Consider the following 67,721-nt stretch of genomic DNA (forward strand, 5'->3'; position numbering starts at 1 on the left):
ATTGGGCAGCTATAGTGAATGCACCAGGGGAGAAGGAGACCTAACCTCCTCTCTGAGATATTGTACTGCCCTACAAATTTGTCAAAATGCAAACACCATTTGGGTTGCTCTTTCACCGTCCAATCCACTTGCTGTGTAGCTTGGAAGAATTTGGTAACATGTGCCTCTCAGCATATGGTGAGTGGTGGCAATACCTGCAATCAGCCCAAATAACACAAACAAGACATGTGCTGTGCTGATCTTGTTTTTAGTAGGGAGGAAGCAACAATATTAAAACAGTTGCTAATAGTTCAGATAGTCACTTTAAATATGTTTGATTTACTTTGCAATTTTAGTGAAGTTTCCTATAGTAAATCATTTTCTTTTGTTTCTGTTTCTGTGAATATTTGAAGTACAGCAACACTTTGCAACACTGCAGTCTTGATGCCCCATCCACATCTACGGTAGTCCCCAATGAAATGTCCAGTGCAACGTCTGCTGCAACTTCTTGGGAACAATTTTAGTTGATGCGGCCTGATGACGTAAGACAAGGTGCTTGCGATGATGTGGCCAGCATGTGTCTTCTAGACCCTTGCCCTTCTTGGCTTATTAATGCTTGCCGAGGGGGGTTGACCGAGGGGATCCAGGGTGTGGTCAATACATCATTGCAGGACGGAGTGTTTCCAGCTGCCCTGAAAGAGGCTGTGATCCAATCACTCCTGAAAAAGGCCACCCTAGACCCATTGGTCTGCAACAATTACTGACCGGTCGCAAATAACCCCTTCTTTGGGAAGGTGATTTGAGGGTTGTGACGCAGCAATTGCAAGTACTCTTGGATGAAACAGATTATCTTGACCCTTCCCAGTATGGGTTCAGGCCTGGTTATGGGACTGAATTGGCCTTGGTCACCCTGATGGATGACCTTTATCAGGAGAAGGACAGGGGGAGTGCGACCCTGTTACTTTTACTTGATCTCTCAGCGGCTTTTTATACCATTGACCATGGTATCCTTCTGGGCCGACTTGTTGAGATGGGTATCGGAGGCACTGTTTTACAGTGGTTCTGATCCTATCTCCAGGGTTGTTTTCAGAAAATAGCATTGCGTGATTGTCTTTCGGTCCTCTAGGAGTTGTGCTGTGGGGTGCCGCAGGGTACCATTTGTCCCCCATGCAGTTTAACATCCATATGAAGCCCTTGGGAGCAGTCATCAGGAGATTTGGGGCAAGGTGTCAGCAGCATGCTGATGATACCCAGCTCTATTTCTCTGTAACATCTGAATTGGGAGAGGCTGTGCAAGCTCTGGACCACTGCCTGGACTCGGTGGTGAGTCTGAATCCTAGCAAGACGGAGGTGCTGTGGGTTGGTGGTTCCTGCATTGGGATAATTGATCTGTTGCCTGCTTTGGATGGGGTCGTACTCCCTCTGAAAGAGCAGGTCTGTAGTCTTGGGGTGCTCCTAGATCCATCTTTGTCGCTAGAGGCCCAGGTGACCTCAGTGGCTAGGAGTTCCTTTTACCAGCTTCAGCTGTTAAGACAGCTGCATCCATTTCTGGACTGGGATAGCCTGACCACTGTTGTCCACACACTGGTAATCTCCAGGCTGGATTACTGTAATGCGCTCTATGTGAGGCTGCCCTTGGGGATGGTCTGGAAGCTGTAGCTGGTGCAAAATGTGGTGGCGAGACTGCTCACTGGGGCAGGATATCACTCCACTGCGGAAGGAATTGCACTGGCTGCCCATTTGCTACTGGGCCAAGTTCAAGGTTCTAGTTTTGGTGTACAAAGCCCTCTACAGCTTAGACCAGGATACATGAAAGAGCGTCTTATCCCTTACATACCCAGTTGATCACTGTGCTCTGCAGAAGTGTGGGGAACTGAATTTAAGATTTGAAAAAATGAGAAATGGAGAAGACTGAAATTAGCAGATCCTTCCATCCCTCACATGGGGAGAAGACATCAAGAGCAACATAAATGAACATAAAGTTTGGTTGCTTTTTAAAAAACTTACAACCAGAATCAGATTACTGCAGAACTATTTCTTAATGGTTTTGTGCAATGTCAAGACATGCTCTGGCATGATCTCAAATCCCTTAGATGGATAAAGAAGTACTGCATATAGTGGTCCCCTGCTGAAGTCACTTGAAATGAAATGGAAGAACTCAAGCCAACTGTGTTATGATCTCCATCATAAAGACACTCTGCTAATGTCATAACCTATAGTGGCAGGGAAAGCTTGAAGTGTTTATCCTTGAAACAAAGGCAAAAATTGCTATAGGTTAGAGGAAGAAAAAGAGCTTTATTTTCCAAATGCAACACAGGCCTTAGCTATGGAATGGGGGCTGGGGCAGAACCCCAAAATTATCTCTGAGGTAGCTATGAAATTTAGGGATTGTTGAATTTGTCAATTTCAATTTCTCCCAGTTTCTCATTTTTCCAGTCTTAAATTCAGTTCTCCACATTTCTGCAGCAATTTCTGATGTTTCTAATTTAACAAACTGCCTAAAAATTCTTCAGCATTTTACTGTGAATTTCTCTCAATAAACACAATTTTACATGCAGTTTTGACTAATGTATATATTTTTGCTACCAATTTCCCCTAATATAATGCATAATGTATGTTATTTTCACTAATATTTTCATTTTTTATGCACACATTTCTTAGTATATGCATTTTTGTACACATAGTTTCATTTCTGAACTGCATCACAACGTTTGGACGATTTTGAATTTCAAAGGATACCTGTGCTTCGTTTTAGATAGTGGTTTGAGAAGTGCGAATTAGTGTCCCGTTCAGAGCGGGAACCACGAGTCGGAGACGAGGGTGCAAGGAACTCTTGCTTTATTAACGTAATGGATACATCAAAGGCTGAGCACCTCATAGGAAAGGCCCTATGCTAACACTACAAGTCCCTAACTACCCTCTAGACATGCTCTGCAACGTGTGATGAAAGTTCACTCAGCGCCCCATTCACAGTGCGGCAGTCTTAAATAGGAGAGGTCTTAGAGCGTAACCTCTCACTCCTTCGCACACACGCCCTCTGCCCTGTCTGCTTCTCCCTACGTTGTGAGCGCGGTGAAGGGTGGGCAAGTCTCCATGGCCTCATCTGACAAAACAGGGTTCTCATCTGCAGGCGGGGAAGCAGAGGGCTGGGAAGCTTCAGGCGTCTCTAAGATACTGCTTGGCACAGGAGGAGTTACTGCTCTTTCGGAATCCTCTCCTAACGGCTCCGTGGGGGTGCTTGATGGCTGAGCGCTGTCCCATTGAGGGGCAGGGCCATCCATGGGAACTGGTGGGGCGGCTAGCTCGCTCTCTTTCTTAAGGTCTGGGCTAGACTCAACAACAGCTGGATCGTCCATGCCCGCTGACGGCTGAGGCGCCTGCAGCTCATCCCTTCCCCCTCCTTGATCCTCAGGAGGGAGGCTGGGCTCAACAATTAGGTAGTTTGTCATTAAAATGAAAAATAAAAATAAAAATGAATTTCTGCACCATCCCTAATGAAATTAGAGGGTGATTCTGAACAACAACAAACAACCACGAGACAATGCTTAATCTGCTAACTTGATTCAATGCTTATACAAAATATGTAGATCCATTCCAGTAGATAGCTATTCTGAGACAGGTTCACCCACTCCCCCACCCCATATGGCAGGTGCTTCTGGGTGACATCAACCGGCCATTCCTTTCCCTGTAAATATTGTTCACTACTGCTTCTGTTCCAGGGAAAGGAATAGTCACTCCTTCCTTAACTTGAGTTCCCACCAGCTGCTATTGCTGGGGAATATTTCCTGCCCACCAGCCTTTCCCTATAGGAGTACCCAAGCCAGTGTTTGCAGCTTCTACCTGGAGAGAAAAAGCAAAATAAGGCAAACTTGACAAGATGTTTGTCAATTTCACTTCATTTATTTAATGGGGGAGGGGAATTGTGGAACTGTAGGGGGACTGGCAGCAGAAGAGAAGAGAGAAAAGCCTTATCTGTCTCATTTTCTACATCAAGAGCAATGTTCTTGCAGCAGCACAGGAGGAGCGGGGCTTGATTGCTCCACATCTTTTAAAAAATGTAAGTGACATTGATAGACTTCTCCCCTTTACCAATGTATGTCTGCTACACTTTGAAGACAATGCAGAGGAAATTCTCATATGTCCTTGGTAATTTCACTTCAGTTTACTTTGAAGGAACGATGGAAAGATCTGACAATTTTGGTTATCTCAGTTTCTCATTTTTTTCAATCTTAAAAGCAGTTCTCCACATTTCTGAAGCAATTTGTGCTTTTTAAAAAAACTCCTCATGAAAATTCTCCAGTATTGTAGTGCGAATATCTCCTATTAAACCCATTTTTGTAGGCAGTTTTGACTAATGTATACATTTTTCAAGCAATTTCTCTTCATCTAATGCATTTTTGTATGTTATTTTCGCTCATATATTCTTTTTAATGCACACTCTCTCCTAATATATGCATTTTTGTAAACATTGGTTGGCAAACTGCATTGCAAAATTTGAATAAGTGTGAATTTTGAAGGATAGCTGTGTTTTAGTTCTCATATTGTTTTGGAAAGTGTGAATTTGATAAATTTGACATTAAATGCGAGTCAAATTTCTTGCCCATTCTACTTTGAATTTATTTACACATTGTGACTTTTGGAAATCCCTGTCACTATCACATAGTATGCAGTTGTGTATATCGGGGTAGCCAATGTGGCACCCTCCAGATGTTGTGGACTACACCTCCTATCAATTCCTCCTAGCCAGCAGGGTCAATAGTCAGGGATGATGGGAGTTTGTTTATTTATTTATTTATTATTTGATTTATATCTCACCGTTCCTCCCAGTAGGAGTCCAGAGCAGTGGAGAGTTGTACCTTCAACATCTGGAGGCTCCATGCTGGATGTTCCAGGGGTATATCAATCCATAGCCCAAAGAACTGGGAGCTAGTCTGAGCAACCCCTTATCTCTTCTCATGACTTATAGGGTGGTCACGTGTTCTATTTTACAGTTGGCAATCCTCTATTTGAAGGGCTGTCTGGTCTAAGTCCAACTGAAAATTAAAAAACCCAAGAAGGGAAAGAAGGAGTCTTGAAGTTGCCCATCAATAGTTAGTACCTGGACAGGAGACTGAGCAGATATGCAGGTCATCTGATCATTGTCTTCCACATAATGGTGAGATGTATTTTTATTTAAATTCAAGTACTTGTTTGAAAAGTTGCATTTAGACTTATCATTTGGGATGTGAATGTTTATGCAAACCTGTGTCTTCCTATGTGGTACACATTTCCTCTTTTTTGACAATGCACAAATCATTTGCATGCATTGCTCATATATAATCATGCATACACCAAAGTGGGGCCGTGCTTTTCGTTCCACCCCAGCATCTTCCTTTGACAATTGGATGTTGCACTCAGTTCTGTAAAGAAATCCCAAAGCATAAGTTCCTTCTTGTGAGTAGGGAATCCATAGGACTGAGCCACTGGAACAACCAGGTGTCCCAATCATACAGAATTCCTATATGTAAGCAGGAGCTTGCACACTGGGCTTTCTCTGTAGACAACAGAACACACCATGCCATTGTTAAAGGAAGAACCCCCCGCGCGCTTCATGATTGGGGTCAGCTCCAGTCTGTGTACATGGTTATGCCCTACCTGTGAGCAACATAATATAATCTTCTCCTTCAACCTTTCTAAATCTGTCAGTAAAACTTATTTTCAGTATTTTTGTGGTATGCATGCAGCTATATTACTAACTGGGCAAACTAAACATGTATTGAGTTAACCCAAATATCCTTCCTCTCTCCAAATGGCATCCAGGATGCTGACAATTCCAAGAATCAGTACAATCGTATATATTTAGATCCTCTGCAGTCACAGCTCAGCACTCATTTCCTTAAAGCACTAACTTGAAAACTTACCTGCATGTTTTTTCCTACTTGTTAGGTTTGGGGTTCTCCTTAGCAAAGAGGGTTTTTTAAAAATAGCATGACTGTATTCTTTACCCAAGTTTAAATCAAGAAAACAGATAGACTGGGGATGGGAGACCTGTGGCCCTCCAGATGTCATTAGACTACAATGCCCATCATCCCTAGACATCGGCCAACGACATCTAGAGCTCCACATATTTGGTCATATGAGACCATATTTTCATGGTTCTGTAGGAGGCATAAAAAGGTTAAAGGAGTTTAATGGCTTCAGTATATGCTTGAAGTACAGAATGGAAGAAGTTATTATTGGCAGAAGCATTTATTTATTGTCGTTGTTACATGCCTTCAAGTCGATTACGACTTATAGCGACCCTATGAATCAGCAACTTCCAATAGCATCTGTCGTGAACCGCCCTGTTCAGATCTTGTAAGTTCAGGTCTGTGGCTTCCTTTATGGAATCAACCCATCTCTTGTTTGGCCTTCCTCTTTTTCTACTCCCTTCTGTTTTTCCCACCATTATTGTCTTTTCTAGTGAATCATGTCTTCTCATGATGTGTTCAAAGAATGATAACCTCAGTTTCATCATTTTAGCTTCTAGTGATAGTTCTGGTTTAATTTGTTCTAACACCCAATTATTTGTCTTTTTCACAGTCCATGGTATGCGCAAAGCTTTCCTCCAACACCACATTTCAAATGAGTGGATTTTTCTCTTATCCACCTTTTTCGCTGTCCAACTTTCACATCCATACATAGAGATCGGAAATACCGTGGTCTGAATGATCCTGATTTTAGTGTTCAGTGTTTATTACAATTATTTATATCCCACCTTTTAGGATACAAATTCTTTCAAGACAGTTTGCAAGTAACATAATAATCTATCTGTACAGTAAACAGTAGGATGCCATTGTACTCCTGCAATGGGACCCCTACCAACTTTGGCTGCAATGCTTTCCTAAGATACTGTTCATGTAAATTCTTAAGCTGTGGGCCTTATCCAAACCAGAAGAATTTCCAAAGAATATTTCATTCTTCATGCTGCCCTTTCCCACCAAAGCCATGTTTGGGTAGCAAACAAAGGATTTAGGGCTATGCCAAAGACCACAGCCTGAGGAAGTTAATTCAGCCTTTGGCAGGGAAAATCCACTTTAATTAAAAAATAGCTATGCGGATATCCAGTTTTTCTTTTCAGAGGCTGAGTAAAGGTGGAGATCTCAGTTTCCATTTGATGCCATGACTACATAGCTTTACTCGTTCTTGTTTTAACTGTAGAGTCAAGGGGGGAAATTTGCAGTAGAAAGTAAAGCTAGGTTCAAAAACTTCACAAAAATTAAAGTTTCAACATATAAAGCTTATCCTCAGATTTTGCTAAAGTGCTTGCATCAAATTTTATTCAAGTTTTAATGTAAATTCCTGCTTTAATATTTCTGTTACCGTGGCATCTGTCAAATGTATCAATCTCTTAGGTTGTTGGTAGGCCCAGGTTTCAATAAAAATATACAGGCCTAAAATATGCTCTTTAGCACATTGTTTCTGAATCTCAAACCCCTTTTGTGCCTTGACCCTTTCCCCAGATACTTAAAAAGCAATTTGTGCAAAATATCCCAAATGGGAATGTTCTAAAGAGCACCGAGTCATTTCCTGCATCACAGAGTAAACTTTCACCTTTTTTTTTTTAGAAAAAGGAACTGGCCATACTCCTTGCAGTGTCACGGCTAACCAGACAGAAAAGTGCCTGCCCTGCAGCAACAGAGCACTGGGAGAGAAAGTGAGGGAAGTGGGAGAATTCAGCCATGCACCCCTTTTGTTGTAAAAAGTAGACACATGAAGAGCAAACACAGCTCTTCCAGCCAGGTCTAGGCTGATCCTCGGTCACACATAACTTTTTCCATATGGGTGCAGAAGATTTTAAATATCTGAACAGGGGTGTAGTCGTCCAGGATGTCAGGGAGTCTTAGACCCCTTACTTTTTGGCAACAGGGTCCCAGCAGAGTGCCAATATCTCCAGCATCCTATGAGCCAATCAGCATGAAAAGCAAGTCTGTTAGCCACTGAGAAGAGTCTTCTAGCATGCATCCTTGATCTTTCCTGCTGATTAGAGCCAATCAGAACGAAAGGAGGTGAGTCAGCCTCTGAGAAGACTCTTCTCTGTCTTGTCTGTTGTTGTGGGAGAAGGTTTTAACCAGTAGTGTAGTGGCAAATTCAGAAGTGAGGGTCCCTTCATGTTATTCACAGCCACACACCCTTCTCCCTTTTTTGCTCAGTTGAGAATGAGAGCCTTGTTAATGCCTTCTCCCACAACAACAGACGTTCTTAGGAGCCAATCAGCATGAAAGGGGAAAGTGTTTGCTACTGAGAAGAGTCTTCTCGGAGGCTGAGTCACCTCATTTCACTCTAATTGGCTCCAATCAGCAGGGAAAGGACAAGGAAGCATGTTAAAAGCCTCTTCTCAGTGGCTCACAAACTGTTGATTGGCTCGTAGTGCTAGAGATGTAGGGACCCTGCTGGGATCCTGCTCCCCAAAAAGTAACCCCCCTGAGACCCTGGACAACTACACCCCTGGTTTTAATGAGGATATCATCCTCAACCCAGCAACAACCAAAAGGGGAGGGGAGGGGCTGTGACTATCATGAAAGGACCCTGCACTACTGAATTTGCCACTACACTACTGACTACTGTAGATATTTCAGGACCCTAAAGGCAGTAAAGAAAAGCCTCCTACTGTGTGCTCAAGGCTGCAGCCCTATGCTCACTTACCAGGAAGTAAGCTCCGTGGAATTCATTGGGACTTACTTCTAAGTAGACATATCCATTGGATTGTGCTGTTAATGACACTTTAGTAGGTAGGAGGATGAGTTTATAAGCCTCCCAAATAAATTATTAGGATCAGTTAGTGTTTTTTCCCACAAAAGCAAGACAAATCAGATTAGATAATGCATATTCACAGGGTTGAAATCCATCCCAGGTGTATTTTTAATTGCAGAATTTACACAGAAGAAGACCTAGGCCACATTCACACTGTACATTTATTCCACTATTATTCCACTTTAAACAGTGATGGTTTTCCCTAAAGAATCCTGGGAAGGGTAGTTTGTAAAGGATGCTGAGAGTTGTTAGGAGACCCCTGCTCCCCTCACACACCTGCAATTCCCAGAGTTCTCAGGGAAGAGGGATTGATTGTTAAACCACTCAGAAAACTGTAGCTCTATGAGGAGAATAGGGATCTCCTAAAAACCCTCAGCACCCTTCATGAACCACACTTCCCAGAATTCCTTGGAGGAAACCATGACTGTTTTAAGTGGAATACTACAACTTAGTTCTAACTTATTAGCCCCTCCACAGTAGTAAATGCTTTCCCAAATTTTAGCCACTTACAGAAACAGAAAGCTCCAGGTGCAAAAAACAAACAAAACAAAAGCCGAGAAAATAACTGAATATTACAAATCAGGGGCGTGTGCGTTCGTGCGTGCGTGCGTGTGTGTGTGTAAAACCCAGGCTATGTTATATATAGAGAGACACAGTTTTGAAAGCAACAAACAGAACTTCACCCAAGCTTGCTCTGGATCCCTGTAAGGATTCCGTTAATCACCTAAAAATATATGCACTTAATTGTGATTAACGAAACAGAGGTTTTTATTGTTCTACCCAAACATTTCAGCTTCTGCCTTCATCAGCTGCTAACATACAAATGCTGTTACCAAGGTGGCAGTTATAGAGCTTTGAGGATGGAATGCTCTGAGGGGCTTCATTGGCAGAAGCTAAGTAGTGGTGGTACTGTCCTCCAGGTTCAGGCCATGTGGTGCCAATCAGGGCCGGCTCAAGGCATGTGGGGGCCCTTGGGCATCAGCTTGCCCTGGCCCCCAGATGGGTGGGTGGGTGTGACCGCATGTTTATACATGCGCAGACGCGGCCCCCTCATGGCCCCCCACGGCCCCTCTACCTGTCTAGTCTTTACCATTGCCCTTAATGAAGATGGCGGCCATGGTTTCCCTAAGGGGAATGAAGCCTCTGCCGCCATCTTTGTTGATGGCACACATGCGTGCTACGCGCGCACATCTCTGCCATCAACTAAGATGGCGGCAGCGGCTTCAGTACCTTAGGGAAGCTGTGGCTGCCATCTACATTAAGGGCAATGCTAAAAAGCCGGCTGACAGGTAAGTGGGGGGCAGGGGGGCGCAGATCACGGAAGGGGAGCGGAGGGCCTCTCAGGGGCCCTCAGGGGATCCTGTAGCTCCAGGGCCTTCGGGCCAGTGCCCAACCTGGCCGCCCTTTAGAACCGGCCCTGGTGCCAATGTGTTCAGAGAGTACATCCAAATGTTCTTCCTCTCAGTCAGTGCTGCTGGATCTGTTGGCATCTCTATAGCTGTTATAGAAACGTCCAACAGACTGTGGCCCTCAGTGCTGAAATGTTTTGCAACTGGTTGCTCCACTTTTTTTGTCAAGATTACTGACTTGTGGTTTCTGAAGCATGTGCGTAGGTCAGTTGTAGTTTTTCCTTCGTATTGGATATTACATCCTGGTCTTTTGCATTCAATGACATAAATTATATTGCAGGACCTGCAGGTGGTGTTCTATTTAATGTAATATGTTCTGCCAGTCCTAGTGCCTGAGGTACACACACACACATATATATGTTCTGACGTACCATTTGTGACTTTATTCTGGGGGATGCCACCACCCAAAGACACACTGAGTTCAGTTTGGGGCAGAAAAATGCCACTTAAAACTGTCAGTTTCTTAATTTCCATTCAAAAATTAAGGGAAGCAGGTTCAAGTGCTTTCCTCCTGATACAGTACGTATGGCTTTGTATGGGACATTCTCCTTCCCCAAGATACATTAGAAGTCAGTTTAGGGTAGAAAACTACCCAATAAAACTCCTTTTTAATTTTCCTGAACGAAAGTTAACCGCTGTATGCTTTTCACATAGAGGTAGCAAAACTAATCACCATATCTCAAAAGATTTGCCATGCTGAATCGCTTGAAGCACATGTGAGGTCAAGAGGCTCTAGATTGTCTTGACAAGTATATTGCTCTCATAAACTCAGGCTGTGTGATAATAATCTATTTGCCCTTTTCCCCATATTACTCAATACATCAAGTGACTCTGTGATATGTTGGATCTCTTTGTCATTTGATTTGTGCTACTTTATTTATCCTCCACAAAGAAGTTATATGATAAAAAGCTATAATTGAAGTTTTTCCATTTGTAATCTGTCTTTCTTAAGTGATCACTGCATAAATATGTTGTTTCTTTGGCACCCTGGGCTCCTTCAGGGAGTAAGGGCAGGATATACATTTAATAAATTAAAAAATGCCAAAAGAGAAATTATTTAAAATCTAGTAACTTTGGGTGATAATGAGGCTATATAGGCACTTTCTCTACTATTCAACAACCATTTCTTTCATCTTTACGCTTAACATTTTCCACACCTTGATTGTGTTTGTAATTTAGTGCAAAACTAATTGAGGCTGCCTGAAACAAAGACTGTGATCTCTAGACTGCATTTTAAATAATGTTTTCTACACTTTATCTGGGTAACCCTATTACAACCCCAAGTTTTCAGTAGCACCTATAACTGACGACATCCTACTCTGCTTCTCTACCCCAGAATCAAATCCTGTATCTCCTGATATCTCTAACTGTCAAAAATTCTGGTCCATGCTGTGATGTATTGTTCCTTTAAATCTTACCCTGCTCTGCTGTGTTACTTTGATTCTCAGTTCAGTAAAAATTAAGCTTACGGTGACTGTTGGGTCCTGTGAGTTACTTGAATGCAGGGGTGGCTGACCTGTGACCCTCCAGATCTTGCTGATAAACAATCTCCATCAGCCCAAGCCAGCATGGCCAATGGCTAGGGAGTTGCAATTCAGCAATATCTGGACAGCCATAGATGAGCCATCCCTGCCTTAAGACTACATGCATGTCCTGGGCATTTCTCACCTTGGTTAATACAGTCTTCTTCTTTCTTTCCTTACATTGTCTAACCTTGTCCCCTCACCTTGTCCCCTCATTTCTGTCTCGCACTCACCAAAATTATTCAGTCCTCTTGTCACTCTGAACATGTGACTCACCTCCTTACATCCTCACGCTGGCCTACTGTCCGCTCCTACAAACAGGGGCAGCCTCAGGCCAAAAAACCTAAGAGGCAGCAGCGGACACCATCACCACTTGTACTATTCTTCCTGAGCACCACCACACTTGTTGCTCTTTGTTGGAGAACAGAGTTGCTGGTCCCATGTGGCCTATCCTTTGCCCCCTAAGATAGCCTGCTGCCCTCAGGTGCAGTAGAGGAGGTTTCCCTGTCACCACTGTTGCAGATTCAGCTGCCAGGACAGTCAGCTCATGTATTTAGGGATAGGACACATTCTTGTACCCAGCCTCTGCAAAATGTCTTAGGCCAGCCCTGCCTAAGCACTTCGTTCTTATATCCAGATTAGGGATATAATTTTGGTTCTGTCAGTTTCTCATTTTTTCCAATCTTAAATTCAGTTCTTCACATTTCTGCAGCAAGTTTCAATTTTTTAAAAAAATCCTCATGAACATTCTCCAGCACTTTAGTGCGAATTTCTCATGAGAAAAACATTTTTGTAGGGAGTTATGAATAACCAACACATTTTTTTGCAAGCCATTTATTAACATATAATGCATTTTTGCATGTTATTTTCACACATATATTCATTTTTATGAATGAATATATTTTATTTTACGCATGAACTCCCCTAGTGTATGAATGTTTATAAACATTGGTTGGTTGGCAAACTGAATCGCAAAATTTGAATGTACGAATTTCAACTAATGGCTGTGTGCTACTTCTCATATTGTTTCAGAAAGTGCAAATTTGATAAATTTGGCTTCAACAACAACAATCTTTATTGCTTAGTCAACAGACCGTTGCAAAACAAAACAAGATACAAAACATAAAACATATACTTTAAAATGGGTTAAATATAAAGGCAGTTTTCAATCAGTACATATATTAAGAACAATGCACAGTCAGGTGGGATCTGACCTCCATGGCCAGGTTCAAAAATTTGGCCACTTGAATGGTAGTTGCTTTGGCTAAATTTGATAAATTTGGCTTGAAATACAAACTGAATTGAAATTCTCACCCATCTCTAATCCGGATATATTTCTGCCTGTGCTATCTGCTCAGCTCCACAATCCACAACCATCCAAAGGTCTTCTGTTCCTTCCAATACATCTGCCCTTTCTCCTTTACTACCCCTTATACCTGGAACTGCCTCCCAGATTGCCAGTGAAGCCACCTCTCAAATCCTCAAAACCAAACTTTTCCATGAAACTTGTCATTGAACTACAGCTTGCATTATTTCTGGCCATCGGCTATGCTGGCTGGGACTAATGGGAGTTGGAACCCAATAATGTCTGGAGGGCCAAGTGTTCTCCAATTCTGCCCTTCTGTAACTAATACTATGTGTAACTGGATCAAATATACTTCCCCTGTTTACTGCCTCCATTTTCCTTCCTTCTTCTTTTGTCACCCTTGTGACTTTTTTTTTGTAATAATAAGCCTCTAGGGGCAAGAATCTGCCCTCTCATTCTTTGTAAAACGCTACAAACATGGGTGACATAATAATAACGGCTGTACAAAAAAATGGATTTACTATCCTTTTTCAACTTTCCTCCTTTTTATCACTTGTGAAAGGATGTATTTTAAGAGAAGAATATGTTTAGTATCCCTCCACCATTTTTTCATGGAGTTGTTTAGAGAAATAGAGTTGGGTGGTATCAGCATACTGATGACATTTTGCTCCAAATCTCCAAATGAACACATCCAACAACTCCATACTGATGTTAAATGGAATGGGGGAGAAGATGGTACCCTGTGGGACCCCACAGCAGGGAGCTGACTGTCATTCCCCCTCGCTCTCCATGCTACTCTTTGAGCAGTTATTGTGCAGGTGGAACCACTGAAGAACACTGCACCCTGTTTTCATCCTGCAGAACTGGACCAGGGTAATACCATGTTAATGGTATCAGAAGATGCCGAGAGATTGAATAGAGTAACAGGGTCACACACCCCTATCCTTCTCTTTATAAAGGTCATCCATCAAAGTGATCAAAGCTGATTCATTCCCCAAGCCAGACAGGAACCCAGTCTGGGATGGGTGTAATCAGTATCCTCAAGTATCCTTGCAGTTGTGCTGATACAACCCTCTCAATCACCTTGTTTAAAAAGGGGGTGTTAGCATCCAGATGATAGTTGTTTATAACCATATCATCTAGGTTATTTTGTTCCAGAAGTAGTCACGCTAAGGCCTCCTTAAGGATAGCAGGCACCACTCCTCTGTGGAAGAAACTTTCATTCTCCAAATTATTTCTTGTGGACCGCACAATGCTCCCTACATCCTGAACAAAAGGCTCTACTTGTCTCTTGAAAATACCCAAACTGCTAGTCATCCTCATAACACACTCCTGAAAACAAAATATTGTTGTCCACTGTGACTCTGTGCCGGATCTTCCTTCCAGCACAATAATGGCAAGATCACATTCCTAACTATTCTGCTTTATGTCATAGTGGAGGAGTTGGTGGCAGGCACAATGCTGCTAGTCTTGGGACCAGCATGAATGGCTTGGGACAAAAGGCTCCTTGTTTGGCCACTGATGTTGTCCCTCTGCATTGGGCGGCCCTGTGCTCTACACTTGCTGGGACTCTCTTAAAAAGATGCTATTGAGATGTGTGTGGCTCACTCATTCCTCCTGCCTCCTACTAAGAACTGTTCCTGTCACTGCCATACTCCCAAGCAGTCTCTGCCTAGCAAAACCTGCACAATGTGCAACAGATTTGTGGGAAGCTGGAAACTGGTTTCTAGTGAAAACGTTGACGATTACATGAAAGAACTGGGTGAGATCTGGTTTGATTCAATTTGGAAATTGTTACTGCTACTGCTGCTGCTATACATTTCAGTGATCTTTTGGTGCTAAGAGCTTTTCACTCAAATCATTAAATGTTTAACTTAAGCATCTTGAAAGGGTGAACAAGATAAATTCTTTATTTCTTCTGTCTTACTAACCATGCTCAAAACCTGTCCTTTCCTTTAATTATTGTCTTGTATAATGTGAAATTTCAACTTCTAGCAATAGCCCGATTATCCCCAGAGCCCAGTTTTTATTGTGAATGAATTTATTTCTTCGACAGAAATAACATGTATATAACATGTATATAACATGGTGTACAACAGTATAACATGGTGTCGCATATTCTTTGGGGTTTCATTTCTTTTAAAGCTAGTTTACTAATTCTATCATTTTATATTGTAATCTCTCGGATCAGAGACCTGCTCCCTTGTACTCTATAAAGCACCGTGTGCACTGATTGTTGTTGTTATTCAATACTGTGATGGTACAACAGCAAAAACTCACTATATCAGTTACTCCATTAACAGTGAAATGCTACATATGTCTACTCAGATGTAAGTCTTACTAAGCTCAGTGGGACTCGGGCAAGTGGAATATAGGATTATACTGTAATTCTGTTACCTTCAAGAATTAAATTCAGACACTGAAGTATTTTAACTAATTCTGATATGTTTAGTGTATAAATTTGGTTAGTCAAAAGAACCAGGATTTAGGTAAACATAATGAACATTTAGGTTTAAACACACAGTTCCTATGCATCACTTTCTTCAGAGAATTTAAAGATGATAACCATTTTCGTGTTATAACTATTTGTACATGGTGTATGCACAGTCTGAAATACAACAAAATGGAGGCAGAAAATGAATTCCTGTCATATTGACCATAACGTTAAACTTATTTTCATGTTATATTTAAAATACACACTGTGTAAACTCAGAAGTCTCACCTACCTATGTAGATTCGTGTGAATGTAATGTTATTGAGAAACCTCTGTGTAGGAAAAAAACAAAGCACACACATCATCACATGTCAAGTATGATGCCACTGACTGGATTGGTTGTAGGATCAATATATTCCTGAGGAAATAAAATACCAGGTCGCATTTCAAATGTGGAAAGTACACAATGGAGATTCCATTTCTTAATGGAGATTATTGGGGGAGGGTGCATGTTTATCAAGAAATTCCTGCAACATTTACAGTGAAATCTTAAATATGCCTACTTAGAAGTAAACCAAAAAGCAGGACTACAGCTGAATGTCAAGAAGACTAAAGTAATGACAACAGAAGATTTATGTAACTTTAAAGTTGACAATGAGGACATTGAACTTGTCAAGGATCAATACCTCGACACAGTCATTAACCAAAATGGAGACAATAGTCAAGAAATCAGAAGAAGGCTAGGACTGGGGAGGGCCGCTATGAGAGAACTAGAAAAGGTCCTCAGATGCAAAGATGTATCACTGAACACTAAAGTCAGGATAATTCAGACCATGGTATTCCTTATCTCTGTGTATGGATGTGAAAGTTGGACAGTGAAGAAAGCGGATAAGATCACCTCATTTGAAATGTGGTGTTGGAGGAGAGCTTTGCACATACCATGGACTGTGAAAAAGACAAATAATTGGGTGTTAGAACAAATTAAACTAGAATTGTCATGAGAAGCTAAAATGATGAAACTGAGGTTATCATACTTTGGACACATAATGAGAAGACATGATTCACTAGAAAAGACAATGATGCTGGGAAAAACAGAAGGGAGTAGAAAAAGAGGAAGACCAAACAAGGGATGGGTTGATTCCATAAAGGAAACCACAGACCTGAACTTACAAGATCTGAACAGGGTGGTTCAGGACAGATGCTCCTGGAGGTCACTGATTCATAGGGTCACCATAAGTCATGATCATCTTGAAGGCACATAACAACAACAAGAAGTAAACCTCATTGAATTCAATGGGAGTTATTCCCTGGCAAATGTATGCACGATTGCAGCTTTAATGATAATCTGTGAATGAGCTACTACAGATCAAACATCTCAGAGAGAACAGTCAGATCACTTGATATCACCATATGCAGTACTTTTCAATGGAGTTAGTCCACACATGGAGGTATGAGTCATCAAGTACTGAGTACTCAAAAGAGAATCTTATACATTCATGTGTGATTTGGCTCTGTATATAGGGGAAATGTCATATAAAGCAGGCCTGTCTTCACTGGTCTTCTTTTGAATCTAGCATTGATTACTGTCATAACAATTTTTGTATTTAAACACACCAGTGTGGTCAACAGTTCACCTTTGTCTTTAGGATAATTTGGGAATCCCTAATAATCTGGCAGTTCAAATATACTTTGGGGGGGGATGGGCAATCAATAATTGTAGCACTTTCCACTAATAGCTGTAGTCCTCTCCATCTGACATTTCTTTACTTACACATGTTTTTGGTGCCATGGATTTTGTAATGTATGTTACAAACAGAATATAATGGAACATAATGATGTTTTATTTATCCAACTTGTAGGAGTGGGGTTGTTCACCAGAAAACTTGGCAGCTTGGCCAAACCCAAAGTCATCATCAGCATGAAGGGTGATGAAGTTACAATCAGGACTGAAAGCACCTTCAGAAATACACAGATCATTTTTAAGCTGGGCCAGGAATTTCAAGAAACTACAGCAGATGACAGGAAAACTAAGGTGAGAGATATATATCCCGCCCCCACCCATTGTATTTGTAATTGTTTATACAAATTGAAGAGGTGGGGACATTTTATTCCTTTTAACAGACTGTAAGATCTTCAGATCTTTTCCTCAAAACTAGGAATGGATAGTTCTGTCAATTTCAATTCTTGCAGTTTCTTACTTTTCCAATCTTCAATTCAGTTCTCCACATTGGTGCAGAAATTTGTGTTTGTTTGTTTTTTAAAAAATCCTCATTAAAATTCTTCAGAATTTTAGCACAAAGTTCTCCTAATAAACCCATTTTTGTATGCAGTTTTGAATAATGTTCACATTTTTGCAAGCAACGTCTCTTAATAGAATGCATTGTTGTATGTTATTTTCACTAATATTTTCATTTTTATGCATACTTTCCCCTAATATATTCATTTTTGTAAACATTGGTTGGAAAATAATCCAGATGTGCAAATTTTGAGGGGTGGCTGAGTTTTGGTTCTCCCATTGTTCCAGAAAGTGTATATTTGATTGATCTGGCTTTAAATGCAGAATCAATTTAATTTCTTCCCTATCCCTTCTCAAAACCAAAAGCAACTTGATATGTGAGCTACAGATAGCATAGATCTTGCTAGTATTACACTCATCCTACATCCTGAAGTGGTGAGAGGTTCCAGGGACACAGCACTTGCCCAGGTTTCTTTCTCTTTAGGATACATTTTAATTGACCATAAGTGGAGACAAACAACTTAAACACTCCAACAGACAGCCAAAGCCCGCTGCTCCTACATTTATTTATTTATTTTATTATTACAGTCATAATCCAGGGAGCTCAAGGCGGCATACAAACATGGTTCTCCCCCCTCACCTCACAATTTTATTCTCACAACACCCCTGTAAGGTAGGTTAGGCTGAGAGACAGTGACTGGCCCAAGGTCACCAGTGAGCTTCATGACTGAGGAGGCATTTGAACCCTGATTTCCCAGATCCCAGTCTAACACTCTAACCACTACACCACACTGACTGTCAGTGTATACATCAGGTATAGAGGGAGACAGCCAGCACCCCAAAACACTGTTAGCTTATAAAGTAAAAAAAAACACTCAGCGCCCTCAAAGTAGGCCCATTGAAATTAATGGACCTAAATCATGTTACTTTATTTCAGTGGGTCTTCTCTGAGTATGGCTAGCACTGGTTACAACCTCATTACTATCACAGAAATGTGATATATATTTCACCATAGTCGGGGAGACTGTAACCAGGTGACCTGTGTGCCTTCTCAGTCTGCTGCTCAGTCGCTAACTGTTGATCAGCAACTTCTCCCCTTTCTTCTGGTTTTTTATCTTTAAACTGGTCTCGGACCAGACAGCCCTTCAAATAAAGGATGCCTTCAACCTATGCTGTTTTGTCCTGGTTCCATGTATGTAACTGGAGCTGCAGCTTTGCTGAAGCTAAACTGCTGTCAATAAGATCAGCCCCTTGTATGGAGATAACCTGAATGGCCCTATATACAAACAGGATATGATTTTTTTAAAAAGAAAAGAAAAGAAATACAAGTGCTCCTGAGGAATAATCACACGGTATTAACACATGTGGATTACATGACATTCCATCATTATATGGCACCCCAGCCTGGCCTGCTTCTTTATTTCTGCAAATATGTAAGTCAAAATAGTCACATTTTCATTTTTTTTCCCCTTTGGGTCTCCAGACTATTGTAACGTTAGAAAAAGGTGCATTGGTTCAAGTGCAGAAGTGGAATGGCAAAGAATCAACACTAAGGAGGAAACTAGTTGATGGGAAAATGGTGGTGGTAAGTTACTGCTTTTAATCACATTGTACATAACTCATTCTCCGTGTCCCAACGCATAGGGAGGCACGGAGAACGATAACTAGAGCTAGGGCCTTCTCAGTGGTGGCCCCCAAACTATGGAACGCCCTCCCTGATGAGATATGCCTGGCGCCTTCTTTGTTATCTTTTCGGCGCCAGGTAAAGACCTACCTCTTCGCCCAGGCATTTTAAAAATTTTAAAATTTGAATTTAAAATTGAAAATTTTTAATTATGTTTTATTGTGTATTGTATTTACATCCACTTGTATTTTAACCTGTTTTATTATGCTGTACACCGCCCTGGGAGCTTATTGCTATACGGCGGTCTAAAAATGTAATAAAATAAATAAATAAATAAATAATTCTAAGATAGACACTTTAAAGTCCCATTGACTGCAATGAGAAAACTATAACCATGTGCTTAGCTCTTATATTGTAATAAGGGGGACTTAAAATGTTGTGCCCAACATTTTTGAATGGCAATATGTACTCAAATCCCAGTTACAAATTTTAGAAAGAGTTGAACTTCAAGGGGTTGCTTAAAATAAGTGACTTAGAGTTAAAAACTAAAAATGTGTATCTAAGGGGAAAATGCACTTCAGTTTGATTTAAAGATGGTTCAAGCATGGCTGAATTTCATCTTACCTTTTCTTTTCTGTATGCTCAGTTTAATGCAAATGCCATCCTTGATGAGAGTAGGGTGGGATGTTTTTGTTTGTTTGTTTTAGGACTGTGTATATGCCTTTGACTCAGGTCAAAACACCAAATCAGGTTTAAAGTTTTCAAGCTGCTGCCATGACATGCCTGCCTGCCAGTGCTCAGCTATACTTTCCTCTTTCAACAAGCCTTTTAGGTTGAGACCTATCCCAGTTTGCGTCTGTGTTAGAATTGCTTAATATGTTTTTTAATAATGTTTTAACCCTTTTTTAAAGTTGTTTTTTAAAAAAATGTTTTTAACACTTTTGTTTTAATGTATTTTAAGATCTGTTTTTATGATGTTTTAAAGTGTTTTTAGCGCTTTGTTTGCCGCCCTGGGCTCCTGCTGGGAGGAAGGGCGGGATACAAATTAAATAATAAATAAATAAATAAATATATGGGGATCAGGATGCAAGCAAGGAATAAAATTGTTCCCCACCTGCCACACTCGTTATGGATTAAAAATGTGTAATGATATTATATGCATTTACAACAGCATATCTGAAGTGACTGCATGTATCATTTTTACTACTTGATCTCATACATTGCATACAAACAAGGGAGTCTTATCTAAATGCATCTTCACACTTCCTGGCACATGTCTACATGATTCAGCTGATGCATGTAGCCTCTTTCCAACATAACAGTATGGACTGTGTGCATTCACACAATGATGCATAATGCACAGAGCTTCCAGCTGATAATTAGGCTTCCAGAACACCTAAGCAAAATATCCCAGCTATTAAGTTTCTGGAAATCCAGAAGTGTTGCACCTTGGATTTTGCTAGCCTTCAAACCAAGTTTAGGTATAGCACTTGTTCACATCAGAACTGAGCAACAGAATTGTTGACTTAGACCTATTTCAGCAGAGGCTGGACAGCTATCTGCCAGGGATATTTCAGATGCACCCTGCACTGCAGATCCTGCACTGCACAGATGACTGGACTAGATGACCCCCAAGATTCATTCAAACTTTATGAGTCTGGACTTTGACCTATTGGGCTCACCTGGAAGGAACATGAACATCCCAAGTGAGCATGGATTTCTGGAAGGCTGGAGCGTCATAATCAGAGATGCATGATTATGATAAGCCCCATGAGGTTGAAAAGTTGGTAAAAAAAACACTTCTGGGATTGAAAAGTGCACATGTACAAAAACTGAATGTTAGCCACAGCACACAGTGCAAGTTACTTTTATTCAAGATGTTTTGATGGTGTGAAATAAAAATGTGTTTCCTGCTTACAGCTGGGCTGTGTTCTTATGTGTAATTATCCTCAGATCTTGTTGCAGTTGGTGGTATATGCAGGAGTGGAGAGCCTGTGGATGAGCCTGAGCATGCATGCTGGGGCTGATGGGAGCTGTCATTCATCAACATCTGGAGGGTCACAGGTTCCCCATCCCTGGTGTAATATCACTTCAGTATGCTTTATATAAAGGCAATGCAGATGTCCTAAGCTATTTTCTATTTCTCAGGAATGCACCATGAAAGGCATCACTTGCACAAGAGTCTATGAGAAGATGTGAGAAATCAACAAACCTCGACTCAATTGAATCTAGTTCTTCAGAGCCACCTTGTTTCTGTGGGGAGCTAACCATCGTGTCCTTTTTTCTTCATTTTGTTTTACTGGAGAGCAAGCAACTAAGCCATAAACACAGATTTAAAAAACATTGTGTAAGTAATTGTGAAAGTATTTGTGACTCAATAAATGCTTACTGGTGTCTGTCACATGAATGTATTATTTTAGTATGGTACTATGGGTTGTATTCAACTAAGTTCTACACAAAGTAGACACACGGAAAATAATAAACCCAAGTTAGTCATCATGTCTAATGACTTCAATGGGTCTACTCTGAGTAGGACTAGCATTAAATACCATCCAATGTTTGGCACTGGCCCTTCTGAAGACATTGCCAATGTTTTTTTTCTCAGTAGTGTGTAATGCACTCATTTATTTAATCAAATTCAGTTGCACAGAAACAAAACAAACCGTGTTAAATGACACACTATGCAGTTCAGGGATGTTAAATTAGTGTGGCTGACAGAGGTTTAGTTGTCCAGGGTCTCAAAGGTTCTTAGACCCTTTACTTTTTTGGGAGCCAGGTCCCAGCAAGGTCCCTATGTCTCCTGTGTCCTATGAGCCAAACAGCATGAAAGGGGAGTGTGTTAGCCACTGAGAAAAGTCTTCTGACTTGCTTCCTTGTCATTTCCTGCTGATCGGAATCAGAGTTCCTATTAGCTGCAACTTCAACAAGTCACATTGTGGAGTGCAAGAATTCTGTAACTGCAGAAGAAGAGACAGTGAATCCTGATGATAGCATCCCATCTACATCATCAAGCAGTTTGGTAGCAGCAGGAGATAAACATGTAGACACTGAATTCAGTAATTCAAGCAGTATCTCTGACATAGCAAAATGACAGTCAACTAGTGACAATGGCAGAGAAACAGAAGTCCATATTCAAGCCTGACCAGATTGTTGTATAATCTTAGAAGGGGAGGCTTGGCTATGAGGGGTCATGGATGTGACTATCACGAGGGGACTCTGCATTTCTGAATTTGCCACTACGCTACTGGCAGAGCTTGGAAAAGTTACTTTTTTGAACTACAACTCCCATCAGCCCAATCCAGGGACCATGCTGGCTGGGGCTGATGGGAGTTGTAGTTCAAAAAAGTAACTTTTCCTAGCTCTGACTACTGGCCTGGCATTCAAGACAAAGGAATGCAGGTATCACTGGGTGAAGGGTACAATGTGAGTTCTAGAAGCACCCATATTTTACCATTTATTTTCTAGCACCAGTTGCACCCTGAGTAACTAACAGAGCAATCCAACTGCAGGCAGCCAATGGAGGGGAGCCCAGCAGAGGAGGAGCTGGCTGAAAGCTCTGCAGTATCCTCCTCCCATTTGGAAGCCATGGCTGAACGTTTGCTCCATCAGGAGTCGCATGCATGAGCCAGCCAGAAAGTGCCGGCTCTGGCAAACAGGCCTCCAGGGGAGTAAGTGGTCCCCATAGGCCTGAATGGGAAATAAAATTAATTGTTTTAATTACCCTTTTGGCTGGCAGAGTTTGAAGGAGGATCAGGACCTGGGGGAGGGGCCTGAAAGCGAGTAGGATCTCATGCAAGTCCCTCCCCATGTCTCCTCCCTGCCATGCCTCTGGAACACCCCATTTTTGGGCCTTCTGTCTGCTTCTCCTGGGCCTCCTTCTGCCAGGCTGGCTGTCCCTGATGGGCTCCTGGTAGAGCCACATCTCTGCCATGGTGGAGGGCTGCTGCAGAGGCCGGTGTAGCTGGGAGCCTCCCAGTACTGCCAAAGATTTGCGGCATCCAACTTACCCAGCCAAGCAGAAGGGTGAGTGGGATTACAGCCTAAAGCAATGATTGACACACACACACACACACCCTGGTTCATTCTCTATAGGAAAACAGCCATTAGCAAAGATATCATGAGAGCTGGAAGGTTTTCTGGAACAGAAAAAGTGCAACTGAGCTGATGAGCTGATAGCACTGGAAAGAAAAACAGATGATGTAGGTGGTATATTGTATCAATGCACAGGCAACATTCAATGGAACTCTAAGCCTTCTGCTTTGGAGAATCTGGGAGGTTGGAAGAAGCAGGATCTGAAACTACACAGACCTTTATGAGAATGCTCAGACCACATCCTATTGTTCAGCTTAATGGGACTTGGACATGTCTAACTGTTCATATGACTATAACCTTGTTGGTTCCATTCACAACTTCCTGTTCTCCATCCTCTCATATCAACTTTTGTTTATGGGTACATTATATTTTCTACTTTCATTAGGAGAGTCTATAGCTCAGTAGTAGAGTGAATGCCTTGTATATAGAAGATCCCAGATTCAGTCCATGGCATCTCCAGTTTAAATGATCAGGGAGTAGGTGAAATGAAAGCAGTTTGCTTTAGATCCTGGAAACAGTTTGGGACTAGATGGACAGAAAATCTGACCCAGTATACAGCAGTTTTTAAAAATGTCTCTTATTTTATTAATCTATAACGTTTCTATAAAGTTTCTTTAATGCCAACTTCAATTTTGCATCATCACAACTTGAATTTATTTTAACTTCTGCTATTAGTACCAATGTACAATAATAAAATGTTTTATTATGACTTATACAGTGCCATTAGTGTGCATGTTGCTTTACAGAGTACAAGAGGACAGGTCCCTGTCCCATGGACTTACAGTCTAAAACTCAACACAGGGGAGACAACACAGGGAGAGAAACAAGTGGAGGCAGGCATGGGTAAACATGGAAACAATGTGCAGCTCTTTCAATTGCATGTGCTTAGTTACTGACTTAGGCTGCAATCCAATACACACTTACCTAGGAGTAAGTCTCATTGAACCCAATGGAGCTTTCTTCTTAGTAGACATGTATTGGATTGCAGCCTGAGTGTGTTTCCAGACTTTGGGTTTATTCACATGGGAGCATTTCTTTGTAGCAAATACACAGCTTTTACCATCATAATAAATTTGCAAAGTTCACACTTCGTGCTCAATGGTAGCTTCAAATCTGTTGTTTTCCATTCACAAAAGTAGGCATTCCTCTGGGAAGGATTTGTGTCGCTGTTTCCTTGTGGCCCTGATCTCTAATTTTACATTTTTAATCCCTCTGTTTGCTCAGTTACTGGGCATATGCAAATATTTTTGACGTGAGCAGTATTTCCACTCCCTCCTGTCCCAGCTTCCTAAAGTCTGGTGGTTGAAAAGAAGTGGGGTCATCTGCCCCCCCTTTTCCCCTGCCCCTTGCTTTTTCTGAGTTAATTTTTCCCCACTGGAAAAACAAATCAACATAATATTCATATTTTTTTAAAAAAATGTATCAATATAATTATTTTCTGAAAATATTTATTATTTTATTTATATCCCGCCCTTCCTCCCAGCAGGAGCCCAGATATTTTTTCTGAAAATATCAACACTGATACTGATATTTTTGAGGTGACTTGTTTTTGAAAATCCACTTAAGATTTTTTAGGAAACAAAAGGAGTGAAGGAAGTTTGCTCAGAGAAAGCGAGGAACAGTTGCAGCAAACTGTGAAGGGGGGAGGACAGAGCAGTCAGAAGTTGCTAGATAAACCACCGGAAACAAAATGGAATTCATGGGAGAGTTAGTGGGCGGAGAAAGGAGAACAGCTGAAAGTGACGATTCACCTGCCCACTAAAAAGCATCAAAGCAAACCATCTTCAAAGACATGTGGAGTAGAGTGGAGCCATATTGGTCTAAACTTTTCATATTATCAGCGGATTGGATTAGTCCAGATTTACAGGGGGAAAACAGTGTGATAGATTCTGTTTGCCAGTAATGTCATGTGAATCATGCAAATTAAAAGGGGAGCACCAAACACACACTAAACTGTCATGTAGATGAGCCCAGAGGCTTATTACTGCAAATGGCTCATTATTTTTAACTTAATGGATTTTGAGCAGACAGAGTAAATCTGGATTAATGTGGGGCGAGGGAGAGATATGGGCTGGCATTTTGATGCCAACAAATTTGTGTAGACACTGTGAAAAAATGTGCATCCATGAGAACCACCAACCCCACAATAAACACATCTCTGGAAGCCCCCTGAGTTACAGTATGGCATGAGAACTAGGGGGTTGTGCTAAAGACTTATGGTAAAGGTGGATTTTGAAGAGGGGTTGAAGGAAATAACAGCAGACACATCACACTGGTGTTCTGGGAGGCAGTGCCAAGCATATATGCTAGCGAGAGAGAAAGGGCAGGGTCTTCTGAAGAAGCAAGAAATTGCTAGATTGACAATGCATTTACTTATGCATGAGCCTTCTTTCAGCTGAATGGGAAGGGAAGCAATTTTCAGCAATTCCCCTCTGCACCCCCATGGGGACCCTCCTGAGTACATTTCGGGTAGGGGCTGGGGGGATAGCTGAAAATGGCTTCCCTCCTGGTACCACTCACAAAAGCTTGACTGCCAGCTAAATGATGCTGTTGACACCAATGTCAACAATGTGTTATGTATATCTATAAAATATCCAGAAATGTATACATTAAAACAAAGAATTAAAATTAATAACAAGACAAAACAAATCAACACTGAAAACAAGAGCAGTAGAAAACCCATTGAAAATCAAACTCAGGTAACTCCTCCAGCTTACCCGACTGTTCTCAGGAAAGTCTTCCTGAACGAAAACATTTTCACTTCCCAATGAAAAACTGTACAAGGAGAGATCCTGGTGAACGTCAAGCTGGCAAATTCCACAAGGTGGGTACTACAGCTGTTAAAAGCCCTGGCTCATCTTTTCATTGCTCTAATGCCAACAAAGGAGAGTATCAGAGTGAGCATGCTTCACTTGCTGATCTGAGATACAAATAGGAAGAGGTATGCAGAGTCCAGGTAACGCAGAGTTGAAAAGGTAAGAACTAGAACCATTGCAGGCTGAGTTCTATGTAGGGTTTGTGTCTGATAAAACCACACATAGCCAATGACAGTTCAGGCAGTGGCACAACTAGGGGTGGGGAGAAACTCAATTTAGTCTGCATTTAAAGGTGAACCCACAAAACTTGTACTTTTCAAAACAATATGGGAACTGAAACAGTTGTCCTTTGCAATTTCTTCTCTGAATTTTGCAATGCATCTCTCCAGCTAAGTAATGTGTACAAAAATGCATATGCTGAAGTGTGCATAGAAATGCATACATTAGTGACAATAATGATAAAAATGCATTACATTGGGGAAAATCGAATACAAAAATGTGTATATTAGGAGAAATTTGCACTAAAATGCTAATGAATTTTGAGGAGGACTTTTTGTAAAAAAACACAAACTGATGTGGAAATGTGAAAAACGGAATTTAGGGTTGTAAAAGTAAAAAACTGGGAAAACCCCAAAATGGTCAGATTTTCTCATCCCTAGACACAGCTAAAATGGATTAATTGGAACAATAAAAGTACGCTGAACATCAAGTAGAATGTGTGATGATAAAGCAAATACAATACAGCTCTGGCGCTGACTGAATAATAACCGAGGCTGCAAACCTATGCACACTTTCCAGGCAGTAAACCCCATGGACACAGAGGAATGAATCAGTAAACATGCATAGAATTTTGCAATTAGCTAGTTTGTATAGCAAAGCTCCCTTCCAGAAATATTCATATGGCAAAAAGAGCAGCATCCACTTAGTTCCACAAACAATGTTTCCTAAGTGGGTTATCGTTTTAGAAGGAAGATTAAAATACAGCATTCAGAACTCCCTCAGAACTCATGGAAATAATTAGGTTGTTTATCAAGAAGGAAATTCCTGCATACCTTGTTATTTCGGTACGAAGCACTGCACTGGGCAATAGGCCATTGTACTTCAGATGGGAAAATAGTTGCCTGAAAATAATGATAACATAATTTGGGCTAAAGAGCAAAACATCACTCAAAAGTAGTATAGTCCCAAAAGGCAAGTATGGGTGGAGGTTTTCACAAAATAGTTTGCATCACTGTGTTAGAATTTTGGATAGGGTATCAGATTCTCAACATGCTTTTCCAGATGCCATTTATTTTTGACAGTGTATTATAATTTATTTAAGGAAAAGGAGGGCTCAAGGGATTTTGAATGGAAGAGCCAAAGTTGATTTGCTAGGTCAACAGTTTAACTTGGATCCAAGGAGTTTCATCCCAACACTTGTTACCATATGTGGATAAATGTCATGTAGGCAGTTGTTTTTGTTTATTTTTTATTTTTATAAAGAGAGGTTCTAGCTCATTTGCCAGAGACTGAAACATATGCAAACTCAGTCCTTTAGCTTTCTACAAGAAAATGTACATACGTATCAAGGATAATACTCCATGGGATGAAGGCTGAGAAACTGTTCTCTGAATCATCCACATGTTTTTCGTTTGGGATTCAATTAAAACCCAAAACTCAGGTAAAATACCAGAACCAATACTTATTTCTTTGTTTTATTTCTATTCTAACTTTTGATTCAGACAGATCCCGAAGGTGGGTTCAAGGGTGTAGTCGTCCAGGGTCTCAGGGGGTCTTAGATCCCTTACTTTTTTGGCAGCAGGGTCCCAGCAGGTCAATATCTCCAGCATCCTATAAGCCAATCAGCATGAAAGGTGAGTCTGTTAGCCACTGAGAAGAGTCTTCCAGCATGCTTTCTTGTCCTTTCCTGCTTATTAGAGCTAATCAGAGTGAAGGGAGGTGAGTCAGACACTGAGAAGACTCTTCTCAGTAGCTCCTTTCATGCTTATTGGCTCCTATGGATGTCTGTTGTTGTGGGAGAAGGTTTTAATCAGTAGTGTAGTAGCAAATTCAGAAGTGAGGGTCCCTTCATGTTACTTACAGCCACGCCCCCTTCCCCCTTTTTTGCTGGGTTGAGAATGATAACCTTGTTAATGTCTTTTCCCACAACAACAGATGTCCTTAGGAGCCAATCAGCATGAAAGGGAAAGTGTTTGCTACTGAGAAGAGTCTTCTCAGAGACTCAGTCACCGCTTTTCACTTTGACTGGCTCCAATCAGCAGGGAAAGGACAAGGAAGTATGTTAGAAGCCTCTTCTCAGTGGCTAACACACTCCCCTTTCATGCTGATTGGCTCATAGGATGTTAGAGACATAGGGACCCTGCTCCCAAAAAAGAAAGGGGTGTAAGACCCCCCTGAGACCCCCGAGGTCTAAGAGCCCCTGAGGTGCAGTCCAAACCTATATAAGTATCTAAATCTGTTAGTACAAGCAATGATTATTATTAACAGCTACCTGAGAAAGAAGCAGTGCTCTGAGTGCCTAAAACAAACATGTCTTGAATGAATTTTGGTTTCTCCTGGACTGATTCTATAAGGCCCAGTTTTTGTGTATAAAGAGCAAGTTGTACTGGACTGCTAGAGGCCCCTCCTTAACTGGAGCAGTTATCTAGTGAATTAAAACCTTGCACGCAAGCGCATCTTACCACAAAGCTGCACTTGCACTGCAGAAAAATAAGCACATGCCACATATGGAATATTCCTGATTACTCATATATTGTATTTCTGGGAGTTTAATCCCAGTTTACGCATTGTATTAGTTATGTTTACACTACCCTTCCCTGCTCTTGAACACATTTTTATCTTGTATTCTTATGGCAAGAAAAGAGCTACTGCACCGTCAGCTTAACACCCTCCCCACCCCAGTCAATAATGCTTCTGCTCATGCGATTTCACATTTGCCATGTTGACTTTTACTGCTGCACTGAACTATTGTGGTGCTGCATTAGCACAAGCCAGCTAATATAGCTTAACCATCACCTGCCCATTTCCAGCTTATTTTGTAAAGTTAAAAGTACACCCTTCAAGAGTGTCATAAGAGTTTTAAATAGACACCAATTGTATCCAAACAGTACCTAGATTGTACAAAAGAAAAAGATCAAAAACGTAATACTAGTACAATGCAGGTACAATTTGGATCCCTTATTTACAGTGCAGACTGTTATTTCGTAAAGTATTGCGCTTGTTGGTGGCGCTATATGAAAAGACTAGCCATTTAGGTCTCCCAGCGTTCCCCCTTGGAGTTAGTTCACCAGTTTAGGTTGAAGTGAGCACTCTGAAGCATTCCGAGATACAAAATTGCTGCCTACACACTACCATGTGATTTAGAAGTATGAAACTAAGGGTGGCTTTGCCAACTTCTAAAGTACATGGTAGTGTATGCGGAGCCATTATGTCTCTGCCTTCTTACACATGATATGGCCATGGGCTGGTGCCCATTGGGACAGGTAGGGCAGAAGGCAGAAAAGCAAAAAGTAGGTGGAGCCAGAGTCAATGACAGGCAGAGCCAACTAATTTTGTCTCTGGTCCTCTTCCCTGCTGATTGAGACTAAGGAAGAGGAAGATGACTGCCAGGGACACTCCCTGGACTGGTTGTAAGGAAGAAGGCAGGTGGATTCAGAGGAATCAAGGCTGAAGGTTGTATTTGCCCTTAGGGACAAGCCTCCACTGGCCATGGGTTTGCCTTTCAGACATGATTCTTTATCAGGATTGACTGCACCACTATCTTCATTCACACTAAGCAAACTGTGTACATCCTGTCTACATGCATGGAGCTGGCTTATAGCAGACTGTTGAGCCCTCTAGGTCAGTTGTGTATTTGAGTCGCACAAAATTTCTTTCCCACCCACACCCAACTTCCTCTTGCCTAACGATGCCAGGGATTGACAGTGCAACTCCCACAGTACATGCTCAGTCCCTGAGCTATGGCTCCACCAATCTAGATGAGCTTCTCAGATATCTGAAGCTGCCAATGAAGCATAGTCACCCTCATAGTGATGTCTTCCAGGGGCTCTAGCGTGGCTTTCTGCAATTCATTTAACTAGCTTGACCAAAATGAATATTGTGCTATTAAATAAGCAGACAAGGAAACAGTTTCTGGCTTCATGCAGGTCAGAAAATATCATTAGCGAACTCTAAAGCAGTTTTCCAGTAGCTGGGTCCAATTCTCCATTTTCAGCTAGGAACAGGTCTATGCTGCTCGAGTGCAGCTCCTACCCTGATTGCTGCAGAGCAGTGGAGATGACCAGGCCACAGCTAGGGATGGAAAGATCGGTCAGTTTCGGTTCTCTCACTTTCTCATGCTTCCACTCTTACATTCAGTTCTCCACATGTCTGCAGCAATTAGCAATTTTTTTTAAAATCCTCATGAAAATTCTTCAGCATTTTAGTGTGAATTTCTCCAAGTAAACACATTTTTGTATGTAGTTTTGACTAATGTACACATTTTACAAGCAGTTTCTCCCAATATTATACATTGTTATTTTCACCAATATATTCATTTCATTTTTTCTCCATTGTTGCAGATCAGATTTTTATGAAGCAACTTTCCACAGCTATTTCTGAAAATAGTTTTTTAAAAATCCACCTCTAAAATATTGATATTAAGAATAGTAATTTTATTGATATTTCCTTTCGTTTATCAATATTTCCTTTCAAAAGATCAATATCAATATTTTTTGTGAGAGAAAAAACCTAATTAGTAAAAGCAGCAGCTAGCAGACAAAGAATGAACTTGAATAGATAGCGGCCCATTAGGCTGAGGGAATGCTTTTAAACTGGCCAATGGACCTCATCCCTACTAGCAAGATCAAGTGATAGAGAGCAGGCAATAATTTTGTGTCCAGATCTCAACTAGTTTATTGTGGACTCTTGTGCTAGTCATGCATGCAAATCTTTTGTAGCATCCACAGTGCATCATCCTCAAGATGTCATCCCATATTTCCCTCCCCTTCCTTTAATCCAGATTTTCTGTTGTTTTTACTTATCAGATTTTCCCTGGAAGAGTTATGTTGACTCTTTCAAAAAGGAGTAAAATGCAGCATTTTCCCTTAACCTAGTGCGAACAGAAGGACTGGAAATGCTGCCTTATTCTTCCAATTGTTCTGTGAAGAATAAAAGTTTCCTCATCCCAGTGCTGGGCTGAGATGACTTTGCAAGATCTCTGACTGTGCTAAGAGAGGTAGGGGAGACAGGTCTGCATGCATGCACACATGGAAAAATACACATTATCCATGCCCACTGCTAACAGGTTGTCCTCAGAGCAGTGTAGCTCATTGGAAGAGCATCTGCTTTGTATGTAGAAGGTTCCAGATTCAATCTCCAGGTGGGAAATTGCCTGAAATCCTGGAGATCTGCTGTCAGTCAGCAAAGACAATACTGAGCTAGATGAAACAATGGTCTGACTTGGCCCAAGGCAGCTTCCTACAAGGACTGGCTGAGCATCCATCTACCCCTCAAGCCAAAAATGGTTGGCTACCTCTGCTGTAGAGCAGCAGTGATTGCTCCACACCTGCTTTTGTCAGGTGTTTACTGCTATTTAAAGAGTGGATTAGTGAAGCATGGCAGATCCACAAACACAATCTGAAATCTCATATTGGGAATGGGTTCCTCATTCCACTTCCATAATAGAGCTTGGCTGCATACACACTAACCCACTTGTAAGGGATAAATGTACTCTCAGTCCAGAATTGTTCATGGCTATCCTAACCACCCACCCACAATGGCCCTGGGCAGGTGTGAATCTGCAGTGAGCTTTTATTTTCAGAATGAACCCACTTTGTCAAGAAGGGCTTTTCAGGGGCAAAAAGTATGTAATTGATATAGGTTGTATGTGGACAATGTAAAAAAAAAGAAGAGCCCAGTCTCCACTGATTCTAGACTAAAATGTGGTGGGTACACAGCCTTTGATTGCAAGACAAGAACAACATTTTTCATGAAGCACTTTATTGAATAGCCATAATACATCAGCTTAGGTTTAAAGGTGCTTTAGAGCTGGTCCATTGATAACATGTCAGTTCTTTGAAGAAAGCAATTGCCTTATAGGGCTCTGCTCCCTGAACCAAACTTCTCTTCTGCTTCTGGGTCCTATTATGCACAGAGTACGAAGTCCATGTTCATGCTTTCTCATACACTCTAGTGCAGATAACATTGTTCATATCACATTCCTAGGAGGTAAAAGCCAGAAGAATCAGTGTATCACATAAACTAGTCATTTCATACAACCCACAATTTCAAACAAGTCGCTCAGATATTGTCCAAATAAGTTATTACTGCAGTGGAAAGTTACAGGATTCATAAGCAAGCCAGCAGTTGAGTCAGTAGTTCATCTTTAGACAAGTTACCTGTAATTTTTAAATTGTGTTTCTTATCTGCCCTTCATCAAAAGTTCCCAGGGAGAGTTACAGCATACAAAAACATGACACAGTAAAGAGCAACCCCACCCCTAATTTGAGAATCATGAACCATACAACATATTACTGGGAGAACACCAAAATCAGTTCAATTTTCAGTGGTCCAGGTAAAGAGGTTTGTCTTCACAATTGTGAGAAGCCTTAAAGAGATTGTGCCCGATGCACCTCTCTGGGAAGTCAGTTCTACATTCTTGGGGCCATCAGAGATAAGGCCTTCTTACAAGTAACCACACTGAACCTCTGAGAACAGCAGAACCACCAGGAGGGCCTTCTCTGCTTATCTTAATTCCCAAGCTAGTCTATAAGGAAGACTGTGCTGTTTCAGCTATTTGGGTGGGGAGCAAGTTTCAGGGCTTTAAACATTAATATGAGAACCTTGAATTTGGCTTGGAAACTCGTTGACAATCAATACAGCTGCTTCAGAATAGGTGTTATATGTATTCTTGCAGCTGCCACTGCCAACATTCTGGTCACTGCATTCTATACCAGTTGCAGCTTCCAAAAAGCGAAAGGCAGCCCCACACAAAGCAGATTGCAATGGTCTAATCTCCTGTTCGCATCTTATATAGAGTATGTAGACACAGGGACCTTCTTTCACAACTAGATTAGCCTGCACATGCAGCCACAGTAGCATGATAGATGCCTCTGCATATCAGAAGTCAAGAGTTGTCGACAAAATGGCACAGGCTAGTAAGCATGGCCCAAATCACCAACCTCACTAGTGACCAGTGTTATACCATTCACACTCACAGCTGTAAGCTGCGTGCAAGTATTTGTATACATGGAAGCAGTTTCCATGCCATTACATAGAAAGAGAGCCTTGTTTTGGTTAATGTCAAATGCTGAATACAGCTAGTGGTTCTGAGTAGTATCAGCCTAACATTCCATATATGTGTAAAGTAAGTCCTCCTCACTAATAAATAATTTGGGATTGTGTTTGTTCTAAATTCTAAATACGTAAACAGGCCAGAACCCCAGAAGGTTCTGAGTTTTTTCCAAGACCCAATAGCTTGCTTTGTCTCACCAACATATATTCATTGGCCCCAAAATCTAGTTTCCCCATTCTCCAATAACATTAAACCCCAAGTAAAACAATATACAACTGATAGTCTTACAGAGGCAGAATAAGCCATTCAAATGTTGCTTTTATGCCATGATGACTTCTAGGCTGGATTACTTTATAATTTACTTTGTGTCAGACTTCCTGAAAGCAGGTTAGAAAATTCCAACAGGTTCAAAATGCAGGCACTCATTCGTTGTCAGATGTTGATTATTAAAAGCACACCTCGTTTAGGGACTCAGTTCAAAGTACAGATGTTGAGCTTCAAAGGTCTGGGTCCCGGTAATGTATTTTATAACTAGTGCTATTGAGTGTGTTCCTAATAAAAGAACGTGTGGCCCTTTAGATGTTGTTAGAGTCCCTCTCCCATCAGCCCCAGCCAGCATAGCCAACAGTCAGAGATTATGAATGGTATTCAATGCTAGTCATACTCAGAGTAGATCAATTGAAGTTAATGGACATAACTAATTTAGGTTCATTAATTTAAATGGTCTTGGAGGTCGCTGATCCATAGGGTCACTATAAGTCGTAGTTGACTTGAAGGCACATAACAATTTAAATGGGTATACTCTGAATAATATTTAGCTGAGTTTTAGTCCAATAACACCTGGATGGTCACAGGTTCCCCACCTTGATATAGATTTTGGGAGCAAAGGAGAACATTTCCTGGCACAGAATCTTGATGTAAATTCCCAGAACAGAACAGAGGCCAGGCAGAAGGGTAGCCAGATTTTCTTGTAGGTGGATGCTGACTGGCAGTATAAACCACCCTTTCATCCAATTACCTAGATCCTCCCTTAATCCCTTACACTATGCCCAGGGCTAGCAGTCTACATGTGTGGACATGAGCAGAGTTCAGAAAATTTGAATGAACCCAGCAACCAGCATGAGAGCTGAAGAAACTTGGAGCTGGTTTACACATGTAAGCTGGCCTAGCTACTTAAGTCTGTGTGGGATTCTTCCTGTAGACAGCACACTGCAGCCAAAAGAATCTTTGCCATTAATGTAAATGTACTGCCTTCCAGTCGATTTCGACTTATGGCGACCCTATGAATAGGGTTTTCATGAGGCTGAGAGGCAGTGACTGGCCCAAGGTCACCCAGTGAGCTTCATGGCTATGTATGGATTCGAACCCTGGTCTCCCAGGTCATAGTTCAACACCTTAACCACTACACCACACTGGCTCTCTTGCCATTAATATCTGATGTTTATTCAATGTTCCTACACTCTAGAATGGCAGCTATTAGTCTACTCACTGTAAACTAGTTCTCAGTTTGTTCATAAAAGCAACATTCTAGCCATTGCAAAGGTGGTTTGAAACCCTGTAGGTGATATCCATAGAAGATGACCCTGTGCACAACAAGATGAGTTTATAAACCTGCCAATTGTGTGCCACTCATGATCTCTAGTTCCTTTCTAAAAACTTTTCCATCTGATCCTGTATCTACATACTTGCAAAAAGAGAATAGGAAATATTCAGAAAATTACCAGAATGGTCAACACACATTTAAGTCTCATTACTTTCAATGAACACACCCCAATATTGTGTTTGTTCCTGTTTTTATCTCTTCATTTGGTCAGTAAAATGGGAATGGACTGCCTTTAAGTCGATTCCATGGTAAGCAGTATTCAGAGGTGGTTTACCTTTGCCTTTCTCTGAGGCTGAGAGACAGTGACTGACCCAAGGTCACCCAGTGAGCTTCATGGCTATGTGGGGATTTGAACCCTGGTCTCCCAGGTCATAGTCCAACACTCTAACCACTACACCACACTGGCTCTCACAATTTGATCAGTATTAGCTCATAATTTTGTCATTTTGACCCTCATATTACATTATAAATGCTGGAAAAAAATGAACTCACCACAACCAGCTTTCCATCCGTTATTTTTCTTTTTATTGTAGTCTCTTTGCCATCCCATTTCTGCACCTGATTGAGTGACCCATTGTCTAATGTCACAACACTCTGCCAAGAAGAGAATTATTAGTGTGTTTTGAATATTGCCAATCTATGGTTAAGAAGTTTGCATATGATTTGGCTTGATGCCTGAATTAACAAACCATGGAGTGATGACTATCACTCCCATCTCCAGACCCTACACCAGGGGTATCCACTGTGATATTCTCCAGAAATGGTTGAACTCCAACTCCCATTACCTCCAGCAAACATAGCCAATAATCAGGGATGATGGGAATTGGTGTCCAATATCCGAATTTTATCAACCCAGTGGCTGCAGCAAAGGAAAAATGAAATCAGAAAGCAACTCAATACTACAGGTTGCCTGTTGCTCAAATCACATAAATTCTTAACTACAGTTAATAAAAACTGTGCCACAACATGAACAAACAGAAGCTTATAGTAGAATAATCAGGGCTGCCCAAATTGGGTTTGTTGCACTTGTCAGTTGGAATTGGGCATATATCTGGCCAAAGTTACACAGGGGACAGCCACCTGAAGTGGGTGGCGAGAAGACCATCCTGCGCATCTTTGCTGCTTAGTAAACCATAGTGACATTATAGAAGTGTAAATCATGCAAGTGTGAAACACTGGACTGCCTTTTGACAAAGTTCTCAGCATCGCTAGAGGTCAGCCCCAGCACCCATTTGCAAAAACTCAGCAAATTACCCATGTCACGAGCAGACAGCATCTCATTAAGAAACTACAGCCAGTATTCAATACCTGTTTATAAAAGATTTGACTACCTGCATGGCTAGAGTTCTGCTAACACCTAGAAACCAATCGCTACCTAGGGCAGCAGAGCCTCATGCCTGGAGACCAAATGCAGCCCTCTTTATCTGACCCTTGGAACTCTCCCCGGGTTATGCCTCTCACCAGTCCTGTTCCACAACCTCAAGTGCTTTTGTCTGACTAGAATGTGTCCTTGAACTGCAGTCATGCTTTGGGCTTGTCTGGGTGGAAGATGGAGCGATGTCGGGGGGGGGGGGGAGTGTGTGTGCTTGGCATGTAGCCTGGTGTACAAAGATAGAGCCATATCCAATTGTTCCATCCTCTCTGCTCCCGCCCAACGCAAGAATGTGGCCACTAGAGAGTTGTCAGCAAGGAAACGTGGTCCCTGGGCTGAAATAATGTTCCCCATCTCTGCCCTAGGGAATTCATACAAAAGGCCTATCAGGACAATTACCTGCTGCTTACCCTGCAAAAGATGCTTTGGTCACACTCTTCCTCCCACTTCAAATGAAAACAAACACACCCACTATCCTATCCCAATCTGAACAGGTGCCTTTGAGATCCACTCCCCTACACCACACTTTAAATGATGCCTATCCTGCACCTCCAAGATTCAAATCAGAAATAAATTGAGAAAATAGGGCACACCTTTACTTTCCTGTCATCTGCTGTGGTCTCATCAAACTCTTCTCCCAGTTTGAAGGAAATTTCTGTGTTCTTTAAACTGCTCTCTGTTTTGATGGCTATTACATCTCCGTTGCAACTGATGATCACATTGGGCTTGGCAACCCCAGCCATCTTCCTGGTGGCAAAGCCTACACCTAGAAGCCAAACCAAACGCCATTAAGCTCTCATACTCTCATCATAAGCTGCTGGGTCTTTGGAGATCAAGACAGACAGCTAGTCACAGCTATGGCACAGCCCATGCAGGGTCATGCAAAAAAATAGCAATTATAAAGCAAAAATGGGGGGAAATTTAAAAGCCTACCATGGGCAACTAAGCTCCTCCTGCCCCTGTTTCCCACATTATTTATCAGCAGTTATTCCCCGCTCCTCCCTAGGGTTGGTCTCACTAGCAGAAACAGCTGGAGAAGCTCAGTGATAGAGCATCTGCTCTGCATGTAGGAGGCTCCAAATTCAATCCCCAGCATCTCCAAGTAGGGCTGGGAGAGATTCCTGACTAAAACCCTGGAGTGCCGCTGCCAGTCAGTGTGGATGCTACTGAGCTACTAGGACCAATGGTCTAGTACCAGATGTCTCCAGGAAGTCCACAGGCTGGATGAGAGGGCAACAGCATTCTACCCCATGTGTTTTCCAGTATTCAGAGCATGCTGCCTTTGATCAAAGAGATAACATTGCCATAATGAGCATTATTTATGTATTGAATTTTACATCCCACCCTTCTACTTGAAGGAACTCAGGTTGGCAAAGATAAACAAAGCAATTTAACAAGGACAAGAAAAACATACTAAAAGCAGTTAGAAACATTCTATAACACAGGTAATTATTCTAAAACACAGCTAAAAATATCCTTTCATCAGTGATCTTCAAATGCCTGGGTGAACAGGAATGTTTTCAAATTCCTCCGGAAAGTTAATAGCAATTGGGACAGATGCACCTCACTGGGATTCCACAAACAGGGAGCCACCACTGAAAAGGCCCTGTCAGGGAGTCAGCACCAACTGGGCAACACTCAGCTGTGGCACCACCACCAATGACTAGTAGCCATTGATAGCCTTATCCTCAATGAATGTATCTAATTGCCTTTTAAAGCCATCTAAACTGGTGGCCGCCACCACATCTCATGGAAACAAATTCTGTAGTTTCAGCTGTGCACTCTATTAACTATGCTCTTTGTTTTGCTGTGCTTACCACTGTCACGTCTTCCGTTTCCAGTTCAAATTTTCAGAATGCTGTCCCTTATGTAGCGAAAACCTCACCACCCCATAGACAAGAAGGAAGGATCAGCAGACTCAGAGTAATCCCAACGGTTGAGGAAAAACAAATTATCTTTAAGGGGGAAAATGTAGGGGAACCCCCCCTGCAGACCCAGCTCAATGAGGACAGAACAGGTGTACAACCCATAGAATACGGATTGAGCATTGAAAAGAAAAATACCTGGATGCTGCATGGGAGGAGTAATGTAGCAGATGGAAAAGGAGGATGAAGGACAGACATGGGCAAATGAGACAGAGAGAGCCATCTCATAATTGGATCATTCCCTGGTTTATACTGAGAAGCTACTTTTAAATGAACCCAGGAATGAGAATATTACCCATAGGAATGAACAGAAAAATCAAAGGCTAACGTATGTCCATATCCTCCTCCCCCATGGAAAAACCTCACAGCCCAATGAGGACCAAGCCTGCCCTGTGGGAACTGTTGGGAAGTCAGCAGAAAGAAAGGGGGCATCACAGCACAGCTGGATCCATAAAGAGAAGGTCTCCACACTGCAACATTTTGATTTTGGCTTTTCTTTCTAGGCACCGCCTTGCCAAAATTTCATCTAACCTTTCCTAGGCACTCTCTTAAACAGTGGTAACAAAAACCCTTTTTGGTAGCTACCAGTTTCGCAATACAGCTAAATAGCAGCGAGTAAAAAAAAATAAAATTAAACAGTTTTTTACATAAGGCATCATAGCGTATAGCACAACACTTTTTTAAAGCAGCATGCTTTAATAGTCCGGTGTCATAACCAGAAAAACATGCTGGGATGTATTCAGTTAACTTTTACTCAGAGCAGACCCACTGAAATTAATCAATCCAAGTTGTTCACGGCTATTCATTTCAATGAGTCTACTCTAAATGAATTGAATACAACCCTTTAACCCAAATTTAAAGGAACACAAAAATTAACAGAATGATAAGAGTGGTACCTCTACAGACTTCCTTATGGAAAATATGCCAAGCTACAATAGTCCAATAGGGTTGCTAGTACTACTTAATAAACTTATTTAGGATTATGATGCAAATTACTTGGAAAGCATTCAAAAAACACTGTAAGTGAACATACTTAAACATGCCCTAGGATGAGGCTATCTAGTAAAAAAAGAGCTTGATGTAAGTTACAGCATTCCATTCCAGCCCTCAGTTTGTTAAAAAAGTCTAAATCCAGGGAACTCAGAACTAAGCATGTTTGTTTGCAGACCAATAACCACTAATTCAAGGAACAAGTAATCAAAGAAACAGTTATTATGCACTTCCCCACATAAGACTAAAATAAAAAGTAGAACTCCATATCATAACCAAGTCAATTCACAAAAATGCTGATTCCTACTTACCAAGTTCTTTCATATAGTCATCAAATTTCTCACTAGAAACTAGCTTCCAAGTTCCCAAAAATTGATCACACATGGTGTAAGATTAACTAAGCCTCCTAAGGAACTTCTTGCAAGACTGACTGAAAGTCACAAAAACACACACCACCTCTACTATAGAGCCATATAATGACTTTAAAAAGAAACCTTGAGCATGTGACCCTCCTGGATTAACCAATAGTAACAGAAACATTCAAGGACTAATTACCAGGGTTACTTTCTTCTTTTCTCAGTGGGTCATAGTGCTATTAGTCACTGCAGCATAGAGTCGTGTTTGTCAGCATTTAATTATTTTGCTTGAATAGCTGTGGCAATCTGTTGTTTCATTTTAAATAATGCCCCTTGTTTGGAAGGAAATATTACAATCTTTAATCTGCATTGATTTAGTTATGACAGCATCTCTCAACTATACTATTGATTACACACACTCACAATTATTAACAGGAGAATTCTATACATGTTTATTCAGAAATTAAGTCTCACTGTGCTCAGTGGCATTTATTTCCATGTAAAGGTGCCTAGGATTGCAGCCTAGAATAATTAGATTTTTCTTTTAACCTATCCACATGTAGTGGACGAATGGAGCAGACAAACCCTCACATATTTGGAGTTGATAAGTTTGAGTATGTAGACAATATGGCCCAGTTCTGAAAATATAGTGCTGTTCAATGAACTATTGGTGCAAAACTGGTTTCTTCAGATGCAACAACATCTGACGATGAAGCAAAATATTAGTGGATAGGTTTTCTTTAAACTTAAGCACTGCCATGATTTTCATTTTGTGCATCTCACGTATTTGTCACCAGAACTCCTGAGATTAAAAAAAAAAAAATCCTGGCAATGATCCATTGGGCACAGGGCTAACCTAGCAGTGCAATTCTAGCTAATTCTAACCATAGCTACTCAGAAGTAAATCATACTGAATTCAATAGGAAAACTCCTTTAGCTAAGTCAGACTATGGGTCCATCTAGCTCAGTATTGCCTACACTGATTGGCAGCAGCTCTCTAGAGTTTCAGAAAGGATTCTCTCCCAGCCCTACCTGGAGATACCTGGGATTTTCTGCATGAAGGCAGATGTTCTACCGTTGAGCTACAGCCCTTCACCCAATAGGGCTTACTCCCAGGTGAGTTGGGTTAGGACCTAACACCTAGGACATTTTGCTACCAGGTCCAAGAACAAGATGGCACTCCCTCTGCCTTTTACATGTACAAAAGGTGACTGGCCTGGCAGCTGAATCTCAGGCTTGGTGTTAAACCGGCATCCCCACCACACCTGAGGGGCAGCAGATTAGCCTATACTGGGCATAGTGAAACCTACCTGTGAGATACCCCCCTTGGTCCTCCAACACCACAGTACCAGTCCCTGGCCCTCAGTGGCTACATCACTCTGCCTAATGGCAGAGCACTTACTGAGCACTGTAAGAGTTGCCTGAATAGGCAACAATGAAGCCCTCTATACAAAGGACATTCTTTAGCAGCATGCAGACAGAATGCTATCTTCTTGAGTGACTTAAATGCTTCAGTTGTCTCAAATGGTGCAGTCCAAAACATAAATGCACAATGCAAATTTAATAGCAGTGAAAGAACTGCACTAGCTACTCTCAAGTAGGTGGATCAAAGGCTGTGAGTTTAAGCTTCAAAGCTGCTAAATTTTGGCAACATATACCTTGAATAATAAAAATATTCTTGTGCATCATCACAATATCATGTAAATGTTACAGGAGGAATTTTCTACATAGATTAGCCATGAGAAAATGAACGCAATCAACTTCAAAGTCACTTTTTAATTTTACAGTAGTCCTATGCAAGTCTTCTTAAAGGTAAGTCCCATTGAGTTCAAAGGTGCTTACTCCCCACTACATGTACATAGAATTGTAGCCTTAGTCTACTGACATCTATAGGTGTACTCATGGGTAAGTGGTTCCAGGACTCCACTCATACAGCTGGACCCCATCCATTATCCACTGAATTTTGAGTGTGGCACTTATTCCCAAGTAAAGGTGCACATATGATTAGAAACTTAAATCAAGTCGTACTCAGATTAGATGTATTGAAATCAATGGACAAGTTAGCCATCTCCGTTGATTACAATCGGTCTACTCTGAATGACTTTCTTTATTGTAAAGCCTGATATGAAGGATTTCCTCCCATAATCTCTGAGATTTCAAATATGAATTAGAGACTGTCAGCTGTCCATACATTAAAGCCTTCAATGATATATTGAAAAATGGAAATGGACTGCCTTCAAGTCAATTCCGACTTATGGCGACCCTATGAACAGGGGTTTCATGGTAAGCAGTATTCAGAGGGGGTTTACCATTGCCTCCCTCTGAGGCTGAGAAGCAGTGACTGGCCCAAGGTCACCCAGTGAGTTTCATGGCTGTGTGGGGATTCGAACCCTGGTCTCCCAGGTCGTAGTCCAACACCTTGACCACTATACCACACTGGCTCTCTATATCTCATTAGAGTGGTCTATTTACAGGATTTTCTAATAGCCATTATCCAGTCTCCTGAATGAAATACTGGATGTAGGAGATACTTGGCCTGGAATAGCCATGAACTGACACAATCCTACTCATATCTTACTCTGAAGTAAGAACTACAGAACAGCCTTTCCCAACCTTTAGGTCCCTAGATGTTGCTGGAAAACAGTTCCTATTTTTCTTGACCACTGGCCATGCTGGCTGGGGCTCATGGGAGTTGTAGTCCAACAACATCTGGGGACCCAAAGGTTGGGAAAGGCTGCTTACTTTGAGGTATGTGTGAGGTAAAATTGCAGCCTGATCTCTGGTAGCCTTATATAAATATTTATTTCCCCCTTGCCCACCACAAGTATAGTTAGTCTGCTAAAGCAGAAACCATTTAATCTGATTTTTATTGCACTAAAATATGGCTGTTTAAATTTCAAGATTACTTAATCAATGCAAGAGTAAAAGGCAATTTATTATTATTATTATTATTATTCATCTAGCTGCAGAACAAATGAAACTGCATTCTGTTGTTATGGGAGTGATCCCCTACAACAGAAGTGTAATCGGTAAATTATTGTAATCAATGTGGAAATCTTAAATATAGGTATGATGACACTTTCCCTGTGGGATCATCGTGCAGGCAGTCCACACCAGCTCTCCAAACCGTAGCTCACTACTTACGAATATTCTTCCTTGCATTACTATGATGATTTCTGTGGATTTCTGCTAATATGCCTAGGTGCCATGATCAGGACCTTTGATAGGCTGGGCAGAGGGGGAAAAATGGATTGTTTCTGCTAGGGATGGGAGAATCTATTGATTTTGGTTTTGACCGTTTCTCATTCTTTCAGTCTTCAGTTATCAACATTTCAACATCATTTTGTCATTTTAATTTTTTTTAAAAGTCCTCATGAAAATTCATGAGCATTTTAGTGCCAATTTCTCCCAATATACACAATGTTGTCTAATATATACATTTCCTTACAATGCTTTTTTGTGTTATATCACCGAATATATACATTTTATACACACTTTACCCCAGTATATGCATTTTTGTACATGCTATTGGGCTGGCGAACTGCACTGCAAAATCTGGAGAAGTGTGAGTTTCGAAGGATGACTGTGTTTCAGTTCCCATCTTGGTTCGGAAGGTGTGGATTACATAGGTTCACCTTTAAATGTGAAGTAAATTGGATTTCTCTCCCATCCCTAATTCCTGCTCCTGTGATTGTTGTGTAACTAACAAGCTACACCTGCTGAAATGTCCTCTTAGCTAGAATTATTAAGGGTGGAGGGGCTCTGGCCTCTTTTGCATCTGCCCATTGGTGCATTTGCATGCCACCTTAAAACAATATTTTCAATGTCTATATAATTTCTGACATGAATTTAAATTGTGTGAATTCCTTATAGTTACTTACAATTAATTCTTGCAAGTGTTTTTATAGTGAATTGTGCAACAATATGCAATCTTTCTAAAGATGAGTAATAGAAACTAAACTCTAGTACAGGATGGTATCACAACTTAAACTGGATGGTGAGAGGTATATTCATATTCATTAACCTTTCACTCATTTCAGAAAGGAGTCAGTCTATCTGAACTTTGTTCCTGCATTTCCCCACCCCTTCCTATTGGCTCCTACCTCTGACTCTTGCTTGTATTTTTTTCCTTACTCCTTTTTGTTAGAGGGGAAATGAGATTTCACTTAGACAGCTGTGCTTTTGTAGAAGGAAATTATCCTATTATTCTTTGTGACAAACAGCACTTGTTTATGTGGCCCTTGGGATAGCCTTAGTAGTTGTAGAGTTCTGATTCTGCTGCCCCTTTCCCCCGGCCTGTGCTCCAGTGAGTTTAACAGCTTTATGATTGGAAGAAATGCAAACAAATAAACCTTTCCCCATCATGAAGACACAGTAGGTGTGTTCAGATGAACACCCCATACACAAGGAATAGCCACACCTTTTGTACATGGGAGAAGGGTTCTACTCTCTCATGCCAACGTAATACTGTACGCCCATAGAGCTTTCCAGGTGTGTAGATCTCTTCCATGGGTATCAGTTCCCTTGTGTGGAGGAGCTCTGTGCATGTATGTTGGTGGACAGGAGTCCTTCTCAATGTGTGCTGAATGTGCAGGTTGTGGGTGCATGACTGCCACCTGCATTGGCAATGAGAGCATGTCAACCATGCATGGAGGCAGCAGAAGGTGAGGCTAGCCCACACAGCAACCCCTCCTTCTTTGAATGTGTGATGGGGTTCATCTGCTCTAGTTATAAGGCAAAATGTTTACCATGTCTGTCTCGTTCATGCTTTCTAAGGTGCCAGGTATGCACAATAGGTCCAGCAAAGTGTATGAAAAGCAAAGGAAGCTGTGCTGGTCTATTAGAACAATTTCAAATTCCTCAGTCAGGCAATAACTTTATTAGGACCAATCAAAATGTCATAAAATAGTGAGCAAGCTTTCAAGTTCACAGAACTTGTCATCTCACCAGATCAGGGGTGGGGAACCATATTCAGACCAAGGGCCAAATTCTCTCCTGGGCAGCTTCCCATGACCACATGTCAGCGGCGGGCAAGGCCATAGACAAAAGTGGGCAGAGTAACAAAAGTAATTTTTACCTTTGTGCAAACAGCTAATTTCTGCACAGACATGCACATCCCTCTCGATCCTTCATCAAGGCAAGCAAGAAAGCATCATCAGAGCTCAAGGGAACATTCCGGTCAGGCAAAAACACTCAAGAACAAAGCAAAGCAGGGATGGTGAGTGGTGTGGCCTGGGGAGAATGGGTGTGGTCTCTCAGTCTGAGGTTCCCCATCCCTGCAGTAGATGGTAAGCAAAATTGCTGGTAGGAAAAGTTGGTCTGATGCTGAAGCCACAAAGGACATTCCAGGCTTAACTGGATTAGTTGCTCCAAGGGCTGCTGGGACAAAGAAGCAAATAATGGCTGATCTCCCATTTGTAAAAATATGAAATTGAGTAGTTATTCAGTTCTGGAGAAGGCTGAGGAACTACTGGGTTTTATATTCTCGCAAATGGAGGATTGGCCATTATTTGCTTCTTTGTACCAGGAATCATAGATGCATCCTGAGGACCACACAGCACCTAGTAGAGGCTAATCAATGAAGTCTGCAATCTCATCCTCCACTCCATCATAAGACGCTGACTACATGGTGACATTGAGGCATAGGCTTGAACTAGGGATGGGGAAGGGGTGCACACACAAGCCCTGCTAACAATGTCCCCCAGGAGTGTGAGATTCTTTTCAGGACTTTACGTTTTAGTGTGAAACCTAAAAGGGAGCCTGTATGCCTGGGAGTAGGAGTGCGGTTTGCCTGTCCACAGTTTAAGCCCATGTATGTTCTTCAGGCAAAGACTTCAGCATCAAGCCAGCTCTCCCCTCTACCCCTTCTCTTATCATCAAGACCAGTTAAGAGCTTTGTGAAGTTAAAATTTTGCTCACTTTTTTGTGACTTTTTGTTTGATCCTAAAAATGAAACTGTTGTGCATGGATTTTGAAACTGAACTATAGTGTTATGAGCATGGGGGTTGGGATGGATGATTCCTGTGGGTCCCCTTCCAGCCTCTGATTTGGAATCCTATGTGTGGGGGCTGGCTCTGCTAGCCAGATGAATCTCCTTTGTTAACCAAATAGATTGGCCAGGTAAGATAATGGGCCGATCAGTTGCCCAGCAACAGTGAACGGGCCAGGAAGACCCTTTTGTCATTGAAACTCTTCAGGAGAGCATCCCCCCCCCTTCCTGGAGCCCAGCAGAGACTTGTAGTTTGGGTGTGTCTCTAGAGAATGTTTGGAGACTGAAGGCAAGCAGAGAGACTGGCTCTCTGCACCATGGCATTTGGGGTGCCTCCTGCAACCCAGATGGAAAAGCTGGATGTTGGACTGCTGATGCATTGAATCCCTCCATCCTTGAGCACAGGTTGGAATGTGTGTAAATAAATAAACCATATTTCATAAAGACACCGCGGTCTCCCCTGACCTTCTTCCCAAAGAAAACCAAACACTGGAGGAGCGCAGAGACCCCAGAAATCTCACCGCTCGGAGATTGGGGGAGGCGCACAACAATATTATCACACTACATTTTCCAGCAAATAAAGCCAGTACAGTTTTTTTAAAAAAGAAACCCTAGCCATATTGTTTCTCCCAGAGGTGGCTAACCCTTCGGCCTTCCAGATGTTGCTGGACTACAACTCCCATAATCCCTGGCTACTGTCTCTGCTGGTTGGGGCTGATGGGAGCTGAAGTCCAACAACACCCAGAGGGTCACAGGTTAGATATAAAAGTTTCATCTTCCTCTGTAGCTTGATAATTACCAAGTATAAACATAGGGTCTGCTTGTTTGTTGTTAACTGTATGTAGAATGGTCTCCACTTTTTCTGTGTCGTATATTTCTCTGTGAATGGATATTGTCCAGATACTGATGATACCCGGGACATATTTTTATTGTATTTCAGTTCAAAAAGTCTTGCCCTTGCTGATTTCCAGAATCTCCCAGTGCACAAAATCACTCCGAACACTATCACACTAGTAATCTGCATTAAATTAATTTATGGTGGTGTGTGAAACGTTGAATTCAGTGCATCATGGCAAGTATATAAGCCTAGCTTGGCATAGATTGGGAGGAGGTGGAAGTTATGCCCACAATGTTCCAGATATCTAAACAAGAAATATTGCTCACTTCCTTGAGAACAAGTCCATTGAGCAAGCCAAGCTCCTGCCTGCCTCTTGAAATGTTAGTTTGGAGCCCTTTCCAACTTGCTAATTGATTGTAGTTTTAAATGGGAACAGATTTACTTGCTGGGAAGGGTTTTAGCCTACTGTTTGATGAAGGTGTTGTTTAAAAATTATTTTTTAAACTTGGCCCAGGATGGATTTCTGGCATTTAAAGCATGGCTATGTTTTGCTAATACCTACAATGAGAGAGATCTACAAGGGTTCCAAAAATCTTGATGTTGAATATCCTGTTGAATATTCCCCTAGAAAATATAATTAATAGTTCTGTAAAAACTGACATTAAACAACTTACAGCTTAGAAAAAGGAACTTGCTTCATAAAGTTTGACCTTGATCTTGGAGAAATTGATAAACAGCAGAAATATACTGGAGAAATAAACACTACAGTATATGCTTTGACTGGAGATACACAGATCACAAATTCAGGTGTTTCCGTTTTCCTGGCTATGAGGCTTTCTATACTATAGCTGCTTTGTGCTTGATGTTCCTGTTTTTAATTAAAAGTAATTAGGAAGAGCAACATTGTTGCTGGCTTCCTCTTAAGCAGTTCTGCCAATGAATTATATTACATTCTGCTAAACTAATGCCACATGATTGTTGCTCCAGAGTGAGTGGCTGCTGCAAGGTGCTTTGAGGCTTTTTTAGTACAAAGGCATATATACCATCAAGCATTCATCATTTGTTAGTATCATCTCACATAGTGGAAAAGGTTTTGTCACACATCAGTTGAAAACAAATGTGTGGCAAAATGAGTTGCCACATTCTAATTCTAACATCCTCTCTTATTAACTTAATGGAAATTAATGGAAACAGTGGCATATTGCTTTCCTCAGCATGGAGAGAGTGCCACTGTGTGGATTTCTGCTCCTTGTAGGGATGGGGGAGAAATTCAGTTTTCTTTGCATTTAAATGAGAAACTACCTAATCTGCCCTTTTTGAACCAAGTATGTAAACTGAAACACGGCTGTCCTTTGAAATCCACACATCCAAATTTTGTGATGCAGTTCCCCACATTGGTAAACCCCCTCTGAATACCGCTTACCATGAAAACCCTATTCGTAGGGTCAGCGTAAGTCGGGATTGACTTGAAGGCAGTCCATCCATTCATTCTCCAACCAACAGTGTTTACAAAAATGTATATATTAGGGGAAAGTGTGCATAAAAATGAATGTGTTGCTGAAAATAACTTACAAAATTGCATTATATTAGGAAAAACTGCCTGCAAAAATGTGCACATTAGTCAAAATGGAATACAAAAATGTGTTTATTGGGAGAAATTCACACTAAAATCCTGATGAATTTTCATAAGGATTAACCTCCCCCCCCCCCCAAATTGCTGCAGAAATATAGACAACTGAATTAAAGGTTGGAAAAATGAAAAACAGAGAGAACTGAAATTGACAGATGTGCCCATCCCTAGTCTCATGCCCCTGTCAGTGAGGCCAAAAAAGAAACAGCCCTACAAGGGATACAATGATAGCTAAGTTATTACTGTGTTACAACATATTGGATTATTTTGTTTCAGATGGATGGTTTTTGTCATCGACACTGCATCAGTTGTGTATCCACACTGGCCTTCTTCTTAACAGAAGGTTAATTTCGCTTTCATACATTCTGCTTTGACCTGGTTAAGTTTCCTTCTGTGAAAATACCAAGGACACTCCCTACTGGTAAGGAAGAGGAATGGCCATTGTCTGTCATGAAGCTTTCTTGTCAACCTTCCAAATGCCCACAGCACCCTTCCTTGCTAATTTCTGTATTATCTGAAGTGTACTGACATGCAGGAACCAGAAAGCAATGTTAGCCTTGCTTTTCTGATGAGTTTTGTATTTGATATTTCTATATAGCAGAGATTAGAGGAGTGTACCATCTGCCATGGATATTTGGGGTGGGGGGTGAGGAGAAGGAAATGGAGAAATTTAATACCAGATTGAAATTCCACTTCAGTGTCAAATTAAAGGCATGCATGAGGATACGCTATAAGCTTTTCTTCAGAGACATCTAGTCTGTCAATGCTCTGTGCTAACCACATAAGCTTTCTATATCTCACGTTTCTTAAATGTCACCGACCCAGAAAGCAAAAGTCCTTGTGGCCCTTTTGACACAGGAAATGTTTCTGGTGTGAGGCCTTAAGGCTGCACCACTTTGCCTTAAGGGAAATGTATCTGGCAATAGCAGTGTGCTTATCCTGCTACCATCTATCCATTGGTAAGTTGTAGGTAAGTTGTGAACTTTTTCAGATTAGTTTTTGAGGAAACATCAGCTTTTCCCAGTACATATGAAGAATGGTTTGCTTTGATTGCAATGGCTTCCATCTATTTATCCAAAACTATTTTTTTAAATAACGATAGCCTGGGTCTGGGGTTGCCACGTCTCCTCCCTCTCTTGTCTCCTCCCAACAGGACTGCTATTTTATTAATGCTGCATAACAGGAAGCATCCAACAAGTGCTATTTTCCTCCAGCACACACAAGTAATTAAGGGGGAACCTTAACCTGTTGAATTACTGCTTGCTTTCCCTGTTAAAGGGAAAGCCCAGTAGTAAAAAGAAGGCAACGTACTGTAAGCTCCATTGACTTCTATGGTCTGATTCCTATACTTCTTACCAATGGAGTCTTTAGCGAGCACAATCTTAGTTATATGTACTGGGCTTTCTGCCTGAGTCAGCTAATCTAGTGGAAGGGCTGTATTCCACTGCCAGCCTTCTGCTTAGAGTAGATCATTTGCAATGGTTTAGGTCAGTGTTCTTCAACTTTGGGTCCTCAGATGTTGTTGGACTACACCTCCCATGATCCCTTGACCAATGACTAAGCTGTCTGAGGATGATGGGAGTTGTAGTCCAAGAACATCTGGGAACCCGAAGTTGAAGAACACTGGTTTAGGTCATATCTATATAATGTGTCATGGGACCTACTTTACAGAGAATGTCTTATCTTTGAATGAGTGCTCTGTGTGAAGGACTGTCTGGTCCAAGTCCATTTTAAGGATAAAGAACCATAAAAAGGGAGAGGAAGGGTCTTAACATTGCCTATCAATAGTTAGCACTTCAGTGGTACACCGAGCAGGCACACAGGTCTCTCAGCACTCTTCACAAACTACACTTCCCAGGATTCTTTGGGGGAAGCTATAACTGTTGAAAGTGGAATGGTGTGTGGTCCAGGACCACTGAGGAGGCCTTGTAGCCAGTTGCCTCCCACCTCACTTTGGCTTGTGGTGGAACCTAAATAAGGGCATCTAAATGTGACCTTAATGAACAGGTTCCTATGGCAATGGGTGGAATTTCAGGTACTGTAGTTCCAAGCTGCATAGGGTCTTGTAGGTCAATATTATCACCTCAAATCCCACCAGAAAACCAACTGGAAGCTAGTGAAGACCTAATTCACAGTAGTTATCTGCCCATCTATAGTAAGGGTGAGGACAACTGTGGGCTAGCAAAAGCCATGCATCTTGGTGATAGCATAGCATTCTTCCACACTATGATGTCCTGACTTTTTGAGGGACCTCTCATTGGCTCTAGTTTGGCACTAAAGCAAGGAATCAGGATTACAAGAGAGTTCGCAATGAGGACCCATATTAACAATGCTCCAGGCAAGTCCCATGATACAGCTGTTACCAAGACCACTACATAGTATAAAAGTAATATGATCCCAGGTCAAAGGTCACCATCACAGGGTATTTGCTAAGTCTCACATCCCAGCAAGAGGTCCCTGCTTATCATAGCTGCTGAAAATGCTTCTAGCACCTGTAGCTGCTTTTTCTCTCTTTTGCTACCACCAGCTTGCCCTCCCTCCTCTTTGCTTGTTTCTTTTTAGGCCCAATCTGTGGTAACAAGGAAGAGGAACAGTTGCTCTTTGCTCCCTTATTCACCTGCTGGATGATGGCAGGGTGGTGGTAGCGGCGGTGGCAATACCAGTGTGCTTATCTTGCTACCATCTGTCCATTGGGCCCAGTGGGGAAAAAGGGTGAACAGATAACTGAGCAGCAGTAGCTGCAGCAGAGTGGGTCTGAAGAGTAAAAGGACATGTATGGAGAAGTGCTGGCAGTGAGGAGAAGCAACATCAGCTCGTATCGGGAAGTGATAGTAGGAAATCCCCAGCCAGCCCAACTGTATTAGGCCCCAAATATCTGAAGACTGCCTCCTTCCCTAAAGATCCTCTCAGATCGGGGGGGGGGGGGCTCTTGGCAGTTCCATCACCCTTGGAAGTTTGAGGTGGCGGCAGCCCAGAAGAGGTATTTTCTGTGACAAGCTGTGGAGTTCCCTCCCTCCAGAGGTGCATCTGACACCTTGATTATGTAGTTTTCAGTGTATGCTGAAGATGGACCTTGAGTCTTTAACCTGCCCTAAGGTGCCCTGACACCTAAGTTATATATTTTAGGACCCACCCTGTTGTTCTGGTTGTAAATTGTTTTAAACTTATTATAATATTGCATTTTTATATTGTTGTAACCTGCCCTGGTACCTTATGTAACAAAACCAATAACAAAATCAATAAATAATAACAATTAGTTGCTTTCTGAGTATGCAAATGGCCTAATAAAATCTGGAGCTGGCTCTGCGTAGACTCACCCAAAGCTTTGTTTCTTTTTCTAAAAACATTGATCCTTTTTTCCCCACACAGCTGTGTTCACAAGGATCTCTTCCCCATCACTCTTACATAATGGCTGAGGAGTTCTCAGGAACCTGGAAACTCATTTTTAGTGGAAATTTTGATGAATATATGAAAGAACTGGGTAAGCAGGAGAAGAGTGATGTGGTCAATATTCCTTGCTGTTTTCTAAGGTCTTTTTGGTGCAGTAAATAAAACTGTATTGTGGAAATAGCAGCATACATAGACCTCTGAGACCTCCTACAGCATCTTATTTTGAGCTCCATATGGAAGACAACTAATGGAGTCCATCATAATTCTAAATTCAGCAGAATCCTCACGCCTGATCTGTCCAAATGTCTCCCTCTTATATTTTCTTGAAGCCCCTTACCAGCAGAACCCACTTTTAAAAACACACACCAAAACATACACTTCTGTTTGCCTGTCTTATTATCTGGACATTTTGCACATGCCTTTTGAACAAACTAAAATGTGCTTTATAAGAGCTCTACAATGTCGTTATTATATTATTGTGGGTTTTGTTAAAGATAGCCACTTGGATAGAAAGTTGGGATATAAGAGGACAATAAATATAGATAAGTACAAAGTGCAACCTACATTATGCACTCATTTATTAAGAGTACAAAGCCAGGCATCAAAACGAGTCACTTGTTTATCTCTGTCCATCATCACAATGCAAGTGTTGAACAAAACAGATGTATCAAAGGGAAAGAAGCACAGTTTAGTCCGAGTGATTTGCTTTCTGTTTTCAAGGTCTTCATTGCGATTTACTGGTGCTGAATGTTAGAGCATGTGTAGGGGACCTTTGGCTCTCTAGGTATTGTTGGACTCCAACTTGCATCAGCCCCAGTGAGTGTGATCAATGGTCAGGGATAATGGGAGTGGTAGTACCACAACATCTAGAGGGCCACAAGTTCCCCATCCCTAAGTTAAAGAAAACAACCTTAAAAAAGGTTTAGATGCAAGACAATTTCAAATCAGCCTTGGCTTGCTTGGTTCTGATACTATTATTAACAAATTTCCCCCTACTCGTGAGATATTCCTTGTGAAAAGGGGAATGACATTGCATTACCTAAAAGATCGTCTCATCCCCTATATACCCACTCAGTCACTGTTCTTCGCAGGAGGGAGTCATGCAGATACATACAATGTAGGAACTGGGCCTTTAACATGGCAGAACCTACCCATACGGAGCTTCTTCCCATTATATCTCAGACTAGCACCATCTTTATTGTTTTTGTCAGTGCCTATTGAAGAACTTTCTCTTTCAACAAGCCTTCTGAATGGAGATTTTTATCCCAGTCAAAAGCTGTATTGGATTTGAAATTGTTTTAATGGATTTTATGTGACATTGTTTTATATATGATTTGTTATCTGTATTTTTATTGTGAAATTGCTTCGAGAAGCTTCATAGGAAGCAATTCATAACGTGAAATAAAGCTCATTTTCCCCATTCTATAGGAGTAAGTTTTGCCCAAAGGAAACAGGGCAGCCTAGGCAAACCCACCATGATCATCGCCACGGACAAAGATATTACTACCATCAGAACAGAAACTGCCTTTAAAGTTACTGAGATCTCTTTCAGACTGGACCAAGAGTTTAAGGAAATAACAATGGATAACAGGCATGCCAAGGTGAATATTATCATTTCCCCTAGGAATGGTTCCCATGTGTTAAAGCAGGATGTGAAATATCTTGATAAGAGAATCTGCTAATAATCAGAACTTCAGTTAGAGACAGATATTCCCAGGGACGGAAGAATAGGTAACACTGAAAAGTCACTTAAGAATGTAAAGGCTGGACATGGTTTCTCCCTTATAGCTGTTTCCTTTTATGACGTCTTTTTTAGAGCATTATAACAAGGGACAACAATGCTCTGATTCAAGTGCAGAAGTGGAATGGCAACCAGACTACCATCAAAAGACAATTAGTAAATGGAAATATGGTGTTGGGGAGCATCTTTCTCCAATTCATTCTGAAAACATGTAGATGGGAAGGATAACAGCTCAGTGGTAGAGCATCTGCGTTGCATGCAGACCATTCCAGATTCAATCCCTGGCATCTCCAGCTAGGCCTGGGAAGGCCCTGTCTGAAAACTTGGAGAGTTCCTGCCAGTCAGCGTGGACAATTGTGAGCTAAATGACTGTGTTTTATTTAAGACATTCAGTTCTGAATGTACATCCATATGTGTGTGTGTGTGTGTGGAAGTTGCCCTTCTGCCAAGTTGATTTTACCCATACTTGGAAAAATATCTCTTCTCCATCAGGCTGGGGTACAGGAGGGGAAAGAGAAAAGAGGCCTAGCTATTTACAGTAGGAAAAACAGAAGGAAATGGGTCAAGGAGCACTGTTGTCTTCCTCTTCAGACTGCAGCCTCAAAAACTGTATTATGTTAAGACAAGCACCTGTTTGAAAATAAAAAAACGTCCTTCTCCCCTAAGGTCTGTTCCGTGAGAGGAAGTCACAGGAAAATGGTCAGCCATTGAACTAGGGTAGAAAGGGGAGGAGCAAAGTGCCCATAATTTCAGCAGCATGCACAGGCCTGCTGCTTGTTCACATTAAAATAAGTTTCGGTTTAATGAAACATATAGTAGTGTTATTGGTAATAGCATCACCAACATAATCCCACTTGCAGAAGCAAATAAGAACACATCACTCATTGCTGTTGATGGAAAACAATGGCGTTTAAACTATTGTTTTTCTCTGCTAGGAAGATACCATGAATGATGTCACCTGTACCAGAGTCTATGGAAGGGTGTGAAGACACCTCTCCAGTTCAGCTTGTTTACCTGCAGTGTATTAGTTCGTGATACAAATGTGAGTATGGTGCTTATGTGGAAATAAAGAATTTCAAGAAACTGTCTTGGAAACTACTTAAATGACAACTTTCTATCACCCCCACTTCTTCATTCTGAACAGCGTGCATCCAGAGTACACATACTGTTTTCAGAGGATGCTTATATATTCAAAGCACTGGACAGTGGCATATCCAGGTGGCAGCTATCAACACCAGAAATGAGGTGGTATCCTTTTTTTAAGTTCAGTCTAACTCCTGCTGTTGGATAGTCCATGCTGATTCCACACACTTCCAATATGCAATACAGACTGGTTGAGTAATCAGCATGGAATTAGGTAGACTGTGGATACTGAACATGTAAACAATGCACCCCTTTGCCTAAAAAGCTTTGAAACATGCATAGGTTCCAACAGCATTTCATCATATTCCCATTTTTAAAAATTTACCACTGACTTTGGACAGTTTCTACTTACTGTCTTCCAATATGCCTGTATTACATACACCCTACTGACACAAACTTTCAAAAACAGTTGAATATCTTTATTTGAGTATTCAACATCCAGGTTACCGATTGACTCCTGTGTTAAAAGATTAAAAATCAGAGCCCTTTTACAGCATGGCAAGCGATCCATAGAGTTGTCATCTGTTCTGGTACCTAACACTTCATGACTGCAGACTTAAGGCTCACCAAAATGCTTTTCTTGTACTCTTTGATACACTCTTGAGGAAGTGACATTTTTTATTGTGCACTCCTGAGAAACAGAAGAGAGAATTCACCATAAGCAATCTGTAGCCAAGCTCTATCAGTAACATTTTAAACAACCCTATGAGACAAAGCTATTAGAATGTTGCATCCCATGTGAATATATATTTGTCTGTTTATGCTAGGAGTGCATTTTGCTGTGCCTGCAGAAATAGCCTCATAGCATTCTTCCTTGTCCAACTTCCTTTGGTTAAGTATGTAAAGGCAGCCCTGCTGATCAGGCCAAAAGCCCATCTCAGCCAGTATTCTGTTGTCACAGTGGCCAACCAGATGCCTATGGGAAGCTTGTAAGCAGGACCAAAGTGCAACAAACACTCTGTTCCTTACTTGTGATTCCCAGCAACTGGTATTTAGAGGCATACTGGAGGTAAAACATAGGATTAGGCAGGTTCATGGAGGATAAGGCTCTTTTAAAGCCATCCAGATTGGAGGTCATCATTACATCTTCCACACCATTTTCTCTCTCTGTCTCCTCCCCTCCCTCCCATGCATCTGTAGGATTTACACTGCAAACCTCAAACCTGGTCTATATAGCAGGATCATGTCATTTGGAATGACTGGCTGTGTTCTGTGGGAGCATCAAAAGATTTTAAGCTTGTATCCCATCTGGTTCTCTCCATTCAAGTCTGCCATTGGACAAATATCCTCATACTTCCATTTAGTACTAATTTAAAATGCAGTGTCTTTGTATCTTTTTAAGATGAAACTTTTCTGAAGCAGCCAAATGAGCTACAGTACTACAATGTGCTCCTTCCAGATTTTAAGTACCATTGCTCATTTCCGAACACAGTATTTCACAGATTCATGTCAATAAATAGCTTTAAGTGCATGCACCCTTGCCCTATGAACAACATATTTCATATTGTCCCATCTCTCTTCTTGGGATGATACTTGCAATGGACAAGTCTTTACACTTACCACCACCATGATGTTATCTACCACTTTCCTCCTTATCAGAGTTCTGTTCCCACCCCACTTCTGCGCATGAAGCAGTGACCCATCATCCTCCATGGTCACAAGACTCTAGAAAAGCATAAACAGAGAGAAATATTTTGCCCAAGATCCTAGGCAGTGAAGGATATATCTGAAATCAACTATACCCTGACCTTTGGCCATGCTGGCTGGGGCTGATGGGAGATGGAATACCAACAACATATTAAAGACAACCACATTAACCACCCCTGCTATAACACAAGGCAGTTGATCTTCAGAGCTAAAGTGATGAGAAGGGCCAGTTCAATTGACCCAGAAGCAAACATGTGACAGAGTCTTCTTTAGCTTCCCTCTTCCTTCACATTACAACCCTTTCTTTCACCAAGACAGCTCTTGCAGCAACATGCAGATTTAAACCCCAAAGAGCACTCTCACCCTTTACCTTGGTTTTCCTGTTATCTGCTGTGGTTTCTTCAAACTCCTGGCCCAGCTTGAAGGAGGTCTCTGTTTTTTCAATAGGGCTCTCAGTTTTTATCATCATCACATCACCAGCTCTACTTATAGTTATAATAGGTTTAGGTAGGCTATCATGATCCCGTGTTGTAATTCCAAAGCCATGTAAATTGGCAAAAGCTTAAAGGAAAAATAATACATGAAGTTATAAGAAATCTGAAGGCCAGCAAGCTAGCCAGGAAAGAAAAAACGATGGAAAATAAATTTAGTAAGGCTTAAAATTTCATATTAGAGATCACCCTGCCAAACAGCGCAATCCAGCGGACTGGTAGCTGGCAGGAGGGGGGCTGGTGGAGGAGGAGGAGCTGGTAGGAATCTCCACAGCATCCAGGCTATTTGTCAGACCGTATCTCCCTATATGAGCCTGCCCGGGCCCTGAGATCTTCAGGAGAGGCCCTTCTCTCAGTCCCAACACCTTCACAAGCACGACTGGTGGGGACGCGAGATAGGGCCTTCTCGGTGGCTGCTCCTAGGTTCTGGAACTCCCTTCCTAGGGAGGCACAAATGGCCACCTCCTTGCCATCCTTCCGTCAGCAAGTAAAGACTTTTTTATTCCGACAGGCTTTTGGGATAGAAGGTGTTTAGGATTGGGCTCTACAAGGTTTGTTTTATTGTTTTATGCTATTATTTGTATTATTTTAATTTGTTTTTTAGTATTTTAAGTGCCTGTTTCATGGTTTTAAGGTTGCCTATAGTTTAAATGTATTTTAATTGTATGTTTTTGTATGCTTTTAACTACATGTAGTTTTATCTGTAAGCCGTCCTGAGTTCCAGTTTGAAAAAAGGGTGGGGTAAAAATAAAGTTTCATTAATTCATTCATTTGCCACTCGGGGGGAGCTTGAATGGAGGCTCCATTGGGAGGTGGCTGGGAAGAGCTGGCCCCTATGAACAGGCTTACCAGGGGGTAAGCGGTCCCTGTCGGCTACCATGGGACTATATTTACTGTGCCAGCAGAATTCTCGTGGGGATTGGGACCACTTTGAGGTGGACTTAGATATTGCGTAAGATATTGTCCCACTCCCAGAATGCCCTGTCTTCAGGGCTACTGCCAGCTTCTGCCAGCTCTCCATCTGCTGGGCTTGCCGTCCCCACTGGACACCTGGCAGTGGCAGCAGGTCCTGACGGCACCGCAGCTCAGCCAGCATGGGGGGGGGGGTTTCCTGGCAGAGCCAAGCCTGCCACCTCTGCCAGGGATTCACCTCATCCAATTTCCCCAAACTGGCGCAAAATCAAGTTGGACTGCACCCTTAGTTATTCCAGTGCGCTGCCACTGCTGCTACAACTTGCTATAGATTATGATGTTTCTTTCTAGTAGCTATTAAGCATTTGGAATTGTGCAGCCCAAGTCTTCAAACACAAGAAGAGCCTGCTTGATGAGGGCTATGCCCCATCTAGTCCAGCATCCTGTTTTCACAGTGCCCAACCAGATGTCTATGGGAAGCCCACAAGCAGGACCTGAGCACAAGAGCACTCCCCACTCCTGGGGTTTTCGGCAGTTAGTATTGAGAAGTATACTGCCGCCGACCTACAACTGAAGCCTTGATGTATTTAAAAGCTACATTTTCAGGACAAGCTAGCAACTGATTTCCAGCCTACCCAGACAGAAGCGCTAGGCAAAGGTAGTCAGCTGTTTTCTGCATATACGCAAGCCTGTTTTTGACATTGGGATTACTGCATGCTGTCAAACAACTAGTTTCCATGACTGGCTACTTGTTGCCAGGTTGCATCCTGGAGATTCCCACTGCACCCTGAAAGCCACCACTGCATGCATGAGTAAGCAGCTGCAGCTTCTACATCAGGGGTGGGAAACCACTGGCTTGCCAGATGTTGTTGGACTCCAACTCCCATCATCCCCAGCCAGTGTGACCAATGGTCAGGGATTATGGGAGTTGTAGTCCAGCAACATGGGGGGGGAATGGTACAGGTTCCCCATGTCTACCCTATATATTTGCTGCCCTCCACATAATCTAGCCCCTTCTTCCCCCGGAAGAAGCAAGACCCCATACAGGGAGGCAATGATGACAATACATGGGGAAAGTGGGCAAGAGAAACTGTACCTGTATTTTCCCTGTTTAGCAGCAGCTTTTAAAAAAGATACAGGAGACTATCTGGGTTGCAATCTGGCAAGGTTTTCAAGCACAGAATCTAGCTGCAAGTTGTCCACAGAAGCGTGAAACCCAACTTGTCTTTTTAGCAACTCTATGAGGACTAGAATCATAGAATAGTAGAGTTGGAAGGGGCCTATATGGCCATCGAGTCCAACCCACCAAGTCTCAGAAATTTGAGCTGAGAGAGTTATCAAAACCAACTTTACATGGGCAAAGACTGCTTCATCATTTTCAGTTTACTTTGGATTCCAAGAATATTCACACTATAGTGCAAATCGGTGTAGGTTGCCATGCCCGTAGCTTACCAAATTCCTGTAGAATGTTATCCGACAAGAAGTCCCTTTGAAGTTGGACAATAAGCTACTTACTTGAATCTGGCTGTGAACTGCAGCTGTTGATCAAAAGGTTGTAATAATATACTTATGGCATTCAGCAAAGGCTAACTAGGAATTAAGCCCAGTGGAACTTGCTGTTTCCTTCTGGGTAAGCACATTTAAGACTGTGCTGAAACACTCATTAGAAAAAATTACATTAAGAGGCAATCCATACATTCAGAACAGCAGATATTTGAGTATTCCCCCAAGTGTAAGGCCCCCCAAGCTACAAGTATGTAGGAAGGTAGCACATCAGGGAGACACCTAGGCCAGTATTCATTTTCTACATTAACTGTGAAGTAATGGAGCCAGTGTGGCATAGTGGTTAAGGCAGCCTTTCCCAACCAGTGTGCCTCCAGATGTTGTTAGACCACAACTCCCATCAGCCTCAGCCAGCATTGCCAATGGTCAGGAAAGATGGGAATTGTAGTCCAGCAACATCTGGAGGCACACTGGTTGGGAAAGGCTGGGTTAAGGTGTTGGACTACGACCTGGGAGACCAGGGTTTGAATCCCCACACAGCCATGAAACTCACTGGGTGACCTTGGGCCAGTCACTGCCTCTCATCCTCATGAAAACCCTATTCACAGGATTGCCATAAGTCAGAATTGACTTGAAGGCAATACATTTACATTTAATGCAGATAGTAGAAGGTAACCTGCTGTATGCAAAATGAATGGAATTATGGCAAAAAACATAAAAAGATCCCTGTTGAATCAGGCCAAGAATCCATCTAATCCAACATTCCACTCTCACAGTGGCCGCCAGCCACGCAGATGTCCATGAGAAGCCTGCTAGCAGGACCCAAATACAAAGGGCTTTCCCTATTTGTAATTCCCAGCACCTGGTATTCAGAGGCATACTGCCGCCATTCCACCGAGCTGATGGCCTACAGTCCTGGCCTACAAGCTCTACAGACAGAAAAGTCAAGTAAACTCAAGCTTAATTCTCGCATAAGACACCCTCCATGTTGCAATTCTCATTTCAGAGTACAACATTTTGAAAACACAGTACAGGTGTGATGGATTTGCTGAAAGACCAAGCAACAGTGTTTTATGGTTGAAGTTCAGCACTGTAGGGAACTTTTATAGGCGAAAGCCTAGTCTTCAAAACAAGGTTTGAAGCAACAATAATAGACATCAAAGAACCCCCCCCCGATAATTTCTCTTGAAAGAAGTCATCTCTTAGGATTAAAGACCATATCATTTATTATATGTTAGCTCAAACATTATGCACAATAGAGATACACTATGAAAACTGCATTACAGATAGCCTTACTAAATGCTTTTTATCACTGGATGCTTCTAAATTAATCCTGTATTTTTTTAAGTAATAAAGGTGCTTAGAAAGCATTTCTTACCAAAAGCCTGAGTGTAGTCACTTAAGTTTAAATGAGAAACAAACTTCCAGGTCCCTACAAAATATTCCAGCATCTTGCTAACACTATAACTTAAAAACCCTTCTGTGTAATAAAAACACTCTCCCAATAGAGAGTAAAGACTTTACCAGAGTAAAGACTTTACCAGAATAAAAAGGCCCTACCAAATAATTTCAGGTCATGTGACCTGGGCTAATCAATAAGGATCAGGTATGCAAGTATGCTAACAACCAGATATAGGGTAAATGTCCTTAATTCAGTCCTTACTGTATAAATTTAATTTTAAATGTTTCCATTTAATTTAATTTCATTTAATAGGAAGATGCATAAATATTTGCACTGAAAGTTTTGATTTCTTTCTGCTTATAAGGAGTAAAACAAAACTATGTGAGATATTAATAGAGATCCTACACTTTGAAGCTGCAGCAAGTTCATTTCCAGATCCTGGTGCTGTAATTACTTAAGGCTGCAGTCTTAAATATGTTAAGCTTAGAAGCAGGTGTGCCACCTGTTTTCTCGGTAGTCCTGTGTCTCTAATACAGTGTTTCTCAATCGGTGTGCCTCCAGATGTTGTTGGGCCGCAATTCCCATCTTTCCTGACCATTGGCAATGTTGGCTGAGGCTGATGGGAGTTGTGGTCCAACAACATCTGGAGGCACACTGGTTGAGAAACACTGCTCTAATAGGTGGCCAGATATAAATGAGGACAAGGTTCTTGCACATTTAAAAGTTGTGCAGAATATTTGCTGACATGGGTTATTTATTTTGGTCTTGCCCTAAAATAAGAATCTTCTGTTATATAGTCTTTGGATATCTAAAATATTAGCTTGATTGGAGAACTGAGAAATGATAACACATCTTTTGACAGCTGCTCATATGACTGTTTGTTAAAACAGGGTAAACAAGAACCCTAACATTAGAGGGTTGGATCTAAAGGGTATGGGACATGGTCTATATGGCAAAACTTTCTAGCCCTGTGGGTGAGACAAGTAAATAATATTTTCATTGAAAAATTGAATGCTTTTGACATACAACAGTGCAATAAATTGTATGTACTATTGAAAACACTGTTAAATAGGGAGCAATTAAAAACTGTATATATTGATTAAAAATTGTACGAATATGCATTGTTTATCATTTATGTTATGAAAACACAATTTTAAAAGCTGTGTAGAAAAAGAATTCGACACCTCTCTTATGACCTTGCAACACCATTAAAATCAGAGAATAATATGATGATTTTAACATCTGCTAAAATTCCCTCTTCTGCAGAACTTTTAAAGGTGCAGGAACCCTTTCTTCTTTTGCACCTGGACACCGTAGTATTTAACAAAAAATAAATTAACAAAAAGAAATTGCTGCTAGTGTAGCATGTTGTAGCATACACAGAAAATTATGGAGAAAATCTCACTTATATTTTTGGGGTACTGAGATGCTGCTAAAGGAGATGACCCTTAAAAAAGATAAACTAATGTAAAGCACCTAGATGGATAACTGCATGCAATGAATTTCAAAAGCAATGTTAAGAAAGCCTGCATTTCTTGCAGAATTTGTGCATGTTTGAAACAAGGTTTGCCATGCAGTAATTTTTCATTCAGTTTAAATCTCACTGAATAGTGGATAGATATTCACAGTTCAACTTCAGTGCATTATTTCTCCAGATCTTAAACAGGTGCATTTGTTGTAGAGGAAGGAGTCAGCTGTCTGCATAGTGAAAGAGGAACCTTCCAGTCTAAAGAGAGAGATGGGATTACAAGTGGGGAAATGTGGCAAGGTAGATGGACAGAATGAAAGCATCTGGCACAAACACAAAGATGTGGTTGACAAATGTGTTACTTGTGAACACATCCTCCAAGTGCTAATAGTTTTAAATCAGACATCCTGGAACAGCATCTGAATGAATATAAATGTGGCTGAGTTTTTGCAGGGTGTATACTTTCAGCACAAGGAGATGGGGCTTGCAGAGGAAAAGCCAGATGACAGCAACTAAAGGTGTGTAGCTCAGGGAAGCAGCATAGTTTTTGGACATGGAAATGTGGGCAGGCTGCTGGCACCATACATTTCACGATGGAGCCATGTGGCAGGCCTTATGCTGACAAGTGGGAGGTGGGCAATCCAAGAGCCTGACTGCATGCTGTCTCATGGGATTTGGGGCCCAGTGACAGTGAATTCAGACTTCATGATAAACCACGATTCATTGCAAGATGGGTAACTTTTTTTCTGTCAAGGGTCATATTAGCTCAAAGGAAACCTTTCAACGGGGCATGAAAGTAGGCCAGTCCAGTGTAAGTCTTTTGCAGTTTGTCCAGTGTAAGTTTTTTTTTGTGGAGGAAAACCCCCCCTAACTCTTGTCTGGGGATAGAGAGAGCCTAAAGTTTTGTGGTGGCAGCTTGATGACTGGCTTACTCAGACCAGCAGTTGTGGAAAGAAGTAAAAGGCCTTCCAGCCCTTCCATTACATAAGATGTATTAGGGATGTGAGCAATTCTATTGATCTCTTGCCTCCATTTTCCATTGCAGCTGGGACAATTGTTTTAAAAAACTGTTGTATTTCAGTAAAGGCCGAATCTGTTAGTGTGAGTGAAAAACAGATTATCCATGTGTTTGACTTTGTATGGACCAGCCTTCCCCAGCTTCATATCCCCCCGATGTTGTTGAATTGCAGCTGTTGTTATTGGCCATGCTAGCTGGGGCTGATGGGAGTTGTAGTCCAAAACATCTGGAGGGCACCAGGTTAAGGAAGCTGGAGTAGACTTTCTGGTGTTTGTTAAAGATCATGGGAAGCTGCTTTATAGTCTGCCTAGCTCTGTACTGTCCTTGTGAGGATAAGAGGGGAAGAAATATGTACACCACCTTCAGTTCCTTGGAAGAAAGGTGAGGTATAAATGTAATATACATACTAACTGGTAGTGGCTCTCCAAGATCTCAGGCAGGCCTCTTTCCTAGCCCTGCTTGGGAATGTCAAGGGTTAGACCAGGGTTCGAATCCCCACACAGCCATGAAGCTCACTGGATGACCTTGGGCCAGCCACTGCCTCTCAGCCTCAGAGGAAGGCAATGGTAAATCACCTCTGAATGCTGCTTACCATGAAAACCCTATTCATAGGGTTGCCATAAGTTGGGGTCGACTTGAAGGCAATCCATTTCCATTTTGCACCCTAAAAGTGAATCCTCTGGTTAAATTGATATTAAAAAGCCACAAAGTGTTTGGATTTGATGTGGGTACAGGCTAGTAGCTGCTTACCAAACAGAACTAAAAGATCTATGTTAATTGCATAGATGAAAGTGTAAGACTTCATGAAGCTATCTGTAAGGACTTTGCAGGTCTCGTCACTAAGGCTGTAGTCCAGTTCACACTTCTGGGAGTAAGTCCCATTGATCCCAATGGACCTTACTTCTGAGGAGACATGTATTGGATTGCAGCCTAAATCCTTCTCCCAGTTCTTCAAGGATGGGGAAGGGAGGTGGTAGCAGCTAGTGCCAAGTACAGCAGGATTACTATCATGCTTATCAGTTAACTTGGGCAGAACCCCCCATATCTTAGATATAGCATCAGCATTTTTATTCTGCTGAGAAAAATTAGAACAGAAATGTTTCTATCACATTTTTGTGGCCAATGTCACCTTTAATGTAATGAAATATTATTAAATGTGAGCTTGTGAAATCTGTGGAGGCTGCTTTGAAATGCAAGACTGTGAAGTCTTGTTGGTAAATGTCAAAAGGAGACAAACTTTGAAGACAACTATGCGAAATACAGGGAGTGGAAATAGCACTGCTGGCCCAGAAGAAAAATGGCAAAGTCCATATTAGGGCAACTCCTGATAGCGGCCTGTGACTTGCAAAATACTTCATTTAGCCCTACAGCAGAGGGACTCTAAACTGGAGGAAGAGAATGTTACACCTCCTGAAGATAGGATTTTATTGAGGGACCATTTCTTTTGCTAGATAAAGCATCCTTATTTGGCTTTTTCCTTTGCCTAGCACACCTAAAATTAATCGCCTTTATGCAAGAATTAAACTTTTGTTTATGCAAGAACTACCTAGTTTTTCTTTATTCCTGCTCCCTACCTACCAACATCTCTGTGTTTTATCCAACGATGATAGCAGAACTGAGCAGGGATGGATTTATCCAGGGTTTTGGTGCATGTGTGTCTTAGACCTCTTACTTTTTTGGGAGCCAGGTCCCTATAGCTCATTGGATGCTAGAGATAATCAGCATGAAAGAGGAGTGTGTTAGCCATTGAGAAGAATCTTGTAATTTGCATCCTTACTGTTTCCTGCTGATTGGAGTCAATTGGAGTGAAAGGTGTTCCTATTCATACTTCATTCAAAAACCAAGTTGTGAAGAGTGAGAATTCTGTAATTGCAGAAGAGACAGTGAATCCTGATGATAGCACTCCATTTACATAATCAAACAATTTGGTAGCAGGAGATAAATGTGTAGACACTGAATTCAGTAATTCAAGCAGAAAGTAGTATTCAGGCCTGGTCAGATTATTCTATAATCTTAGAAGGTTGTATAATTTTAAAAGAGGGCATGGCTGTGACTATCATGAAGAGACCCTGCAGTTCTGAATTTGATGTTATGCTACTGGAACTGAGTAACAGCTGCTGCATATGCAGAGATGAAGGATCAGCCATTATATGTTTTTTCTTCCCAAGGAGACTACAGTGCAACATGAAACCTGAAAGTGCTTTATTTGAATATCTGCTATCTCCTCCCCCATTTCATTTGAAAATTTACCAGATGCAGACATGGATGATTTAACACATTTCTCCCCCTCTTCTCCTACGTCTTTTGTTTTAAATCTAGTCTGACAAAGGTTTCTGGAGAGTTCAAAGCTTACATATTTTATGACTTTTGGTTGGCCTAAAAATATATATTGCCCTAATATATTTATATGCATCTTATTTCAAAATTACAAACTTTTAAATGAAGACAAAGGGAATATAGGCCATGACAAAACTTCAAAAAACTTTGCAACTAGCTTAGTGCATCCATGGTGACTTAGGACTTGTTACTCTAACCCTTAAGAAATCAGAGGGCTGCAGCTCAGTAGCATAGCATTTCCAGCTAGGTCTGGAAAAGACTCCCATCTGAAACCTGGAAGATGCTGCTAGTTAGTGTAGACCACTTTTTGGCCCTCCAAGAAGCTACTGAGATTTTTGACTTTTTATCCATCGAATGAATGTTAGGCACTTTCACCATGCTCATGCCACATCAAATTTTTTTTGAAAATGTCCACTTTCAAAAGTGATTTAAGAATAGAGGAAGCGGTCTTATACCAAGTCAAACCATTGGTCTAGCTAACTCGGAGCTGTCTGTACCAGGGGTGGGCACCTACAGCCCTCAATGTGTTTTCTGGACTCCAGGTCCCACTAGCCTCAGCCAGCATGGCCAATGGTCAAGGATGATGGCAGTTGTAGTCCAACAACAGCTGAATGGCAGCATACTGGCTGCTCCTCAGAGTAAGCTCCAGCTAGTACAGCGGGGCTTACTTTTGAGTAAACATGTACGGGACTGTGCTATAAAGCCAACCTGATTGGAATTTACCTAGTATAAATATTTACTCAAGGCTTGTCACCACTATGCAACTGCCTGTGAGAAGATCACACCTTTTCTGCAACATCTAGCAGCACTGTTATCCTTAGAAACAAATCTAAATTGTTCTGTTTTATTGGCATTGGGATAATAGCCTGTGTCGTTTTCAGACATTTCACCCATTCTCTATTTCTTAAAAATGTTATGAAAGTATATCAGCAAGTTCCTTTAGTATCTCTTTGGATGCAATTCAATTGGACATGAAGACTGAACATTTCAGGCAGCTTTCCCTAAGTAAAAAGGTAAAGGTGTCCCCGCACTTGTAGTGCGAGTCGTTTCCGACTCTTAGGGTGACGTCTTGCGACGTTTACTAGGCAGACCGTATATATGAGGTGGGATTGCCAGTTCCTTCCCTGGCCTGTCTTTACCCTCCAGCGTATGCCGGGTACTCATTTTACCGATCACGGATGGATGGAAGGCTGAGTGGATCTTGGCCCCTTTTACCGGGGATTCGACTTCCTCCCGTTGGAATCGAACTCTGGCCGTGAGCAGAGCTTCGGCTGTGTTACCGCCACTTACCACTCCCTAAGTAGCTGCTACATAATGTACTCATGGTGTGGTCCTTTCACACTGTTGTCATTTACAGTATGGCAACACTCCAGCCACCAGACCTTCAGGAGAAGACATGCTACACACTGTAAGTGATGGCAGAAATACAGCCAACAAAGACCATTTGAAGCAGTAGCCATGTGATAATTCAGGCTGGATCAAGTAGTGATGCCTAGCAGGGCTTTGGATTATTTTATTTTTTTAACCCCAAAACAGGTTTTCTTGAATTGTTTACCAATGAAATCTGATGAAACTTTAAAAGTAGCTTGCTGTGCAGAGCAGTGCTTTGGTTGTAGAAAAATGTACTCAATCCTGCCAGGTATCAGAAAACCTTTGGAGCCAGGTGTAATTACATTTGCCATAATGCAATACTATTTTTATAAGGAAAGAACAGTAAGCTTATGCCAGAAACCACAACATTTCCACCAACGCATGGGACTGAAGGGGATACTATTGGGGGGGGGGGGATGTCAACCGCAATAAACAACGGGCAGCAATAGAAATATTTGTTGCCCACATTGTATCTGCCTATTTTATAACAACCACATTAGTGCATTAGCATAACTGTAAGAGGAAGAAACTGCATTTTAATTTGGTGAAATGAGTCCCTCTACTGGCTGACGGTTAGCAACTGTACACTTACTAAAAGTAGCCTATACAGTCCATTTCATTTTCAGGCACCAATGTAATAATGATGTGTTAGACTAGGACCTGGGAGACCAGGGTTCAAATCCTCACAGCGCCATGAATCTCACTGGGTGACCTTGGGCCAGTCACTGCCTCTCAGCCTCAGAGGAAGGCAATGGTAAACCACCTATGAATACCGCTTACCATGAAAACCCTATTCGTAGGGTCACCATAAGCAGGGATCAACTCGAAGGCCATTTCCATCATCAACTCAAACAAGGGAATACATAATTTCTTTTTCAATTTGCTGAAAACAAGCATGGCTAGCCCTCTCCACACCTCTTGCCATTTTCCTTGCAAATCTTTTCCTCTTATTGGATGCTTAAATATGGCACACTCCTCAAGTACACATCTTCCTTGATTTTCTTTTCTTTTAGAAGGCAACAATGAATATAAGAACATGGTATGGTAAGGTAAGGCTACTCCCAACAATTAAGTTGCAACAGGACACAGGTACTGGATATACAGTTTTAGACCAACTCTTAAGAAAACCAC

The 67,721-nt window shown here is 41.6% G+C and overlaps 4 protein-coding genes across 5 annotated transcripts; 2 read left to right on the forward strand and 2 right to left on the reverse strand.

The window, feature by feature from the left end:
* Nucleotides 1-14,500: 14,500 nt before the first annotated feature.
* Nucleotides 14,501-22,580, forward strand: LOC133372953 (myelin P2 protein-like). Its single transcript, XM_061602224.1, has 4 exons — nucleotides 14,501-14,751; nucleotides 17,283-17,455; nucleotides 19,143-19,244; nucleotides 21,432-22,580. The coding sequence occupies exons 1-4, from the start codon at nucleotides 14,583-14,585 to the stop codon at nucleotides 21,480-21,482; spliced, it is 495 nt and encodes a 164-aa protein (XP_061458208.1). The 5' UTR covers nucleotides 14,501-14,582; the 3' UTR covers nucleotides 21,483-22,580.
* A 9,573-nt stretch (nucleotides 22,581-32,153) lies between these two features.
* On the reverse strand, nucleotides 32,154-39,817 carry LOC133372960 (fatty acid-binding protein, adipocyte-like). The gene is made up of 4 exons (XM_061602237.1): nucleotides 39,666-39,817; nucleotides 37,033-37,205; nucleotides 35,560-35,661; nucleotides 32,154-32,391 (listed from the first exon to the last, which is right to left on the reverse strand). The coding sequence occupies exons 1-4, from the start codon at nucleotides 39,736-39,738 to the stop codon at nucleotides 32,341-32,343; spliced, it is 399 nt and encodes a 132-aa protein (XP_061458221.1). The 5' UTR covers nucleotides 39,739-39,817; the 3' UTR covers nucleotides 32,154-32,340.
* Nucleotides 39,818-48,452: 8,635 nt separating this feature from the next.
* Nucleotides 48,453-54,537, forward strand: LOC133372968 (myelin P2 protein-like). 2 transcript variants are annotated; one of them, XM_061602264.1, is made up of 7 exons: nucleotides 48,453-48,588; nucleotides 51,537-51,648; nucleotides 52,986-53,158; nucleotides 53,374-53,471; nucleotides 53,692-53,699; nucleotides 54,238-54,340; nucleotides 54,443-54,537. In XM_061602264.1, exons 2-6 carry the CDS (start codon nucleotides 51,576-51,578, stop codon nucleotides 54,282-54,284), a joined length of 399 nt encoding a protein of 132 aa, XP_061458248.1. In that variant the 5' UTR covers nucleotides 48,453-48,588; nucleotides 51,537-51,575; the 3' UTR covers nucleotides 54,285-54,340; nucleotides 54,443-54,537. The 2 variants fall into 2 exon arrangements, with proteins under 2 accessions (XP_061458248.1, XP_061458249.1); XM_061602265.1 differs by lacking the exons at nucleotides 53,374-53,471; nucleotides 53,692-53,699; nucleotides 54,443-54,537 and having other exon boundaries at nucleotides 54,234-54,358.
* Nucleotides 54,538-54,838: 301 nt separating this feature from the next.
* Nucleotides 54,839-60,639, reverse strand: LOC133372965 (myelin P2 protein-like). The gene is made up of 4 exons (XM_061602252.1): nucleotides 60,373-60,639; nucleotides 56,459-56,649; nucleotides 56,002-56,106; nucleotides 54,839-55,072 (listed from the first exon to the last, which is right to left on the reverse strand). The coding sequence occupies exons 1-4, from the start codon at nucleotides 60,443-60,445 to the stop codon at nucleotides 54,998-55,000; spliced, it is 444 nt and encodes a 147-aa protein (XP_061458236.1). The 5' UTR covers nucleotides 60,446-60,639; the 3' UTR covers nucleotides 54,839-54,997.
* Nucleotides 60,640-67,721: the final 7,082 nt, after the last annotated feature.

This window comes from Rhineura floridana, chromosome 1 (genome assembly GCF_030035675.1).
Source record: "Rhineura floridana isolate rRhiFlo1 chromosome 1, rRhiFlo1.hap2, whole genome shotgun sequence".
Taxonomy (NCBI): Eukaryota; Metazoa; Chordata; class Lepidosauria; order Squamata; family Rhineuridae; genus Rhineura; species Rhineura floridana.

Excerpts from the sequence above, each read along its gene's own strand:
- LOC133372965 (XM_061602252.1), bottom strand. The coding sequence starts at position 60,445 with ATGCTGGAATATTTTGTAGGGACCTGGAAGTTTGTTTCTCATTTAAAC. Across the intron at positions 56,107-56,458 it reads CAGATAACAGGAAAACCAAG|AGTCTTGTGACCATGGAGGA; the intron begins GTAAAGGGTGAG and ends ATGCTTTTCTAG. Across the intron at positions 55,073-56,001 it reads TAGATAACATCATGGTGGTG|GAGTGCACAATAAAAAATGT; the intron begins GTAAGTGTAAAG and ends TCTGTTTCTCAG.
- LOC133372968 (XM_061602264.1), top strand. The coding sequence starts at position 51,576 with ATGGCTGAGGAGTTCTCAGGAACCTGGAAACTCATTTTTAGTGGAAAT. Across the intron at positions 51,649-52,985 it reads TGAATATATGAAAGAACTGG|GAGTAAGTTTTGCCCAAAGG; the intron begins GTAAGCAGGAGA and ends CCCATTCTATAG. Across the intron at positions 53,159-53,373 it reads TGGATAACAGGCATGCCAAG|AGCATTATAACAAGGGACAA; the intron begins GTGAATATTATC and ends CGTCTTTTTTAG.
- LOC133372953 (XM_061602224.1), top strand. The coding sequence starts at position 14,583 with ATGTGTGTGGCTCACTCATTCCTCCTGCCTCCTACTAAGAACTGTTCC. Across the intron at positions 14,752-17,282 it reads CGATTACATGAAAGAACTGG|GAGTGGGGTTGTTCACCAGA; the intron begins GTGAGATCTGGT and ends TCCAACTTGTAG. Across the intron at positions 17,456-19,142 it reads CAGATGACAGGAAAACTAAG|ACTATTGTAACGTTAGAAAA; the intron begins GTGAGAGATATA and ends TTGGGTCTCCAG.
- LOC133372960 (XM_061602237.1), bottom strand. The coding sequence starts at position 39,738 with ATGTGTGATCAATTTTTGGGAACTTGGAAGCTAGTTTCTAGTGAGAAA. Across the intron at positions 37,206-39,665 it reads TGACTATATGAAAGAACTTG|GTGTAGGCTTTGCCACCAGG; the intron begins GTAAGTAGGAAT and ends TTTGGCTTCTAG. Across the intron at positions 35,662-37,032 it reads CAGATGACAGGAAAGTAAAG|AGTGTTGTGACATTAGACAA; the intron begins GTGTGCCCTATT and ends TCTTCTTGGCAG.